A 72,089-nucleotide genomic window follows, 5' to 3' on the forward strand; every position below is an offset into this window, starting at 1 on the left:
TTGGATCTCACTAGTGGGTATTGGCAGGTTCCTGTAGCAGAGGCAGATAAAGAAAAGACCACATTCACAACACCGATGGGCCTCAGCGAGTTCAACTACATGCCATTCGGGCTCTGCAACACCCCAGGAACCTTCCAGCGGTTGATGGAGTGCTGTCTAGGACATAAGAACTTAGAGACAGTCCTGCTGTACCTGGATGATGTCATAGTATACTCCAAGTCCTATGAAGATCACCTGAAGCACCTGGCAGAGGTGTTTGAAGCCCTAGCTGTTTTTGGCCTGAAGGTGAAGCCGTCAAAATGCCACCTGTTGAAGCCCAAGTTACAGTACCTAGGTCATGTGGTAAGCACTGAAGGTGTAGCACCAGACCCTGACAAAGTCACAGTAATCAAGGACTGGCCAAGACCCTCCACTATCAAGGAAGTGCGGCAGTTCCTCGGGTTGGTGGGCTACTACCGAAGATTTATCCAAGGCTTCACAAAGATGGCGGCACCCATGCAGGACCTCCTAGTAGGCCAGTCCAGGAAGGCCAAAAACCCGAAGCCTCCATTCAAATGGGATAAGCCAGAAGACGAATCCTTCAGTAGACTGAAGATGGCTCTCACAGAAGACGAGATCCTGGCCTACCCTGACTATGGCCAACCCTTCATACTCCATACAGACGCAAGTAACGTGGGGCTAGGAGCGGTGCTGTCCCAGATACAACAAGGCAGAAAAAGAGTGATTGCCTATGCCAGCAGGAAGCTCCGGCCCACAGAAAGGAATCCCAAAAATTACAGTTCCTTCAAGTTAGAGTTCCTCGCCGTAGCTGGGCTGTGACAGAGCGCTTCAAGCATTAAGTCGCCTCCTCCAAATTCACCGTCTTCACGGATAATAACCCACTGACGCACCTGGACACTGCGAAACTTGGTGCCCTGGAACAAAGATGGATGGCCCGACTGTCTAATTATGAGTTCACCATCAAGAACAGGGCTGGGCGCAAGAATGCAAAAGCCGATGCACTGTCCAGGATACCTAACTTGCCAGATGGGGTAGAAGACCCGGAAGAGCTGGAGGAGATAGAGATCCCCGCTGTCCACCGTCATGGAGTAACCCAGTGCTCCCATTGTGTGAAGAACAGGTGCTACGCCAACAGAGAGGCCACGTTCAATCCATTGCCCCACCATGGATGGGCAGAGACACAAGATAGTGACCCGGCTGTCCGCCTAGTCAAGGAGTTGCTGACACGAGCTGACTCGTACCCTGATCCAGATGCTCCAGAGGAGACCAAACAGCTGTGGAAGGAGAAGGGCAAGCTATTCATCTATGAAGGGAAGCTGTGTCAAAGAGCCATCAACTCCCGGACACATGAATTGGTCTGGCAGGTGGTAGTCCCGAGTCGGGATGCGTCAATGGTCTTGGAAGCATACCACGATGGAGCAGGACACTTTGGCTGGAAGAAGTTGGAAGTCCTGCTACGTGAACGGTTCTACTGGGCTGGCATGAGGAAAGCAATCGAGAGGTGGTGTCGAGAATGCGGACCATGCAACCTAAGGCGAAAAGACCGTGACAGCCAGAGGGCTCCCCTGCAGCCCATCATCACCAAACAGTCACTTGAACTGGTAGCCTTGGACCACGTGAAGCTAGCCCCAAGCAGGTCAGGCTATGTCTACGCTCTCACCATCATAGACCACTACTCCCGGTTCCTGGTAGTAGTGCCAGTAAAGGACCAGACGGCTCAGACGGCAGCCAAGGAATTCCAACAACACTTCTGTCGCCCGCATGGTTACCCTGACCGTGTGCTTACTGACCAAGGTCCAGTCTTCGAAGCGGAAGTGTTCCAAGAATTCTGCAACCTGTATGGCTGCAAGAAAATCAGGACAATGCCATATCACCCCCAAACCAACGGGTTGTGTGAGAAGATGAACCAGGTGGTGATAGACCTGCTGAAGACGTTGCCCCTTGAGGAACGCAGCCTGTGGCCAGAAAAGCTACCAGGTCTGGTGGACCTCTATAACCATATCCCAGTAAACTCTACCAACTGCATACCTGCTTACCTGATGAGATTAAGACCTGGTAAGCTGCCCATCGACCTGGACATGGGAGTCCTAACACCAGAAACGGCCTCACCAGATGCAGATTGGGACACTGAGCGTCAACAACAATACCGCAAAGTGCAAGAGAGTGTTGAAAAAAGTCTGTCCCAAGCAAGACAAAGACAAGAGAAGACTTACAATCAACACACACCTGCTGTTCCCTTGTCACCTGGAGAACAAGTCCTTAAAAGAAAGAGGCGACTCCACAAATTGGATGACCAGTAGGAGGTAGAACCGTACACCATCCTACCCTGGAGTCATGATAACACCAAGGTGTGCCTCATTAGTAAGGATGGAGGAGAAACATCAGCAACAGTTTCAAGAGACCACTTGAATAAATGTCCCGAGCAATTATAACACACTAAAGAAGACCAGGATAGCCCTCAACCCACAGAGGAAGTGGAAGAAATGGTCAAAACAGTACTCAGAGAATTTCCCCGGTCGTGGACACAAGCGAACAATGCAATTGTTGTGCCAGTCCTTACCTTTCTCCAACCAGCCCCTCAGGAAGTTGCAGAAGTCCCAGAAGAGTTGAAAGAACAGTTGGGCTCAGAGGCAGAAGTTTCCCCATCAGCAGACCAGGAGAATCTACCCTCTGCTAGTAGCGAACCTGTCGTACCCACGGTAAGCCAAAGAATCCGTAGGAAGTTGCCCAACCTACCAGTGTCACCTGAAAATACTAGTAATGCAGTTCGCACTGAACCCACCACACCAGGGGTAGACACAAGGGACCAGGGTAGAGCACTAACATATAGTGTACTCCGTAGATCCACCAGAAGTACAAGAGGTCAACCCCCTGCTCGTTGGAGAATTTAAAATGCAAAGTTTAAAGTGTAATAGTATTGAAATGCATGCTGTATATAGTTACCCGCAAGGGTATGCCAAAGATATTGCCAAAATTTGAAAAGTTTTATATGTGTGTTTATCCAGTTACCCGAAAAGGGTACAAAGACTTTTAGGTTATGGATGGTGAATAACCAAAGAACTCTCCATTGTAAATAGTTGCACTTGTTAAAGTGCCCCTTATTGAAAGGCTACTGAACAAAAACCCGTTGGAGGTGGCCAAAGACGTGGTCCAGCACTTGGATCATCTATGCCCTGCAGCCACCCCAGGGCCTCTGTGGAGGGTTTTGGACGGGTCCCTCAAATTACACCTTGCACAGTGGAATGGAAACCTGGTTGCAGATTATACTGTAACCTATCAAGGACTGTAATGTTTGTAAATATTCTAATGTGCCTGTTATTGTTAATGTTGTGGTTACTTTTGAAAAATATGTTCAGTCCCGGAGTACTGAAATTAACTAGGGGGGAATGTGGCACCCCAGAGGGTCTGGTTGCCACAGTGGTATTGCTTCCCTCAAAAGAAGTAATGCCATGTCTGGAGGCAAGCAGGGGTTTCCTGGTCAGGAACACAATACATGCAGCACTTCCTGGCTCTAGACCAGCAAGGGGAGGACCCTCCTCTTGGCAACTGGATCTGGAGGCGGGGTTAGTTGAGCTTAGTGTCAGTAGTCAAGGAGAGGACGTCAAGGAGTGAGGAGCTAGGGACTGGAGCAGGAGCTAGCTCGTCCTAGCCAGGATACACAGAGAACCTGACAACAGAGTCCGAGGCTGTGGGGATTCCAGACCCAGCAGCAGATACCGTAGGGCAGGAGATTGCAGGTCTCCTGGCCCCCATCATACGCCCAGAGGCTCAGCAGCACCGAGGGGCCAGTACCACCAAGGAGGAGCGAGGCATCCACAAGGCCCGAGTTGCCAGCCATACGGGTGAGCACAGCAAGTTACACTCAGGGACGTGGGCTACGACACCGCTACAAGCAGAATAGCCAAAGAGTATAGTGAGAACGGCAGGCCTACAACTCCACCTGTCCAGGAGGACTCTATGCTTGCTCCCAGACTGACCAGACTCTAATCTCTAGCCAGTACTCCAGTCCAGGCCTGTCTAATTGCTACCAGTAAAGACCCTGGGACTGCGCTATACGGACTCTGTGGTTATTTCTGCACCGCGACACCCTGCACAACCACCATCATCCACACACACTGCCCTGAAGCTACACTCTTCCAGTGGGGAGTTTACCACCCTTGCTGCCAAACCATCAGCTTCAGAGGACTGTTCCGCAACGGCGGCCTCATTAACCGCACTCCACAGGTGGCGTAGTCGGACATTATAAAACCCATATATAGAAATTATCCTTGGATTGACCGCCCTGGGTCACGGACCGGGTCACTGCCACAGTGACTACAACCCAGGGGGCGCGTCACATAAGCAAAGACTGTGGGAGACCCACTCCCCAATAATGGGAATAATATTTTTAAGATGCTGTACAGTATGGCTCTTGTAAGGGGCATTAAAACCGTCTTGTTAAGCTACTGAGACCTCCACGTCTCTTCCAAGGGGCATTAAAAGCGTCTTGTTAAGCTACTGGGACCTCCACATCTCTTCCAAGGGGCATTAAAACCGTCTTGTTAAGCTACTGCGACCTCCACGTCTCTTCCGAGGGGCATTAAAACCGTCTTGTTAAGCTACTGTGACCTCCACCACTTTTCCAAGGGGCATTAAAACCGTCTTGTTAAGCTACTGCGACCTCCACGTCTCTTCCGAGGGGCATTAAAAGCGTCTTGTTAACCTACTGGGACCTCCACATCTTTTCCAAGGGGCATTAAAACCGTCTTGTTAAGCTACTGTGACCTCCACCACTTTTCCAAGGGGCATTAAAACTGTCTTGTTAAACTACTGCGACCTCCACGTCTCTTCCGAGGGGCATTAAAAGCGTCTTGTTAAATCACTCTGAACTCCACAGCTCTTCCAAGGAGCATTGAAATGTTGTTTTTAATTAACTCTAACCTCCACGACTCTTTGAATGGGCATTGCATTTCCTCCTAATTTTTGGCAGCTTTTGCTTGGAAGGCATAAGCAAAGACTATGGGAGACCCACTCTCCAATAATGGAAGGCATAAGCAAAGAATATGGGAGACCCACTCCCCAATAAATGGGAATAATGTTTGTAATATGCTGTACTGCATGGCTCTTGTAAGGGGCATTGCAAGTTTCTCCGTCCTAATTTTTGGCACCCCAGGCCTGGATGCCACAAATATTAAAGGCTGTGTCTGAGAGCAGGAGGGAGGTTCCCTGGTTAGGGACAATTAACATACAGCACCTCCTGTCCCAGGCCAGTAGGGGGAGCTGGCTGCCCCTATAAAAGCTGGAACTGGGGGCAGGGTTAGAGAGAGCTGGACGACCTAGCTCAGGACTGAGACTAGTCCCAGAGAAGGAGGGACAGTTCAGCTGTAGCCGAGGAGTCCGTGAGGCAGAGGAGAAACTGCAAGCCAGGGACAGAGGTGACGAGAGCCGGTCCTGGCAGAGAACGAATCTAACTGGACATTGGGGTCCGAGGCTGCCCGGGTTATCAAGCCCAGCAGCAGAGAACCAACCCGCGAGGGATTTCAGGTCCCTTGGCCTAAGAAGCCTGGAGGCTCCGCTACACAGAGGGACCAGTACAGCGAGGAGAAAGCAAAAAGGTACCCAAGGCCCGAGTCGCAAGCCATACAGGCGACAAGTACACGGCCAGCTCAGGGACGTGGGCTATTACACCACGAAGAGGGGGATAGTCAGAAAGAGCATAGAGAGAACGGTAGGCCTACACACTCACCCTGACCAGTGGGGCTTGCCCGAATGCTCTCAGACACCCAGGCCCTTTCCTAAACGGTACTACTGTTGGGTCATTAATAACATCTACAATAAAGACCCAGGACTGTTTGAAACGGGCTCTGAACTTTTACTATTGCGGCCGGCACTATCACCCCCAGCATCCCCCTACACTGCCCTGAGGCTACACTCTTCCCGTGGGGAGTTGTCCTACCCCTGTTCTGCACACCAACACCAGCCTCAGTGGTCTGCCTTGCAGCGGCGGTTATCCCTGACCACAATCCACAGGTGGCGTAGTCGGACATTCAAAACACTGATAAATAGACTGCCACAATTTGGTCTGACCACCCTGAGCCACGGGATCGGGTTGCCACTACTGCCCCCAGCATCGTACAGAGGCCCAGTTCCGGGTACCCCACGGCCCATGGGGCGAGTCACATGGCTCTTGTAAGGGGAATTGCAAGTTCCTCCGTCCTAATTTTTGGAAGCTTTTGCTTGGAAGGCATAAGTAAAGACTATGGGAGACCCACTCCCCAATAATGGGAATAATGTTTGTAATATGTTGTACTGCATGGCTCTTGTAAGGGGCATTGCAAGTTCCTCCGTCCTTATTTTTGGCAGCTTTTGCTTGGAAGGCATGAGCAAAGACTATGGGAGACCCACTCCCCAATAATGGGAATAATGTTTGTAATATGCTGTACTTCATGGCTCTTGTAAGGGGCATTGCAAGTTCCTCTGTCCTAATTTTTGGCAGCTTTTGCTTGGAAGGCATAAGCAAAGACTATGGGAGACCCACTCCCCAATAATGGGAATAATATTTGCAATATGCTGTACTGCATGGCACTTGTAAGGGGCATTGCAAGTTTCTCCGTCCTAATTTTTGGCAGCTTTTGCTTGGAAGGCATAAGCAAAGACTATGGGAGACCCACTCCCCAATAATGGGAATAATGTTTTTAAGATGCTGTACTGTATGGCTCTTGTAAGGGGCATTAAAACCGTCTTGTTAAGCTACTGTGACCTCCACCACTTTTCCAAGGGGCATTCAAACCGTCTTGTTAAGCTACTGTGACCTCCACCACTTTTCCAAGGGGCATTAAAAGCATCTTGTTAAGCTACTGCGACCTCCACGTCTCTTCCGAGGGGCATTAAAACCGTCTTGTTAAGCTACTGTGACCTCCACCACTTTTCCAAGGGGCATTCAAACCGTCTTGTTAAGCTACTGTGACCTCCACCACTTTTCCAAGGGGCATTAAAATCGTCTTGTTAAGCTACTGCGACCTCCGCGTCTCTTCCGAGGGGCATTAAAACCGTCTTGTTAAGCTACTGTGACCTCCACCACTTTTCCAAGGGGCATTCAAACTGTCTTGTTAAGCTACTGTGACCTCCACCACTTTTCCAAGGGGCATTAAAACTGTCTTGTTAAGCTACTGCGACCTCCACGACTCTTCCAATGGGCATTGCATTTCCTCCTAATTTTAGTCAGCTTTTGCTTTTCAATGCATAGGCGAACACTAAGGGAGACCCACTCCCCAATAATGGGTAGAAGGTTTTTAGTACGCTGTAATCCACGTCTGTTTCAAGGGGCATTGCAGTTCCACATAATTTTTGCAAAGCCTTCCATTCACTGCTTAGGCCAACAGTGCACAGGAGACCCATTTTTTGTAGGCATAGCACTCACTGTATGCTCTATAACTGTGTAGTCGAACCGCTCCTTTTGGTACAGAAACATATCCTACAAAACATGTGTGGTTGACTAGCCTGATATTGATGTGAATAGTCCCTGTTCCTCCTGCTCTTTCTCCTTTGCCACGACCTCATCCATCATTTATCACCTGAATCTTTGTTTTAACGGGAGTCATAGAACTGGGATAGTAGCAGGAAAACATCCGGCAATCCTCGGAGGAGGTAGGATATGCGCTAAAATGCTGACCACCTCAGGCCTAGCCGCTGCTACATACATGCCCTTGCATTCCAAGAAAACAAAGCAGATGCTAACTTCTATCATTATCATCATGCTCCTCACCTTGGCACTCTCAACTCCCCAGATGGAGAAGCCAGGGCCCACCGGAGGAGTCTGGTTCTCTGGTGGGCTCGTCCAATGCTGCCCTAAAGCAGGCCAGGCTAAGAAAAGTGTGTGGGAAGGTGACAGGAGAAATAGGGGCGGCTGGGGACTGTTAATGGACACTCGGCCGCCCCCAGGTGGCTGGGGACCGTGTGTGGACACCCGGCCATGGGGCGGCTGGGGATCGAGTATGGACACCCGGCCTCCCCCTGGCAGCTGGGGACCGAATGTGGACACCCGGCCGCCGGGCGGCTGCGGACTGAGTAAGGATACCAGGCCACCGAAGCAGCCATGAGGTAGTGCCCAGCTTTGGCCTACTCCAAACTAAAAGGCCCCATTTCAAGTGCAAGCTAGCAGTATGGCATTGCAGCCTGGGGGTGGGTGGGTGGCAGGCTGCACACTTACGCTTGCATTAAAAGAAAACAAAGCAGATGCTACCTTCTATCATCATCATCATGCTCCTCACCTTGTCACTCTCAACTCCCCAGATGGAGAAGCCAGGGCCCACCGGAGGAGTCTGGTTCTCTGGTGGGCTCGTCCAATGCTGCCCTAAAGCAGGCCAGGCTAAGAAAAGTGTGTGGGAAGGTGACAGGAGAAATAGGGGCGGCTGGGGACCGCTAATGGACACCCGGCCGCCCCCAGGTGGCTGGGGACCGTGTGTGGACACCCGGCCGTGGGGCGGCTGGGGATCGAGTATGGACACCCGGCCTCCCCCTGGCAGCTGGGGACCGAGTGTGGACACCCGGCCGCCGGGCGGCTGTGGACTGAGTAAGGATACCAGGCCACCGAAGCAGCCATGAGGTAGTGCCCAGCTTTGGCCTACTCCAAACTAAAAGGCCCCATTTCAAGTGCAAGCTAGCAGTATGGCATTGCAGCCTGGGGGTGGGTGGGTGGCAGGCTGCACACTTACGCTTGCATTAAAAGAAAACAAAGCAGATGCTACCTTCTATCATCATCATCATGCTCCTCACCTTGGCACTCTCAACTCCCCTGATGGAGAAGCCAGGGCCCACCGGAGGAGTCTGGTTCTCTAGTGGGCTCGTCCAATGCTGCCCTAAAGCAGGCCAGGCTAAGAAAAGTGTGTGGAAAGGTGACAGGAGAAATAGGGGCGGCTGGGGACCGTTTATGGACACCCGGCCGCCCCCAGGCGGCTGGGGACCGTGTGTGGACACCCGGCCGCGGGGCGGCTGGGGACCGAGTATGGACACCCGGCCGCCCTCTATCGGCTGGGGACCGAGTGTGGACACCTGGCTGTTGGGCGGCTGGGGACTGAGTATGGATACCAGGCCGCCGAAGCAGCCTTGAGGTAGTGGCCAGCTTCGGCCTACTCCAAACTAAAAGGCCCAATTTCAAGTGCAAGCTAGCAGTATGGCATTGCAGCCTGGGGGTGGATGGGTGGCAGGCTGCACACTTACCCTTGCATTAAAAGAAAACAAAGCAGATGCTACCTTCTATCATCATCATCATGCTCCTCACCTTGGCACTCTCAACTCCCCTGATGGAGAAGACAGGGCCCACCGGAGGAGTCTGGTTCTCTGGTGGGCTCGTCCAATGCTGCCCTAAAGCAGGCCAGGCTAAGAAAAGTGTGTGGGAAGGTGACAGGAGAAAGAGGGGCGGCTGGGGACCGTGTGTGGACACCCGGCCGCGGGGCGGCTGGGGACCAAGTATGGACACCCGGCCGCCCTCTAGTGGCTGGGGACCGAGTGTGGACACCCGGCTGCTGGGCGGCTGGGGACTGAGTATGGATACCAGGCTGCCGAAGCAGCCTTGAGGTAGTGGCCAGCTTCGGCCTACTCCAAACTAAAAGGCCCCATTTCAAGTGAAAGCTAGCAGTATGGTATTGCAGCCTGTCGGTGGGTGGGTGGTTGGCTGCATATTTTCGCTTGCATTGCAAGGAATGGGGGCGGTACAATTGAAAATTGCCCCGGGACAAGGACTTGCACGGGGATAGTTGCAAGTCTGCATCTTCTGATGCAGCAAGGATCACTTCTGATGGGCACACTTTTAGGCAGTGACCTGGGAGTTAGAGATGCTTCCAGGGGTCTTCCCCATGCTGTTCCCATGTTTTTTCAGCACTGTATGCATGTGTCACACAGCACATGGCCAGATAAGGTTGTAAAACGTTAAAATGACATTTCCCGGTGAATGCATTTTGTCACGGTTGAAAGCAATACAGAAGCGCAAAAACACATGAAAAATGCTACTTGTGAACATAGCCCAAGGTGTGGAGGAGTATTTTTGTTTTTGGTTATTTATTTTACCTTATACACAAGTCTTTACCCTGGAAAGGAAATTCCTTAACATATTTCACAGGAAAGCAGTTTCAGTTTCGTTTTTGAACGTTTTATTGTGAGCCCGTAAAAGTGGCTTAATACCTCTGACCATGCTTTTGACAGCAGTGACCTGGGGGTCAGAAATGCTTCCTGGGGCGATGTCCATGCTGTCCCCATGTCTTTTGAGCACTGTCACTATCGTTTTGGGCACTTTTTAGGCTTTCTACAGACTGCCGAGGGTGCCATCGCAAAAATGCTCGGGTCTCCCATAGACTAACATTGGGCTCGTTGCTCGGGTCGAGCACCCGAGTATCATGGTGAGCTCGGCCCGAGCTTCGAGCACCCGAGCATTTTAGTGCTCGCTCAACACTATTAACAACCACTCTAATCCTCTGATGAATTTTTGTCCATATATCATTATATGTTATCCCTTGACGGTGTGTGCCACTCTGTGGTGCCTGTTTGGGTATTCACAACTGACCATCTTTTGCCCTTTAGTATCTTATATATGTGTTGTTTTTACTATAATGTGAATAAAGTATATTTTTAATTGATTGTTCTTGATACGTTGTTTTTCTTTTTGAGTTGTATTGGTAATTTGTTGCAGATTTTATTTGCAGATCCATTTTTTTGGCTAGGCAATTGTGTTTTTACGATATTTACACTATCCAAATGTAAGAGGATAGGTTTCCATTGAATATGTTTGCCTTTTCCAAATAAAAACAAATCTGTTAGAACAAGCAGACATACAGATCAGCCATAACATTAAACATAATGTGAATATCATTTATTATGTTGTGACACTCGCACCTGTCAAGGACTGCAATATATATTGGGCAGCAAGTGAACAGTCAGTTTTTGAAGTAAATGTGCTGGAAGCGAGAAAAAGGGCATGGCTCATGGGTTCGCACTGCAGCCCTGCAACGCAGGGATCCATACTGCTGCGAGAGATGTGAGCATATCGTGCACTTGGAAGCCCAAATCCTGGATCTAAGTGCTCAGATAGCGGTACTGAGGAGCATCGACAACATGGAACGGAGTTTGCTGCTCACCGAGCAGACACTCAATGGGTCAACACTGGGGGTGGAGCTTAGTGGGGAAGCGCAGGCTGAACAGGCAGGGAGCTGGGTAACGGTTAGAAGGGATAGAGGGAAGAAGTATAGGAAGGCTGGTTCAGAACCAGCATTATTGGAGCACGACAGATCCTCTGACCGCCGGGGGAGTGTATGCTCCAGTAATGAGGGGGAGGGGGGAAGTGTAGGGCAGGCTAGACAGGTCCTGGTAGTGGGTGACTCTATTATTAGGGGGACAGACAGGGCAATCTGTCACAAAGACCGGGATCGCCGAACGGTGTGCTGCCTCCCTGGCGCTCGAGTCCGGCACATCGCGGATCGGGTTGACAGGTTACTGGGTGGGGCTGGCGAAGACCCAGCGGTCATGGTCCACATTGGCACCAATGACAAAGTGAGTGGTAGATGGAGGGTCCTTAAAAATGATTTCAGGGATCTAGGTAGGAAGCTTAGGGCAAGGACCTCCAAGGTAGTTTTCTCAGAAATACTACCAATCCCGCGAGCCACACAGGAGCGCCAACGGGAGGTTAGGGAGGTGAATAAGTGGCTAAAGAGTTGGTGCAAGGCAGAAGGGTTTGGGTTCATGGAGAACTGGGCCGACTTCGCTGTCGGCTACAGGCTCTACCGTAGGGACGGGCTGCACCTCAATGGGGAGGGTGCAGCGGTGCTGGGGAAGAAGATGGCTAATAGGTTGGAGGAGTTTTTAAACTAGAGACGGGGGGGGGAAACCAAGGAAATAGGTGGGATGTGAGGCAAGCAAGGGGGAAGGGGAGAAGTGAATATAATGAGGGTGGAGAGGGGGGTGGGGATAGTACAGTTAGATCGTTAGAGAAGAATAGGATGCTAAATAACCCCAAAGTTTTATCTTGCATGCTGACCAACGCAAGAAGCCTGACCAATAAGGCGGATGAGCTGCGGGCGCTTATATCGGAGGAGAGGTATGACATCGTAGGTATAACAGAGACTTGGCTAGACGATAGCTACAACTGGGCGGTAAATTTAACAGATTATAGTTTATTTAGAAGGGACCGGAAACAGGGGAAGGGCGGAGGAGTCTGCTTATATGTAAATTCACGTCTAAAGCCCAGACTAAGGGAAGATATAGGAGAGGGAGAAGAGGGGGTCGAGTCCATGTGGGTAGAGATAGAGGGGGCAAAAAATAATAATAAAATATTACTGGGGGTCTGCTATAAGCCACCCAATATAACAGAGGAGAATGAGAAACTGCTATTAGGACAAATAGACAAAGTAGCAAAACATAATGAGGTGATTGTAATGGGGGACTTCAACTACCCGGATATTGACTGGGAAACAGAAACCTGTAGATCGCAGAAAGGAAAAAGGTTCTTGACAAATATCAAGGATAATTATCTCTCCCAACTAGTGCAGGAACCAACGAGAGGGAAGGCAGTGTTGGACTTAATATTGACTAATAGGCCTGATAGAATAACTGAGGTACAGATAGGGGGGCACCTAGGTAATAGCGATCATAATATTATCAATTTCAAAATGCCCTTCAGTAGGGTTATCAATAAGGGAACAACTAAAACATTAAACTTTAGGAGGGCGAAGTTTGATCAGCTGAAAGAAAACCTTCAACTTATAGACTGGGACAAAGTTCTTAATCAAGGAAATACGAATAGTAAATGGGAAACCTTCAAAAGAATTCTGAATACTCAGTGCGAGAGGTATATACCGTATGGGAATAAAAGGGCCAGAAATAAGAGGAAACCAATATGGTTGAATAAGAACGTAAAAGGGGCGTTAAATAGCAAAAAAGAGGCATTCAAGAGATTAAAACAGGAAAACAGCAAGGAGGCACTAATGTGTTACAAGGAAAAAACGAGAACCTGCAAAAAACAAATAAAAATAGCGAAGGAGGAAACAGAGAAACGTATTGCTAGGGAAAGTAGATCAAATCCCAAACTGTTCTTTACGTATATAAATAGTAAAAGGATTAAATCGAATAATATTGGACCGATAAAAAGTGATGAAGGCAAAATCATAGAGAAAGATGAGGATAAAGCTAATCTATTAAATAAATTTTTTTCGTCAACTTTCACAAAGGAAAAAGAACTAACAGGCGAAATGAGAAGTGACAAGCTTAATCCTCCACTAAGTATGACAAATCTAACCCAAGCTGGGGTACAGAAACGCCTCAGTAACATTAAAATAAACAAATCACCAGGACCTGATGGCATACACCCACGGGTACTAAGGGAACTAAGTAATGTGATAGACAGACCGTTATATCTTATGTTTAAGGACTCTGTTGAGACTGGGTCTGTACCACTTGATTGGCGACAGGCGAATGTAGTGCCAATATTCAAAAAGGGAGCGAAAAGTGACGCCGGAAACTATCGGCCGGTGAGTCTGACGTCCGTTGTGGGCAAAATTTTTGAAGGCTTTATTAATGAGGCAATCATGGAGCATCTTGACGCTAATAATCTATTAACCCCGAACCAACATGGATTCATGAGGAATCGCTCCTGCCAAACAAACCTGATTGACTTCTACGAGGAGGTTAGCTCTCGAGTAGATCAGGGGGAACCAGTGGATGTCGTGTATCTCGACTTCTCAAAAGCTTTCGATAGCGTGCCACATAATAGGTTGGTATACAAAATGAGAATGATGGGGCTGGGGGAAAATGTCTGCAAGTGGGTAGCTAACTGGCTAAAGGATAGAAGGCAGAGGGTGGTTATAAATGGAATATACTCAGATTGGGTAAGCGTCACTAGTGGGGTACCACATGGGTCTGTACTAGGCCCAATGTTATTTAATATCTTTATTAACGACATAGTCAACGGGATAAATAGTAAAATATCAATATTTGCAGATGACACAAAGTTATGTAAAACAATTAATACAAAAGAGGATAGTGAAGACCTTCAGAGGGATTTGGATAAGCTGGGTAGGTGGAGCATTAAATGGCAAATGCGGTTTAACGAGGAGAAATGTAAGGTCATACATATGGGAAGGAAAAATGGAAGTCACCAGTACTCACTGAATGGGAAATCATTGGGGAATTCAGAGATGGAGAAGGACTTGGGCATCTTGATTGATAGCAAACTAAATTGGAGTGCCCAAAGTCAGGCCGCTGCTGTAAGGGCAAACAGGGTAATGGGATGTATCAGAAGAGGTATAGCTGCAAAGGATGAGAACATTGTTCTTCCACTGTACAAAGCACTGGTCAGACCACACTTGGAATACTGTGCTCAGTTATGGGCCCCAATATATAGAAAGGATATAAATGAGCTTGAAAAGGTACAAAGGAGGGCAACAAAATTAATAAAGGGAATGGAGGGACTGCAATACCCAGAGAGGTTGGCAAAACTAGGACTATTCAGCCTGGAAAAGAGAAGGTTGAGGGGGGACATAATAAATGTGTACAAATATGTTAGGGGACAGTATAGAGACCTTGCCCGGGATTTGTTCAAAAGGAGGGATATTACGGTAACAAGAGGGCACTCACTAAGACTGGAAGAGAAAAGGTTTCAGCACCAGCATAGGAAGGGGTTCTTTACGGTAAGAGCAGTGAGAATATGGAATTCACTGAGTGAGGAGACGGTAATGTCGGATTCACTACACCAGTTCAAGCGGGGACTGGATGCTTTTCTAGATACCAGGCAGATTTCTGCATATACTTAAAAATAGAATAAAATAGTAGGTTGATACAGGGATTTATTCTGACTGCTGGTTTCAGAGTCGGGAGGGAATTTTTCCTCAGGTGAAGATTGGCTAAATCATTTGGGGTTTTTGCCCTCCTCTGGATCAACTTTAGCAACTACAGAACTTACAGGTCGAACTTGATGGACGCAAGTCTTTATTCGGCTTTACAAACTATGGTGTCCTGGGTTCAAATCCCACCAAGGACAACATCTGCAAGGAGTCGTATGTTCTCCCCCACACTCCAAAGACATACCGATAGGGAATTTAGACTGTGAGCCCTGATGGGGACAGTGCCGATATTGTCTGTGAAGTGCTGTGGAATTAATGGTGAGTAAAATAAATAAATAAAATAAATAAAGATGACTTAAGTGATGTTGACAAGGGCCAAATTATGATGGCTAGACAACTTGTCAGAGCTTCTCCAAAATACTGGGTCTTGTGAGGTTGGTAACGACTACGAGTGATAACAAAAGAACAACTGATGAACTTGCAGCAGGGTCACGTGTACCCAGAGCTCACTGATGGACACGGAAAGTGAAAGCTAGCCCTCCTGGTTCAAATAAAAAAAAACTGAATAAGAAACAAATGAAAATAATAAAGCTGGCTATAATAGAAAGGTGTCAGAACACCCAGCGCATCACAGCCTGCGGTGTAGTTACGGACCAGTCAGAGTCACTATGTTGATCTGTGTCCACTGCCAAAAGTGTGTACAATGGGCATGTCAGTTCATGTGCACAACAATCTTCGATCTTTTTTGCTGTAGAGTAGGGTCTGAGAATGGCCACAAACCATGAGTGATATCTCGTTGTTTTGTTTAATACATTAGGCAAGTGAGCATTAATTCTAGACCATGGAAGAAGAGAAGCAGATGGTCTGGTCTAATACGTTATGTTTACCTTTACATAAGTGGATGGCAGGGAACGTGTGTCCCTTATCTGGGGGGATGGAGAAGGCACTAGGATGCAGTATTCATGTGGATATTACTTAGACAATCCTTCATGCTAACAGTATGCCCTAGTGGCAGTGGTCTCTTCAGCAGGATAATGCGACTTACCACATTCCAAAAAATATTCAGGAATGGTTTGAGGAACATGGCAAGAGTTCAAAGTGTTGACATGGCTTTCGAATTATATTAGTTCAATCGAGCATCTGTGGAATGTGCTACAACAAAAGTCAGATCTGTTGAGGCCACATATCATAGCATCATTTTAGTGCCAGATAAAAGCACACCATCCAAGGTGCGGAAGACCAAGCCGTGAGGAGTCAGCTGTTTTGAAGGCACAATATTAGGTGGATGGTTTCAATGTTATTCCTGACCAGTATAGTTGAAATAAATTTGCATCTGTTTGCATTATACCTTTTTTTGAAGGGGTGGAATTTTAATTAAGTCGGTACTAGGAGATATCTACTAACCTCTGCACTTTATTCATATTGCAATACAATATCTATGATGAATACTTGAGTCATATCAGAATTGTGACACACCATACGAACAAGCGGTGGATACCACGTTCTGGAACGCCACACAGCGCCATTTCCCAGCTCAGCCTCCTTAGTGGATATAGTCCACCACAAGGGAACTCCACTCATATACTGTACACTGATGAAGGTCCTCAGTGACCGAAACGTTTGTTACACTGTACTTACTTGATTAAAATCATAAAAAAATTTAACAAAAGCTTTTGAGTGCCGGGTTTTAATAGACTCTATACTGGCTTGGTACCTTACCCGAGCACCAAGTTACCACGAATCAGGATAGTGCGATAGTTTTGTATACCAGAATTGTTAACTGTGATATGTTTTATTTTTTCGCTGTTAAGGGTTCAAATTTGCAGAAAATAACAGAAATCTTTCTCAAACCGCAGAAAAATATCCTGAACTTGTTCAAGAGCTGGAGATGTTCTGCGCCTGTTCAAAAATGGGGACTGACGCGCCCCCAGGGCCGTGGGGTACTCGGCAGCCGGGCCTCTTATGGATGCCGGTGGGGGATATCACGGTGGCTGGCCCGGTCCGTGACCCAGGGCGGTCAATCAAAAGGGGGGAAATTATTTATAGGGGATTTGGAAAGTGTTCGTGACGCCACCTGTGGTGTCTGGTGAGGATCACCAGCGCTGCAACAATCCTCTGAGGCAGATGTTAGGGCAGCTTGTGATGGGACGGCTCCCCACAGGTGGAGCGGGCCTCAGGGCAGTGTAGTAGTAGAGAGTGGGTTGCGCTGGGCGTTATGGTGCAGGGGGAACGATGGCGCCGATGAAGAATGGACAGAGGCCGTGCAGTGCAGTCATCCAAGATTTTACTCACAGTTCTTAAGACACTTCACAGGTGCGCTATTCAGGTAAAGGCCTCCTGCGTCGCGCTGCATTCACCGGGCAGGGGTTCAATCCTTCCTCAGGCAACTTGGGAATACCTGGCAGAACCCCACTTTCTCGTGTTCCCAATTTTGACAGTCTTCACTCTGGTCTTCCTCCCTCCTGCTCTGCGCTGCCCACTCTCAGTCCTGTTCAGGTTCTCTGAAGTCCCTCCTGTCTGTCGGAGTTACACAGACTTGTTGACCCTCAGGGGACTAGAATGTGTCTGCGATCCCTCTGTCTTCTGACCGATGCGGGGCGTACGGGTGCCGTCCTGCACGGGCCGTACCCCCTGGGATCCCTTCTTAGAACGAAGCCTACTCCCTGCTCCCCTCCTGGGCCTCCTGACCTGGCCCTACTTGTGGAGCAGATCTCCTAATGAGACTCTGCTCCCGGACTGTTCTTCTGAACTGTCCTGAGCTGTTCTTCTGAACTGCTCCCTAGAACTGACTTGCCACTGTAAGATGGCTTCACTATTTATACTTCCTACTAAAGTGCTTCCTCTAACTACTTCCTCCACCCACACCCGCTACTGGTTCCCCTTACCTTTGGGTTCCCCCCACTCTAGCCAGGGTCAGGGCTCAGCAGCTGCGCTCTGCATGTTGCCCCTCCAACCGGCCTGGAGCAGTGTAGTATTGGATGCAGGTGTTTGGGGTTCCGTGCAGCACTCCCGCCTTACCTGAGAGAAGGGAGACACCATACCTCTGGGTGAGGTGCAGTACCTCTGTGGCGACTGAACCCTCAGGGGCGCCACAGGGACTGTCAGGAAGTCATCACATGTTATAATCAAGTGACTCCCACCATCTTCATCATATGGACACAGAGATCAGAGTGTCCATTGTTCACGCAATGCAAGGATGGGCAGCAACAGACCTTTATAGGAATGGCAGGGGTGTGATAGGTAGATTTTCATTTTCCGATTTTTGTCAGTAAAGTTGCCAACTTTATCTGTTTCATGAGACCGAAAGGTAGAACAGCATAATTCGGCCTGTTAAAAGTTAGAATAACTTTCAGGACAAACTCTGTTATCCTCAAATTAGTCGATAGCATGGGACTAATTTTAAAAAACAAAATGCATTATATTTTTTCAGATTAGCTAGGATTAACATGGGTGCAAATTGAATATCATAAGGAAAAGAGAAAGTAAATCATTAGTTACACAGATATTTTGCAGTGCAAAATTAGCTGCAAATCAATTATAGCCTACAGTGTCAAATGGGAAAAATAGAGTCCAGTTCGAGTGCATATTTTGCCACGAAAAGAAGGAATGTGGCCCCTTTAATTCCCTTCCCATAATCCATGGGCATAATTTCCTGCTCTAGAGTGGGGAGTCCTGCACAGGTTCTCGCCACTTTTCAATAAAACGTATGGGATGAAAATTGAGTGGTCTCTCCCTCAAAGGACCCCATTTCTCCATTCCTATATGATGTGTATGCCTTTGACTGTTTGGGAATAAAGAGGAGCAATAGGGTCAGTGGTGGGAAGTGTCTGGGTAAGAACTACGGTACTTACAATTTATCCAGAAAATCAGTAATCCAACCCTGGCTTTCACCCCATACCTGTACCCTACAAAGGCCTAACCACCCTGCTACTGCATGTTATCCTGGCCAACTAAGTAACTAAGGTCGTCAGCTCCACTGATATCTTGTGATTTATTAAAGTTCACAGAGCACATTGCCTATATAGTACCTGATTTCCGGTAAGAGAGATTTCTTTTTGCTTGGCACTCTGAGCACACGTGTTCTGTCCTTAACATGTAGCTGTCATTTGGCAGTGAGTGGGTTCTGCACACAAGGGGCTTTTTCACACTTAATAAATTGCTTTCCTTAGCTGCTGATAACTTTTGTCCCAGAGAATATTCACTCTAAAATGAAATAAGAAAAAAAAACATTTTAATATAGAACTTCTCAAAATAAAAACATACATAAACCAAATGAAGAAACAAAAGGGTAAGTTATCATCCCTCCCTGCTAGTTTTCTGTTGTCAAAATGTAGAAAAATTGGCACAAGGTACTTTGCTAAACAGCTGGTAGGAGTTTTCAAAAGGGGGCATAGCCAACAGACACACAACAAATCTACTCCAAAAAACTGGCGGACATTATAGCAGAAATATACACCAGCTTATAGCAGGCATAGATTTCATTTTGAATACAATTGAACCGAACTCTATGGTAAATCATTAACACCATACTGTATGTTCAGGGTACTCCTACTTAAATACATGACCTATAAGAATATAGAGTATGACCCCCATAAGGAAGTATAGAGCAATACTAGATTGTATTAAAATAGAAAATTTTATTGAATATAAATGTTAAAATCAAGGTACTATTGAAAAATTGACAGGTCACTAGGGGTGAAAAACACAAAATCAGGGCGGCAATTATACAGACGCACATACAGTTGAAGTGTATTGTGGCACGCGAGTCAGTGCCACAATACACGCTGACGGACAATCAGAGGCCAGCAGCTGATGTCTGCGTGCACATGACGGGGCACAGCGAAGTCACACGCTCCTGTAGCACGCCGAATTCAGCTGCTGGCTTCACAAGAGGACGTGCGCAGGAGCTAAGGAACGGTGAGTATTTATTTATTTAAAAAAAATCAGTGGCCATACTACTATAGATGATTATGGGCTACATTATACTTTATAGGATGACTATGGGGCGCATTATACTACTATGGATGACTATGGGGTTTTATTATACTTTATAGGATGACTATGGGGTGCATTATACTATTATGGATGATTATGGGAGTGCATTATATTATATGGAAGAAAGTGGACTTTGCATTATACTTCACAGGATGACTATGCAGTGCATCATACTACTATGGATGACTATGGGGGTGCATTATACTTTATGGATGACTATGGGGTGCATTATACTTTATGAATAACTAATTGGGGTGCATTATACTTTATGGATGACTATGGGGGTGAATTATACTTTATGGATGACTATGGGATGCGCATTATACTTTATGGATAACTGTGAGTTGTGCATTATACTTTATGGATGACAATGGGCTGTGCATTATACTTTATGGATGACTATGGGCTGTGCATTATGCTACATGGATGACTATGAGTTGTGCAGTATTTTATATGGAGGACTATGGGATGCAATATACTATATGGCGGACTGTGGGGAGTGCATTATATTTCTTCCATAGAGCCCCATGACTTCTATGTACGCTCCTAGTGAGTATAATGGTTTATTTTCTTCTTTACAATAAAGAACAGAGGGAGAGGGAGGGACATATACCAGGATGGGGGATATATATACCAGGATGAAGGATGCTTTTTTATATATATATATATATATATATATATATATATATATATATATACATATACATATATATATATATATATATATGCAGTATATATAGATAGATATCTTGCAGCGGGGCCCATCTGACTATGACTGGAGGTATAAAGCACTAATTTTAATGAATTTTAATAACGTATATGTCATGGTAAATTCCCCTCTTAAAGGGAATCTGTCACCACTTTGGAGTTATTAGACCTCTACTATGGGCATACAGGGTATAGAAAAGTAAATCTATACATACCTGTTTGGCCCATAGTAGAGGTATGAATGTAAAGAAATGTAGTTTTATCTTCTTAGTGTTTCACAGGCCCCCGGACGCCAAGCTATCCCCGCCCATCTGCTTATTATTCCACCAATTCCCTGCCTATGTCCACGTTTACCATATTTCCCCCCCTCCCCTGTGACGTGCGCTTTTTTCTCTTACCTCCCGGCGCATGCGCAAAGCGTGTGTAGTATCGGCTTCTCTGCCCCCTGACAGGCAGAGATGCCGTCCCACTCACCGCCGCACTCCCTGCCCGGCGTCCTCCGGCACTCCTGCCTCTCTTGCTGCCGGCACGCGCAGCTCCCCGGGCACTGTGCTTAGGGCGCGCGCTTCCTCCCTCTTAAAGGAGCCGGGTTCGCCGTCCTAAAAAGTCCCCGTCCAATGGCCAGAGGACTTCCCCTATAAAAGGCACCTCCTCCAATATGGAGGTGCCCGTGCAAGGTTGTTGCTCTGTATGCTAAACTCTGCTTTAGCCCACTGGTCCTGCTGCCTGTCTGACTACCAGTCTATTCCGTCTATCAGTCCAGTCTGCCAGCCTCATTACCAGTCCAGCCCGACAATCTGCTTACAACCCAGTCCGCTAGTCTGTCTATGGGCTTGGCCAGTCCGCTTATCCGGATCCTTCACCTGCTACCTGTCTCCGCCTGCCAAGGACACTCTCCGGCCCGACGGTCTGCCTACGGTCTAACTTGCCAGTCTGTCTATGGGCTAGGCTAGCCTGCCTACTTGGAGAACTGGCCTGTTACCTGGAGGCTCCTGCCTGCACCTGCCGTGTATACCTGACAGCTGTTAGAACTCTCCTGTTAGGTTTTTTCTATCTTGCTGGTCACATGACCTTTTTTGCCTATTTAATCCTGCTCCGCCCTCCTGGCCTTGCTGGACTTCATTGTAATTTCTACTCTTAAGCTAGCCTGGTGCTTAGTTACCTTTCTCAGTCAGTTTAGCTAGGTCTTCGGACCTTTATGTTCTATGTTGTGTGTTTGTCTTTTACTGCTACAATCTCTGCTAGGAGGTGTCCAACTTTATCTCAGTCCCTAGTTCTTGTAGGGATCCCTTCCTTGCATCTATAGGTCTTCGTACAGACTAGCCGAGGACTTTAGCGGGTCTGATCGCAGGATCAGGTTCCCCGTTACATCGTAGGGATCTAGCTTAGTTCTATTGTAGGGACAGATCTCCTTTCTTTCCTTAGTGCTTGTAGCAGATCATAACAGTAAGTCCAGCCCAAAAATATCTCTAAGGAAAGACCTCCAGTTTCCATCATGGTGTCGGTTCAGGATTTGGCTCAACGCCTGCAGGGACTCTCTCTGGAGGTGGCCGAGCTCCAACAACACGTGAGTAGCTGTTCTGGAGCACATTTTGTGGAGCCAAAGGTACGATTGCCTGATTTATTTTTTGGTGTTCAACAAGAATTTTTTTCCTTTAAAAATGCTTGTTTGTTGTATTTTCGTTTGAGACTCAGATCCTCTGGTGATGAATCACAGCGCATAGGGTTCATAATGTCACTTTTGCGCAAAGAACCTCAGGGATGGGCCTTTTCTCTCCAACCTAGTGATCCATGCTTTAGATCAGTGGATAGTTTTTTTTCTGCTTTGGGTTTGTTGTATGATGATCCTGATCGTGTCTCATCAGCTGAGACTGAATTGAGACGTTTGAGGCAGGGATCAGGTAATGTGGAAAAATATTGTTCTCACTTCCGTCGGTGGTCTGCCCAGGTGGGGTGGAACGATTCAGCTTTGAAAAGTTTGTTTCTTGCGGGGTTAGGTGAAAGGGTTAAGGATTTGCTGATTGCTTATCCCACACCTGGAAACTTGCAGGAGGCAATGCAATTAGCTATACGGGTGGACAGGAGACTGCGTGCAAGGGTTAATGAGAGTAAATCCTCTGCCTTGTCAGCTCCGAGTCTTGAGAGGGTCTGTACTGACATTGGAGAGCCGATGGAGATTGAGGCGATGGGACCCCGCTCTCAGGAAAAAGACCGCAGATCTTCTGAAGGTTTGTGCTTTTATTGCGGGAAATCTGACCATTTTATTAAGAACTGTGTGCTTCGTATGAACAAAGAAAACAAAAAGGTCAGTTACGCCCGTATAACCTGTTTAAATACTAAGGAGGTATTTCTTTCTGCTACTACTGCTGCTCAGGAAGAATTAATTGAATTTCGGATATTTGTGGATTGTGGTTCTACTCTAAATGTGATTGATGGGGGATTCTTGGAAAAACTTAAATTAAAACCCAAACCTTTGTCATCCCCTATTGCTGTGGTTTCTGTCGATGGCTCCCCCTTGAAGAGTGTTACTCACAAGGTCTGTGAATTTCCCCTCATTATTAATGGTATTCACCAAGAAAATTTGGATTTGGTAGTATTAAATAATTTGCCTTCTCCAGTAGTTTTGGGGTTACCCTGGTTAAAATTGCACAATCCTGTACTGGATTGGTCTACCAGTGAAATTAAGTCCTGGAGCCCTAAGTGTTATGACAAGTGTTGTAACGGACGTATTGCTGCGGTGGAAAAAGGGGAATTACCTGTACCTATTCAGGATTTTTGGAGAGTTTTTTCTGAGGAGGAGTCACAAATTTTGTCTCCCATAGAGACTATGATTGTACCATTGAATTTGTCCCTGGAGCGACTCTTCCTAAAAGTCGTTTATTTAATCTTACTATTCCTGAGAGAAAGGCTTTGGAGGAATACATACGGACAAGCTTGGCCGCCGGTCACATTAGGCCTTCCAAGTCTCCTGTGGCTGTTGGATTTTTTTTTGTTAAAAAAAAGGACGGCGGTTTACGTCCTTGTCTGGATTTTCGTGAGATTAATAAAATTACTGTACGCAATCCTTACCCACTGCCATTGATTCCTGATTTGTTTAACCAGTTAGTGGGGGCCAAGTGGTTCTCTAAAATTGATCTCCGGGGGGCATACAATTTGTTGCGCATGAAGGAGAGTGATGAATGGAAGACTGCTTTTAACACTCCTGTGGGTCATTTTGAGAATCTGGTTATGCCTTTTGGTCTTACCAATGCTCCAGCATTTTTTCAGAATCTTATTAAAGACATCCTTACACCTTTGATCGGCAAAAATGTGGTTGTGTATTTGGATGACATTTTGATTTATTCACCGGATCTGGAGTCTCATTGGCGGAGCGTACGTGAGGTATTACAGTTATTAATTGACAATTCGCTTTTTGCTAAGCTGGAGAAATGTGAGTTTGCTGTACAGAGAATTAGTTTTTTGGGCTACATTATCTCCAGCGAGGGCTTTGAGATGGACCCGGTGAAAGTTTAAGCTGTGCAGGAATGGCCTAGGCCTATTGGTTTGAAATCGATACAGAGGTTTTTGGGCTTCGCCAATTATTACAGAAAATTCATTAAAAAAATTTCTATTATTGTCAAACCACTGACCGATCTCACCAGGAAAGGTGCTAATGCGGTTCAGTGGACTACTGAGGCCATTGAAGCTTTTGTGTTTCTAAAGGAGAGGTTCAGCTCTGCTCCCATCCTTATGCAGCCTGATGTGACTAAGCCGTTTTTGGCTGAGGTTGATGCTTCTTCGGTGGGGGTCGGTGCGGTGTTGTCTCAGAAAAACAAGGATGGAGTACATCCCTGTGCTTTTTTTTCAAAAAAATTTTCTGAGACTGAACTTAACTACGATATTGGTAATCGGGAATTGCTGGCTATTAAACTCGCATTTGAACACTGGCGTCATCTCTTGGAAGGTGCTGAATTTCCCATTCAGGTTTTCACTGATCATAAAAATCTATCTTGATGCTGCCAAGCGCTTGAATGCCCGTCAGGCTAGGTGGGCACTTTTTTTCTCGCGGTTTAATTTTTCCGTTACTTACATCCCGGGTACCAAGAATGTTAAAGCTGATGCTTTGTCTCGCAGCTTTTCTCCCATGGTCGGTGCTAAGGAGGAGGGGAGCATTTTACAAGAAGGTGTTGTGATTGTGACGCGCCCCCTGGGCCTGTGCTGCTGCTGCTGTGCAGGGGGAATACCCGGAGCCGGATCGCTGGGGGTTGTAGTTCTCCATGGCGGTGACCCGGTCCGTGCCCAGGGTGGTCAAACCAGTGGCAGTCTTAATGTATAGCAAATGTCCGACTACGCCACCCGTGGATTGCGGTCAGTGGGGACCGCCGCTGCGCTGCCGACCGCTGAGGCTGATGTTGTTTGCGCAGCCGAGTATGGGATGACTCCCCATGGGAGAAGTATTGCCTCAGGGCAGCTAATGTGGAAGATGATGGGAGTGATGGTGTGAGGGTCCCAGTGCAAATGGTGCAGGAGCGGCAAGGAATCACAGAGACGTGAGGTGCAGTTCAGGGTCTTTACTGATGGTACAAGGCAGACCCTCCCGGGAGTACTGGCTAGTATAAGGGGCCTGGTCAGTCTGCGAGCAAGCAGGAGTTCCCCTGGCCAGGTGGAGTTGTAGGCCTCCCCGTTAATCTGCACTCTTCCTGGCTACCTTGCTGTCAGCGGTTACAAGTAGCCCACGTCCCTGAGTATACCGTGTGGTGCTCACCCGTATGGCTGGTGACTTGGGCCTTCTGTTAGCCTCCGGGCTTCTATGGCCAGAGGACCTGGAATCCCCTGCCGGCTGGTTTCTGCTGCTGGGTGTATATCAGTCCCCACAGCCTCGGACTCCTGTGTCCGGCTTTAGTATCTTCGTCCAGGGCGAACTCTGCTCAGCTCCAGCCCCTGGATTTCTGCTACTGCTCCTCCAGAGCTCCTGATCTTACTTTCCCTCTCCAGACTCTGACTCCGACTAATCCCGCCCCAGACCCAGTTTATAAGGGCAGATTCCTCCCCTCCCAGGTCTGGGTGGGCCGTGTTGCATGTTTAGGGCTCCTGACCAGAGAAACCTCCCACTTGCTCTCAGACATAATATCTCTACTACTGTGGCAACCAGACCCCTGGGGTGTCACAATTGCTGCATTGGACTCCGTTTTGGAAGATGAGATTCTTAAAGCACAGGAGAATGCCCCATCTAACACTCCCCATGGGAGGTTGTTTGTGCCTAGGACCTTTAGGAGAGATTTGTTTTTTGAGTGTCATGAGTCTCGGTTGGCAGGTCATCCAGGAATTTCTGAGACCAAGAGACCTGTGGGTCGCAGTTTTTGGTGGCCTGGATGGCAGAAGGAAGTCATTAAGTGGGTGCGTCAATGTACGGTGTGTGCTAGATCTAAGTCTTCACATACTCCTGCAGCGGGGTTGCTTTGCCCTCTGGAGGTTCCTAGTGCACCTTGGACACATCTGGCTATGCACTTTATTACTGACCTTCCCCCCTCTGAGGGTTTCACAGTCATCTGCGTGGTCGTGGACCGTTTTAGCAAGATGTGTCACTTGGTTCCTTTCATCAAACTGACCTGCGCTAAGACACTCGCTAAGGCCTTTGTCAAGGAAATTGTCAGACTACATGACGTTCCTACTGACATTGTTTCGGATAGGGGACCTCAGTTCGTGGCTCGTTTTTGGCGTGCTTTTTGTGACAGGTTGGGAGTTCATTTGTCGTTTTCATCCGGATATCATCCTGAGTCTAATGGCCAGACAGAAAGGAAGAATCAGGATGTTGAGCAGTTCTTGCGTTGTTTTGTGGCAGACAATCAGGAGGGGTGGTCTGAGTTTCTGCCACTTGTTGAGTTTGCTCTTGACAACCATACATCCTCTTCTGCTGGTTGTTCGCCTTTTTTTTGTTGTTCTGGGAGACATCCGTCTTTTGGGTCATTCTGCAAATTAGTATCGGCTGTGCCTGAGGAGGAGAGTTTTTCCGGTGATTTGGAGAGAGTTTGGACGGATGTGCGTGGTAATCTTCAGGAGGCTAACAAAAAATCTAAGAGGTACTTTGATATGAAACGGCAAGAGGTTTTGTTTGCTATTGGTGACATGGTTTGGTTGTCCTCTAAGAATCTGCGGTTGAGGATTCCTTCTAAAAAATTGGGTCACAAGTTTGTAGGGCCCTTTAAGGTGCTTCAGGTAGTTAACCAATCTGCTGTTAGGTTGGAGGTTCCTACCTCCTGGAAGATTAATCCGGTGTTTCATGTTTCTCTGTTGAAAAGAGCTTATGTGTCGGATGGAGACGCCTCTGCCACTGTTCCTCCGGTGGTGGAGGACGGGGAATACGAAATTTCCCGCATCCTAAATTCTAGACGGTATAGAGGGAGCTTGCAGTATCTCGTCGCTTGGAAGAGTTTCGGACCCGAGGATAACTCATGGGTGAGGGCGGATGATGTTTCTGCTTCCAGACTTGTCAGAACGTTTCACAAGAGGTTTCCTGATAAGCCTGGGCCTAGGGGATCCGGAGGATCCTCATAGAAGAGGGGGTACTGTTAGAACTCTCCTGTTAGGTTTTTTCTATCTTGCTGGTCAGATGACCTTTTTTGCCTATTTAATCCTGCTCCGCCCTCCTGGCCTTGCTGGACTTCATTGTAATTTCTACTCTTAAGCTAGCCTGGTGCTTAGTTACCTTTCTCAGTAAGTTTAGCTAGGTCTTCGGACCTTTATGTTCTATGTTGTGTGTTTGTCTTTTACTGCTACAATCTCTGCTAGGAGGTGTCCAACTTTATCCCAGTCCCTAGTTCTTGTAGGGATCCCTCCCTTGCATCTATAGGTCTTCGTACAGACTAGCCGAGGACTTTAGCGGGTCTGATCGCAGGATCAGGTTCCCCGTTACATCGTAGGGATCTAGCTTAGTTCTATTGTAGGGACAGATCTCCTTTCTTTCCTTAGTGCTTGTAGCTGATCATAACAACAGCCTACCTAGAGGCTCCTGTCGGTCACTTGCCTTGACCTCCTGACAGCCAACCTAGAGGCTCCTGCCTGCACCTGCCGTGTATACTTGAGAGCCTACCTAGAGGCTCCTGTCCATCACTTGCCGTGACCTCCTGACAGCCTACCTAGAGGCTCCTGCCTGCACCTGCTGTGTACACCTGACAGCCTACCTAGAGGCTCCTGCCCGTCACTTGCCATGACCATCTGACAGCCTACCTAGAGGCTACTGCCTGTCACTTGCCGTGATCACCAGACAGCCTACCTAGAGGCTCCTGCTAGTTACCTGCCGTGTCTGCCAGCCCGTCTGCCCGAATCTCCTGTCAGCCTGCCTGCCGTGCTCATTTGCTGTACCGGTCAGTCTCTGCTTTCTGACCCGTGGGAGTCACCTGCTCTCATACAAGGTCGGTCCCCAGAGTAGCACCTGGTCCCTCTGCTCGGTCCTTCCCTGGTCACGGAGTCGATTGAGCCGCCATACGGCCTTGGTCTGTCCGAGATGATCCCTAGTTACGCCCCTCTGGTCCCTCCTTGCACTGCAGCACAGAGGTTCCACCACCCGGATCCATAACAGTTTGCACGGGCCATGGAACCCGGTGGCCCCCAGGCTCCTTCACTTGCTGACCTGTACCAGGAGGTTTCTAGTCAGAGATCCCAACAGGAAACCATCCTGACCTACCTGCGGTCTGTCAACTCTCGCCTGGACACGCTGTCTCACCTCATCGGGGAAGCCTTGGCATGGCTAAACCCTCTATGGGAGAGAGGGGATTCCCTGGTGTCCGATCTCATGGCTTTCCTCACTGCCTTCCGGAAGGTCTTCAATGAACCCGGACGAAGTATTTCTACTGCCTCCTCATTGCTCCGTCTCCGTCAAGGGAGTCTCACTGTGGGCCAGTATGCATACAGTTCCATACCCTCGCTTCTGAGCTTGCCTGGGGCAACGAGGCCCTGGTGTCCACCTTCTGGGAGGGTCTTTCCGGTAGGATTAAGGACGAGTTAACCGGCCGGGACATTTCTACCACCCTGGGTGACCTGGTGTCACTGGCTACCCGGATTGATATCCGTTTCCTAGAACGTGCCAAGGAGACTACCTGGGAGATGTAACGGGTCCGGGAGGCGGAACCTCTGAGCTACTATACAAGGGGGCGGCCCTTGTAAGGGAGCGGGTGGCAGTCTCTGGGTGAACGGACAGGGAGTTACGGCAAGTGATCAGGGCAGTCTCTGGGTAAGGGGTAGGTACGACCTGTGATGGCAGAGCCTCCGGGTAGGCTAGCAGGCAGATGGTAGATGTGTGCTCCCAGGTGAGCAAGCGAGAGTCTCTGGAATAGCAGGTGGTCACGGCACGTGACGGCGGAACCTCCGGGCTGGCAGGCAGGTAGGTAACGGAGAAGCGCTCCCAGGTGAGCGGGCAAGAGTCTCTGGAATAGCTGGTGGTCACCGCACGTGACAACGGGACCTCCGGGCTGGCAAGCAGGCAGGTAACGGAGATGCGCTCCCAGGTGAGCGGGCAAGAGTCTCTGAGATAGCTGGTGGTCACAGCACGTGACAACGGAGCCTCCGGGCTGGCAAGCAGGCAGGTAGCGGAGAAGCGCTCCCAGGTGAGCGGGCAAGCTGGTCCATAGACAGACTGACCGGAGTTGTAAGGCAGACCGTCGGACCTCAGGCAAGCAGGCAGGTAGCTGATGTGCGCTCCCAGGTGAGCGGACAAGTTGGTCCTTAGACAGACTGACCGGAGTTGTAAGGCAGACCGTCGGACCTCAGGCAGGCAGGCAGGTAACAAGTATTCAGGCAGGAATCAGGCAGGTAACTAGCAGGAAACTGGCAGGAAACTGGCAGGTAACTGGCAGGTAACTGGCAACGGGACCTGAGGGCTGAAGCACAGGTGAGACACAGGTGCAAACAACATTGCTCGGGCACCTCCATTTTGGAGGAGGTGCCTTATATATGATGAAGTCCTCCGGCCATTGGCCGGGGACTCTTTAGGGCGGCGCGCGCGGCCCCTTTAAGAGGAGGGGAGCGCGCGCGCGCGCGCCCTAAGCACAGGGGCCGGGAAGGAGCGCGCGCTGAGAGCAGAGCAGGAGGAGGACGCCGGGACGGAGCGCGCGCTGACAGCAGAGCGGGGGGAGGATGCCGGGCACGGAGCAGAGCGGTGAGAGGAGCAGCGTCCCTGCCTAGCAGAGGGCAGGGACGCCGGCACTACAGTACCCCCCCCTTTAGGCCCCCCCTTTTTTAGGCCAGACAGAAATTTAGCTAGGATGAGAGGGGCATGGATGTTCTCCCGGGGCTCCCACGTTCTCTCCTCAGGACCAAACCCCTTCCAATCTACCAGAAAAAAGGTCTTTCCTCTTACCCTTTTGGTGGCAAGAATGTTCTCTACCTCAAACTCGTCCTCAGCAGAAACCGGAGCAGGAGGCGTACCTGTAGACTTGGAAAAAGAGTTAAGCACCACAGGTTTGAGGAGAGACACATGGAAGGAGTTAGGGATCCGTAAGTTGGCCGGGAGTTTCAATTTATAGGCCACCGGGTTGATCTGACTGATGACCTCCAGTGGGCCGATGAACCGAGGCCCTAACTTATAGGAAGGGATCTTGAGCCGGACATATTTGGACGAGAGCCAGACTTTATCCCCAGGGCGGAATTGAGGAGGGTCCAGACGTTTTTTGTCAGCGTGTCTTTTCATACGCTCGGATGACAGAAGGAGTGCGGACCGGGTACTCTCCCATATGGAGGAAAATTTGTTAACAAGAGATTCCGCAGCCGGATTGTCCACCGAGGTGGAGACGGGAAACGGGATCCGAGGATGCTGACCGTAGACTACAAAAAACGGGGATTTGGAGGAAGACTCGCTCTCGTGATTGTTGTACGAGAATTCGGCCCATGGCAGGAGATCCACCCAGTCAGAATGGTGGGCATTAACGAAGTGCCGAAGGTAACTGGTCAGGTTCTGATTGATCCGCTCCACTTGACCATTAGACTGTGGGTGGTAAGCGGAGGAGAAGTCCAGGGTGACGTCCAGCAATTTACAAGTGGCTCTCCAGAAACGGGAAGTGAACTGTACTCCTCGATCCGACACGATGTGACGGGGCAGGCCATGAAGACGGAAGATGTGGCGGATAAAGTCTTTAGCCAGCTCGGGTGCAGACGGAAGACCTGGCAGTGGAATGAAGTGAGCCATCTTGGAAAAGCGGTCAGCGACCACCCAAATGACCGTACAACCGGCAGAGATGGGCAGATCAGTTATGAAGTCCATCGCTATATGCTGCCAGGGGGCAGCAGGTACTGGCAGAGGTAGGAGGCGGCCGGCCGGCAGGTGTCTCGGAACTTTGTTGCGGGCGCAGGACACACAGGCAGAAACAAAGTCAATTACATCCTTGTGCAGGTTAGGCCACCAGTAGTGCCGGGTAATAAGCTGGAGGGTCTTTTTCTGACCGGCGTGGCCAGCTAGTTTAGACGAATGACCCCAGTGTAGGATCTTCTCCCGATCAGGTACTGGTACGAACGTCTTACCAGGAGGAAGACGATTTAGACTCACGGGAGCCACCTGCATTACTCTGGCGGGATCGATGATGTGTTTCGGATCCTCCTCGAGATCAGACACCAGAAAGGATCGAGACAAGGCGTCCGCCTTGACGTTTTTGTCAGCCGGGCGAAAATGAAGGACAAAATCAAAACGAGCAAAAAACAAGGACCACCGGGCTTGGCGCGGGTTAAGTCTCTGGGCATGCTGGAGGTAAGCCAAGTTCTTGTGGTCAGTGTAAATTATTACCGGGTGAAGAGCCCCCTCGAGCAGGTAACGCCACTCCTCCAATGCCAGTTTGATGGCCAATAACTCTCGGTCTCCTATGGAATAATTGCGCTCTGAGGAGGAGAAGAGTTTTGAGAAGAAGCCACAAGTTACCATCCTCCCGGAAGATGATTTTTGAGTAAGTACTGCTCCGGCTCCAGAGGAGGAGGCGTCAACTTCCAGGAAGAACTGCTTGTTGCCATCTGGGCGATGCAGCACCGGGGCGGAAGAGAAGGCCTGTTTAAGGGAAAGAAAGGCCTCCTCTGCTTCGGGTGGCCACTCTTTGGGATTAGTACCTTTACGGGTGAGCGCAGAAATTGGGGCCGTCCGGGAAGAGAAGTGTGGTATGAAGAGGCGGTAGTAGTTGGCGAAGCCCAGGAATCGCTGAATGGCCTTCAACCCCTCCGGTCGGGGCCATTTCTCGATGGCAGACAGCTTCTCAGGATCCATTTGTAGGCCGGTCTGAGAGATAATGTAGCCCAGAAACGGAAGCGAGGTCTGCTCAAAGAGGCACTTCTCAAATTTAGCGTAGAGATGGTTCTGCCTTAGCCTGAGCAGGACCTGACGAACGTCCCTCCGGTGAGTCTGGAGATCCGGAGAGAAGACCAAGATGTCGTCCAGGTACACCACTACGCAGGAGTAGAGAAGGTCCCGGAAGATGTCATTGACCAACTCTTGAAAGACGGCAGGAGCGTTACAGAGACCGAAGGGCATTACCAGGTATTCATAGTGGCCGTCCCGGGTGTTGAATGCCGTCTTCCATTCATCCCCCTGACGAATACGAACCAGGTTGTACGCCCCACGAAGGTCCAGTTTGGTGAAGATCCTAGCCCCCCTCAGACGATCAAATAATTCTGGAATGAGCGGAAGGGGGTACTTATTCTTCACCGTGATCAGGTTTAGGCCTCTATAATCTATACAGGGACGGAGAGAGCCGTCCTTCTTTTTGACGAAAAAGAAGCCTGCTCCCGCCGGGGAGGTAGATTTCCGGATGAATCCTCTGGCCAGATTCTCCTCAATATATTCGGACATTGACGGGTCTCAGCAGCGGATAAAGGATAGATACGCCCACGGGGAGGAGTAGTACCGGGTAGCAGATCGATGGGACAGTCGTATGGTCTATGTGGTGGTAATGTCTCTGCCTCCTTTTTATTAAAGACATCTGCATAAGACCAATAAGGAATCGGAAGTCCAGGTAGATTAGCTGGGGTAGGAGAAGGACGGACGGGATGGACGGGAACCAGGCAGGTTTTATGACAGTCTTGTCCCCAGCGAAGGACCTCTCCGGTTTGCCAGTCTAGCACGGGTGCATGTCTCTGGAGCCAGGGCAGACCTAGCAAGAGGGCGTGAGAGAGTCCAGGCAGAACATGAAAGGAGATACTTTCAGAATGCAGCATTCCCACCTGCAGGGTAATGGATTCGGTGATGAGTTGAATGGGGCGAGGTAAGAGGCCCCCATCCACGGCAGCGACAGACAAGGGTACAGCCAGAGGTTTGGTGGGGATGCGGTATTTCTCAACCAGGGACTGTGAAATAAGGTTCCCGGCTGCTCCAGAGTCAAGTTGGGCTAGTTCGAAATAACGGTTCTCCCCGTAGATGATCGAAACAGACAACAGCAGGGATGGAGAGGATTTATTCTTGTCTAGGTGGACCTCTCTGAGCGAACCTAGACACAGGCGTTTCCCGACCTCTCCGGGCAGGCACGGATCCGGTGCTCCTTACTGCCACAGTAGAAGCAGCTCCCCTCGGCACGGCGTGAGTCCTGACGGGTTTTGACCATCTTGGTCTGGTCGACCTGCATAGGCTCAGGAGAGTGTACCTGGGGAGAGACGGAGGGAATGACGGGTTTCTGGAAAGTAGGAGCTAAACGTGGAATCCTTCTCTCACGGGTGACCTCTTTGGCACGCTCTTGGAACCGTAGGTCAATCCGGGTGGCAAGGGTTATTAGATCATCGAGAGAGGTAGGAATGTCCCGACCAGCAAGTTCATCTTTAATACGACCGGACAGACCCTCCCAGAAGACGGATACCAGAGCGTCGTTATCCCAGGCCAGCTCCGAGGCAAGGGTGCGGAACCGTATGGCATATTGGCCCACGGTGAGACCCTCCTGACGGAGGCGTAGCAGAGAGGATGCGGATGAGGTCTTCCGTCCGGGTTCGTCGAAGACTTTCCGGAAAGCCGAGAGAAAAGCAGGCAAGTTGGACACCAGGGGGTCTCCTCTCTCCCATAGAGGATTTAGCCAGGCCAGGGCCTCCCCGGTGAGATGGGACATGATAAAGGCAATTTTGGCCCGGTCGGAATTAAACTGATGGGACAAAAGTTCAAAGTGCAGGGTGCACTGATTTATGAAGCCCCGAGCCTGGACGGGGTCGCCTCCGAAGCGAGGAGGTGCAGAGAGCCGGGGTCCGGGGTAGGATACCATAGTATTAGTGGGCAGCGGAGCTGCCGGATTGCAAGATATGGCACTGGCGGAGGTTGTTGGTGGATCAGACAGAGTGTTCAGGCGAGTATTAACATTCCGCAGGTGACCCAGGATGGCCTCCTGTTGGGACCTCTGACGGGACAGTTCAAGACAGAGGTCCGAGAGCGAGGGAGCTTGGGTGCCACCGGGTTCCATGGCCCGAGCAAACTGTAACGGGTCCGGGAGGCGGAACCTCTGAGCTACTATACAAGGGGGCGGCCCTTGTAAGGGAGCGGGTGGCAGTCTCTGGGTGAACGGACAGGGAGTTACGGCAAGTGATCAGGGCAGTCTCTGGGTAAGGGGTAGGTACGACCTGTGATGGCAGAGCCTCCGGGTAGGCTAGCAGGCAGATGGTAGATGTGTGCTCCCAGGTGAGCAAGCGAGAGTCTCTGGAATAGCAGGTGGTCACGGCACGTGACGGCGGAACCTCCGGGCTGGCAGGCAGGTAGGTAACGGAGAAGCGCTCCCAGGTGAGCGGGCAAGAGTCTCTGGAATAGCTGGTGGTCACCGCACGTGACAACGGGACCTCCGGGCTGGCAAGCAGGCAGGTAACGGAGATGCGCTCCCAGGTGAGCGGGCAAGAGTCTCTGAGATAGCTGGTGGTCACAGCACGTGACAACGGAGCCTCCGGGCTGGCAAGCAGGCAGGTAGCGGAGAAGCGCTCCCAGGTGAGCGGGCAAGCTGGTCCATAGACAGACTGACCGGAGTTGTAAGGCAGACCGTCGGACCTCAGGCAAGCAGGCAGGTAGCTGATGTGCGCTCCCAGGTGAGCGGACAAGTTGGTCCTTAGACAGACTGACCGGAGTTGTAAGGCAGACCGTCGGACCTCAGGCAGGCAGGCAGGTAACAAGTATTCAGGCAGGAATCAGGCAGGTAACTAGCAGGAAACTGGCAGGAAACTGGCAGGTAACTGGCAGGTAACTGGCAACGGGACCTGAGGGCTGAAGCACAGGTGAGACACAGGTGCAAACAACATTGCTCGGGCACCTCCATTTTGGAGGAGGTGCCTTATATATGATGAAGTCCTCCGGCCATTGGCCGGGGACTCTTTAGGGCGGCGCGCGCGGCCCCTTTAAGAGGAGGGGAGCGCGCGCCCTAAGCACAGGGGCCGGGAAGGAGCGCGCGCTGAGAGCAGAGCAGGAGGAGGACGCCGGGACGGAGCGCGCGCTGACAGCAGAGCGGGGGGAGGATGCCGGGCACGGAGCAGAGCGGTGAGAGGAGCAGCGTCCCTGCCTAGCAGAGGGCAGGGACGCCGGCACTACAGGAGAGAAGATTTCCCTGTCTTGCTCCTGTTTTTCAGAAACTGGCTTCCCAAACAGCTACTCCCCGGGCACGCTCACCCGAACCCATGCAGATCGACCAGACTAAGATGGTCAAGTCTCGCCAAGAAACATGCCGAGCCGAGGGGAGCTGTTTCTACTGTGGTAGTAAAGAGCACCTGATCCGTTCCTGTCCGGTGAAGCCAGGAAACTCCAGTGTCTAGACCACTCGGAGAGGTTGTCCTAGGCAAGACCAAATCCTCTCCGTTCTTGAGTTTGTCCATTTCTATCTCCTGTGGAGAGAACCGCTCTGGTTATTAAAAATGGGGGGAGCCCCACATCATTTTTTTAGGGTCCCCCCATTTTTAATAACCAGCAAAGGCAAAGCAGACAGCAAGGGGCTGATATTAATAGAATGGGAAGGTCCATGGATATTGGGCCTTTCCCAGAATTATAAGACCAACTCACAGCTGTCTGCTTTCTCTTGGATGGTTATTAAAAATAGGGTGGACACCAGGTAGTTTTCTTCAATCATTTATTTATTAGTATTTTTAATTAATTTATTAGTAATAAACAAATAAAAAAAAACGGCGTGGGGTCCCCCCTATTTTTAATAACCAGCTAGGGGAGAGCAGACAGCTGCGGGCTGATATTAATAGGCTGGGATACCCATGGTTATTGGGCCATTGTCAAACCTAGAAATATCAGCCTGCAGCCTCCCCAGAAGTGGTGCATCATAGTTGATGTGCCAATTCTGGTGATTAGCCTCTGCTCTTCCCAATTGCCCTGGTGCACTAGCAGTAAGGCTGTGTGCCTATGATGCGTTTTTTAAGCGTTTCCGCAGTGGCAAAAACACTGCAGAAATGCTTAAAAAACACATGGTAGAAGGCCTGCCATGTTCCCCAATGATACTCCGCATGTGCTGTGCACATGCTGCGGAAATTTCCACTGCGAATTATGATTGCGGAAAAAAACGCAGCACTAACAATTATTTTGCGGAAGCGTTGCGTTTTCGCCGCCATTGACTTGCATTGGAACGCATGGATTCTGCATCACTGCATTTGTACATGCGGAATCCATGGGTTCCAATGTGCGGATGGTACCTGGGTGTGGAGGAGAGGAGACCCGGGTACCATAGAACCTGTGAAAAAAATAATAAAATAAAAAATAAATATTATACTTACCTTCTGATGGCCCCCGGTCTCCTTGTCTTCACTTGACGGCAACTTGTGGTGGACTGAAGGACCTGCGCTGACGTCATAATCATGTGACAGCAGGTCCTTCAGTGTAGTGTACCGCAAGCTGCCGGCAGCCAGGACGGAGTGAAGTGACGTGCCCCCAGGGCCGTGGGGTGCTCGGCAGCCGGGCCTCTGGTTGCCGGGGGATATCATGGTGGCTGGCCCGGTCCGTGACCCAGGGTGGTCAGTGAAAAGGGGAAACTTCTATTGTATGGGGTTTTGGGGTTTTTATTTGTGACGCCACCTGTGGTGTCTGGTGAGGATCACCAGCGCTGCGACAGTCCTCTGAGGCAGATGATAGGGCAGCTTGAGATGGAACGGCTCCCCACAGGTGGAGCAGGCCTCAGGGCAGTGTAGAATAGATGGAGGTGCGCTGGGCGTTGTACTGCAGGGAGGGAAATGGCACCGGCGAAATAAAGGAGCGGAGGCAGTGCAGTGCAGTCATCCAAGATTTACTCACAGTTCTTAGACAGTCCACAGGTGCACAGTACTGGTGCAAGCCTCCCGCGTCGCACTGCGTTCACCGGGCACGGGTTCAGTCCTTCCTCAGGTAGCTCGGGTGTACCTGGCAGAACCCCACTTTCCTATGTACCTTTCTAGACCGACTTTTCTCCCTCCTGCCCTGCGCTTCCCTCTGTGAATCCTGTTCGGTTGCTGCGAGGTCCCCCCTGTCCGTCGGAGTTGCACAGACCTGCTTGACCTTACTTTTGGATTGAAATGAGGGTTTGGCTGGTGGCTATAGAAGCCAGAAGCCTCCGGTTTTTCCAGCCGAGGCTTGAAGCTGCACGACTGGGCCAGGGGCCGGTCCCCTTCTTGCGGTCTAGATCCTCCTGACACTTGGCAGGTTTGGGGTGTACGGGTGCCGCCTGCACTCGCCGTACTCCCCTAGGATCCTTTCAACAGAACGGAGCTTGCTCCCTGCTCCCCTCCTGGGCCTCAGTCCTGGGCCCTTGTAGTGGAGCAGAGCTCCTACCGAGACTCTGCTCCCAGACTGTTCCTCTGAACGGTCCCTACTCCAACTCCCTTACTGTTAAGATGTCTACCTTTTTATATATCTACTGTATGAGTGCTCTCATAAACTACTTCCTCCACCAACACCCACTACTGGTTCCCCCTACCTTTTGGGTTCCCCCCCACCCCAGCCAGGGTCAGGGCTCAGCAGAAAACTACATTGCATCTTGCCCCTCCTGCTGGCCTGGGGTAGTGTAGTGTTGGATGTAAGTGTTGGGGTTCCGTGCAGCACTCCCTCCTTACCTGAGAGAAAGGGAGACACCACACCTCTGGGTGAGGTGCAGTACCTCTGTGGCGACCGAAATTTTATACCATTCTTATACCATTCTTTAGGTCACAGTATATAAATCCATGCCTTTTGCATGGATTTATATAGTGTGACCAAGTTGTCAAGTACTTTTCCAAGTGATGCTAAAATCGCTTGGAAAGCACTTGTCAACCCGCATGCGGGAATGCATGTGAAGAACGCTTCACATCCGCATGTCCCTGACAGGAAAAACGCATGTACAATCCGCATGCGTTTTTTCTGCCAGGGAGATGCAGAAACGCTCAGGAAAAAATCCTGAGCATTTCTGCATCGTGGGCACATAGCCTAAGGGTAATTGTTTTTGGGGTTAGTAATGGAGAGTTGTCAGTCAGACACACCCAGTAGTAAAATAGATAGTAGTGGATAGTAGTAAAGCTACCACTATGCACAGCCGCCGGCTAACGACTACTCTCATCAGCGTCGCCTGCTCTCGCTGCTATTAGCGAGAGCAGGAGACACTGATGACACTAGTAGTCATCTCAGATGACACCTGACAGGCAGTAACCTTGTCACTGCCGGCCACAGCTGCTGGTTCACACTCTGTCATCTGTGTGACAGCGTGGGAACCGTGATACCCTGCGGCTATGACCGGCGGTGACTTCAGTAAGGTTACCGCTGGTCAGAGCCGGTGTTTCCCACGCTGTCACACAGATGACAGTGTGAGAACCGCCGGATGCTCAGGTCCCCCATTGACTAGAATTAGGTTCGGGGTCAAGTTTGTGTACCGAAACGAACTTTTAACTCTAGTTCGGCCGAACCTGACAACCAGAACATCCTCGGGTCCACTCGTCCTTACTTATGATATATTTTGCAGTACACTTACGTTAGTCACCTGTATGACAATGTGGCGCCCTGCTGCGCATTGGTGCCACAGATCCCAGAGGGGTGCATGGACGGACTCCTCCACAAGAGGCCCTCATAGCATTCACACACCTCCACCTTCCACCTCAGACCAGCAGAGGGAGCCCGTTAGGGATATAAAAAGGGAAGGTGGAGCTAGGTAGCTCAGTCTGGAGTCGCAGTCTGGAGTCGCAGTCTAGAGTCTACAGTTTGTAAGAAGGTCAGTCTGTTAGAAGGTCAGTCTGTTGAGAGGAGCTCCTGCAGAAGCTAGCCTGCAGTGGAGCTCAGTCAGTTCAGTCCAGACTCAGAGAGCTCGAGTTAGTGAGCCTAGGGCGTGCTGACGCCAAAAGAGCGGCGAAGCACAGTGTGCCTGCTGCAGTGTGAAGCCTAGAGAGGTCCCTGAGCGTGGCCGAATGCGAGTGGAGTAAGCAAGGAACATAGGGGGCAGAGGAGCTTAACCAGCTCACCCCAAAACCATTTACCGGACACCGGGTCCACGCCTACAGGGGGCCTATATCCCCAGCAGGAATAACCGGAACCCCTGGAGAACTTTACGTCCCTGGCTCACCAGAAGCTGACTGTTATACCAGGGCCAGGAGTCACGGAGGCCCAAGAGACCAGGGAGTGTGATCTCCAACAGAAGGCCCTACCACCAGGTCAGCAGGTGCAAGACAGAGACCAAGTTAGGCCTAGCTCCAGGCAGGTCAGAAACTTATCAAGGAAAGGCAAGGAACAGGAGGCCCCTCACCCGCTCACTGGGGAGAGTCCTGATATGCACCCATCACCCTGAAGTACCCTGGACCGTGCCAGAAACACCACCAGTAAAGGTACTGAAGTGAACTGTTGTGTGTGTGCCTATTCTTCCTCTGACCCGGCTGGGTCCCCTCTGTCCTGCATCCCTTCACTTACCACACAAAAGACGGCCTTCATCCTTCAAAACGGGTTGACAGACAACCCGTCAATGCATCGTGTCTATCAACCACATGCCTACTCAATTATATATATATGACAGGAGAAACGGAGTATAAATGGCATAAAACAGATTTGTTTATTTAATACATTGTTAAAATCTAGTCCACAAAGTCAAAATAGTATCACAATATATATTATTCATCACAATACAGGGTAAAATATAGTGTACACACAAGTCATAACACCCCAAGAGGCAAACACAAAGTGTGAACCCTAATATAAATGTGGCACGCCAAGCGGACCACTGGTATATATATTATCCACAAGCGTGTGTGATTACTATAGCATAGTACTCAACAAGGATTCCGTTTACCGGCCAATTTCATAGGGAAGCCAAAGGAGGGGGGAAAGAAAAGTGAGGATCAGATCGCCATCTGGCCAGGAAGGAGCCCCGACACGCATTTCGCCGCTGATGCTGCAGGCTTTCTCAAGAGGCATGGTATTGAGCGGATAAAGGACCTTTTTAAATGCCTCCCCTAACGATCACGTGACCGCAATATCAGTCACGTGATCGGGGGTTGCCAAGCGACCGATGTTCTACGGCGCATACGCCGGGTCCAGATGGTCCCACAGTGCGGGCAACAGCCGTCACCCGGCAGCGCGCCTCCGGAACCACGAGTCGCGCAACCCGGAAGTGCGCGGCCAGGATGGAGACAGCTGAGCCCGGACCAGAGACCACGCACCCGACGCGCATGCGCACCACATCGTGAGTCACAGGGCAGCACAGTGGTACAATGAAAGAAATAAAAGGGAGGAAAGAGAAGGAAGCGGGACACTATGAATCACAGCACAATGAAATAGTATTTAACACTGATGCAAAACAACGGAAATACAATATTATAGATATACATAAAACATAATTTAAGGCGAGCATAGTCCATCCCGTGCATCCAATGATGTGAGTTGCCCCAGATGGTTAGGTGTTGTCCCACTTCAAAACTAGATAAGAAAAAGGAAAAAAATGAGAATAATAATAAGCAAAAATTAAAAACATATATAAAAAAACTTGATGCCAGAGTTAGATCAATAAGGCAAAAAAGGAGACACTCAAAAAAGACGAGACGTTCATCACAAGAAGGAGGCGAAACCGAGTGCCTCATTCAGGCCCCGAGGAGCCATAGTATCCAGGCGGACAATCCATTTTGTTTCCTTTTGGGCAAGAATTTTACCCCAGTTACCCCCACGGGATCCCAGATGTAAGATATCAATCCCACGTATTTTCAAAGACTTAGGATCACAATTATGTTTACGTTGAAAATGACGTGGGAGAGTTCTCAGTTCCCGTGGGTCGGTCACCGTCCTGGCTGCACAACTGTCACGCACGTGCTCCCGTATCCTCACTCTGAGCTCCCTAGTGGTCAAACCAATATAAATTAATTTGCAAGCACAAGTGGCGTAGTACACTACGTGAGTCAAGCCGCAAGAAATATAGTTGCGGATCTGATATTCTCGGGAGCCATCAGATGAGGTAAAGGAGACAGAGCGCACGGCATTGGCGCACGCCAGACAGTGACCGCATGGAAAGAAGCCCGCCCTGGGTCCCCGGGATCCAAATGGATTGGTTAAAGGGGGGACGTAGTGACTACATGTCAGTACGTCCCCCAAATTGTTGGCTTTCCTTGGTGTCATCAATGGATGATCACCTACAAATTCCCGTAGGGAGGGCTCCGCACCAAGAATTCCCCAGTGTTTGGAGAAGATCCGCCGCATCGCCTCCCACTCATAATTGAAGGTGGAGATGTAGCGGATCTTCCCCAAATCCTTCTTCCCATCAGCAAGGGCAGGGTATAATAAATGGTTACGTAAGGTTCCCCTTGCTCTCCTATAGCCACGACTGATGCACCTGTTACTGTATCCCCGGTTTTGGAAGCGCTTGGTTAGATCCGCCGCCTGTCTCTCAAATTGAGAGTCAGACGAGCAGATCCGTCTCATCCTCAGGAATTGTCCGACCGGCACGGCACCAATAGTTGTAGTATGATGGGCAGATGAAGCATGAATGAGGGCATTAACCGCTGTTGATTTACGAAACACATCAGTCTGGATATGGCCTGCCTCATCAACTTCCAGGCTGATGTCCAAAAACGGCATTTTGCATTGATGGTGAGTATATGTTAGTTTAATCCCCCATTCATTCTGATTCAACCTGCCCATAAACTCGTCGAGCTCCTCCACTGAGCCCTGCCAAAGAAGAAAGATGTCATCTATATATCTAAGCCACGTCACGACCCTGTCGGTACTCCGCACGCCCCCATCGCCAAAAATCTCACTCTCCCATGCTCCCAGGAAGAGGTTGGCGTAAGAGGGCGCACAGGCCGCGCCCATGGCCGTGCAACACTTCTGCAAATAAACTACATCATTAAAAAGGAAATAATTATGATGCAGGACAAAGTAGAGGAGCTCAAGCAAAAAATCACAAGAGGGGACGTCCAGGTCCGACCCCCCGAGGAAGAGACGTACCGCTCCCAAACCGAGTTCATGTTTGATACAGGTATACAGGCTCTCTACATCGGCCGTGACCATTAGGGTCTGATTATCCACAAGGACTCCATCAACCCGTCTGAGGACATCCGATGTGTCTTTGATATAGGAAGGTAGAGTCTCTACCAATGGGCGGAGGTGATTGTCAATATATGTACATATTGGACCATTTAAACCTCCTATACCCGACACAATTGGACATCCCGGAGGACAGAGGGGGTCCTTGTGGATTTTGGGAAGAAGGTAGAATGTAGCTGTGCGGGGAAAACGCACCGTCAATGCCTCCACCGTTCTTTTATCAATGATGTGATTATCACAGGCCCGGGCCAGGATTCCCTGGAGCGCAGCGGAGAAGGAGGCAGTTGGATTGAATGGTAATTTTGAGTAGGTATTAATATCTCGTAATTGTTTCAATGCCTCTCTTTCTTAATTTATATTGGTTTGACCACTAGGGAGCTCAGAGTGAGGATACGGGAGCACGTGCGCGACATTTGTGCAGCCAGGACGGTGACCGACCCACGGGAACTGAGAACTCTCCCACGTCATTTTCAACGTAAACATAATTGTGATCCTAAATCTTTGAAAATACGTGGAATTGATATCTTACATTTGGGATCCCGTGGGGGTAACTGGGGTAAAATTCTTGCCCAAAAGGAAACAAAATGGATTGTCCGCCTGGATACTATGGCTCCTCGGGGCCTGAATGAGGCACTCGGTTTCGCCTCCTTCTTGTGATGAACATCTCGTCTTTTTTGAGTGTCTCCTTTTTTGGCTTATTGATCTAACTCTGGCATCAAGTTTTTTTATATATGTCTTTAATTTTTGCTTATTATTATTCTCATTTTTTTCCTTTTTCTTATTTAGTTTTGAAGTGGGACAACACCTAACCATCTGGGGCAACTCACATCATTGGATGCACGGGATGGACTATGCCCACCTTAAGTTATGTTTTATGTATATCTATAATATTGTATTTCCGTTGTTTTGCATCAGTGTTAAATACTATTTCATTGTGCTGTGATTCATAGTGTCCCGTTTCCTTCTCTTTCCTCCCTTTTATTTCTTTCATTGTACCACTGTGCTGCCCTGTGACTCACAATGTGATGCGAATGCGCGTCGGGTGCGTGGTCTCTGGTCCGGGCTCAGCTGTCTCCATCCTGGCCGCGAACTTCCGGGTTGCGCGACACGTGCTTCCGGAGGCTCTCGGCCGGGTGACGGCTGTTGCCCGCACTGTGGGACCTCGGGACCCGGCGCATGCGCCGTAGAACATCGGTCGCTTGGCAACCCCCGATCACGTGACTGATATTGCGGTCACGTGATCGTTAGGGGAGGCATTTAAAAAGGTTCTTTATCCGCTCAATACCATGCCTCTTGAGAAAGCCTGCAGCATCAGCAACGAAACGCGTGTCGGGGCTCCTTCCTGGCCAGATGGCAATCTGATCCTCACTTTTCTTTCCCCCCTCCTTTGGGCTTCCCTATGAAATTGGCCGGTAAGCGGAATCCTTGTTGAGTACTATGCTATAGTAATCACACACACTTGTGGATAATATATATACTAGTGGTCCGCTTGGCGTGCCATATTTATATTAGGGTTCACACTTTGTGTTTGCCTCTTGGGGTTCTATGACCTGTGTGTACACTATATTTTACCCTGTATTGTGATGAATAATATATATTGTGATACTATTTTAACTTTGTGGACTAGATTTTGACAATGTATTAAATAAAGAAATCTGTTTTATGCCATTTATACTCCGTTTCTCCTGTCATATATATCCCTACACTTACGCTGCTCTGAGGCCCCGCTCCACCTGTGGGGAGCCGCACCAACTAAGCTGCCTGAACACCGGCCTCAGAGAACTGTCGCAGCGCTGGTGATCCTCACCAGACACCACAGGTGGCGTCACGAACATTCCCTATCCCATATAACTTCCCCCTTCTTTTAAGAGTGACCCCAGGGTACTGGCCCGAGAGCTGACCACCGCGACATCCCCCAAGATCAGGCAATAACAAGGCCCGGGCGCCGAGTTGTCCCCATCCCCTGGGCGCGTCATCTCTTCCTGGCGTCACGAACAGGATTCCGTGCCCGCTGCAACGACGGAGTGTTGTGCCCGTTGCCACCGGGTACTGTGCGCCTTTAATCAGAACTGTGTACTGTGTATTTAACTATGGCGAAGATCGCCGCCATTGTTGTGCCGCCGAGCGGGAAGAAGGGCGTAACCGCGGGAAACTGAGAGGCGTACCTGCTGAAGCGCGCGAAGCCCTGGACACGCCCCACGCCTCGACGTTAAACCAGGAAGCGCCAGGTCCTGGAAGGAGCGCCGGTGAGTGCTCTGACGTAGGACGCAAGTGACGCAAGGCCCTGAAGGAAGACCGTCACCTGTGGAGCTGCGGCCTACCGGAAGAAAAGGAAAGAAGGTAGGCCACGGTTCGCTAGGGGGGTGCCAGAATGTCCGAAGAACAGCACAACGCCGGAGTACCGGTTAACGACCCTGATGATCAACCCGCGCCCAGCTCTGAGCAGGTCGGAGCAGCCACTCCACCAGCAGGGCTTGTAACCCCGGTCATACCCATGGCCCTACGGTACATCCCTGAAGCGAAGTGGCTCCCCCAGTACAGCGGCAAACCAGATACCCTGTCTGGATTCAAAAGGGAAATATGTGGTATACTGGACATGTACTCTATGACAGGCAAGCAAAGAGCCGCTGTTGTATTGGGACAATTGACTGGTGCTGCGGAGCGAGAAGTAGAAACCTGGTCGGCCGCAGACCAGGAGTCAGTGTCCGCAATCTTTAAAAAGTTACAGACTGTCTTTGAGGATCGTACTGAGACAGACCTCCGGATGAGCTTCTATAACTGCTCTCAGCAACCGGAGGACAGTGTTCGGGACTATGCCTGGCGTTTACAAGGGGCCCTGCGAGCTCTGAAACAGGTTAGTCCAACCAGCATCGATAATGAAAATAAAATGCTGAAGGAACAGTTTATCCGGGGACTGAGGTCTCAAGAGGAGAGCAGGACTGTGCGTTGGTGGTCCCTGGATCATCCAGATGCCACCTTTGACACCCTTAAGGACATGGCTATAAAAGGACTGCAGCCCCTGGAAACAACTGCTATCCAATGTTACCAGGGTGGGCCACCCCAGTGCCTGCAGCGTCCACCTTTTCCCCGGTGGCTGCTGAAGCCAAGGTTCCAGCAACGTCCCCTAGTGAGCTGGACAACCTGCGCTCTGAAGTGCGTCAGTTGAGCAAAACCCTGACCAATGTACTGAGTGCCCTGCAGCTGCGGACGGAGCCCGAGGAGGAAGGAAGGATCCTGCTAGCCGACAGTACTGAGGATGTCCCCTGGATGAGAAGGAGGAGGAGGACAACGCCACCCCCTAGGAAGGACCAGCGACCAACGCCGCCCGCCGAAGGACCCTGTCTGCCACAGCTGCCACAAGACAGGTCACGCAGTCCGGACCTGTCCTTTAAACGGGCAAACCCTGGGGCCGAGGACCGACACCCAGGAGTAGACCCCTCAGGTACCTCAGGTTCGTGGGAGGAAGACCTTTCCTGTCCATTGTGCTGGACGGCATCGCGACACCCGCTCTGTTGGACACAGGATCTCAGGTAACCATCATGCCTGATGTCCTCTACAAAAGGTTCAGGTCCATAGACGAACTTCACCCACCAGATCCAAATCTTTCCGTGTATGCCTCAAGCGGCCTGCCCCTTAACCTAGTCGGGGTTAAGGATGTGGTAGTGAAGGTGGGAAGAGTCGAACTGAAGGACCAGGGACTAATTGCAGTAGAGACTAATCCTGATGATACAGACTTGTATATGGTACTTGGCACAAATATTGTTAGTAACTGTTTGGGAGAAGTGTTGTTCTTGCTCCAACAGATAGCTGACACTGCCAGACCAGGGCAGAGAAGGGCACTCCAGAAAGAGATCCCGAGCCCTTATGTACCAGCCACAGGTAAAGCTAACAGGCGGTGAAATTGGTAATGTACGTGTGACAGACCCGGTACCCATTGTGATTCCCCCGATGAGTGAAATGCTGATTTGTTGTAGAGCAGCAATAGGTCTCAAAGGACGGAGCTACCAGGCGGTAGTAGAGCTCCTTAGCTCGGAGCATAGACCTACATTCTTGACTGCCAGAGGGATAGTGGATGTACGCAATGGGAGGGTGCCCATCCGCCTCCTAAACTATGGGGAGGACGAGGTTACATTACTACGCTACGCCACTGTTGCCAAACGGTACACAGTAAATAACAACTCCATACACACGGCGGAGTCCTTAACCTCACCAGACGAAGTAGAGGATAATGACCCAGCAACCTAGGTGGAGGATTGGTGTCAACAGCTCCATGTTGGGACAGACACCACTCCTGCCCATCAGAAGCAGGGTGTACAACAGGTGGTTCAGGAATATGTGCAGGTATTCAGTAAGCACCCACTTGACTTTGGGAGGATTAAGGGGGTTCAACACCATATCCCCATCCACCCATCAAAAAACATTAACGGCCTATACCACCAGCACACTACCAGAAGGCGAAGCAGATGTTGCACGACATGAAGAAGGCAGGGGTAGTAAGGGATAGTTGTAGTCCCTGGGCAGCTCCCCTAGTTCTAGTCAGGAAAAAGGACGGAAGCATGAGAATGTGTGTAGATTACAGACAAGTAAATCGCATTACACATAAAGATGCATACCCTTTACCACGTATAGAGGAATCCCTGACTGCCTTGAAGTCTGCAAATTACTTCTCCACCCTTGTCCTCACTAGTGGGTACTGGAAAGTAGCTGTTGCTGAGGAGGATCGGGAGAAGACGGCCTTCACTACCCCGATGGGACTCTGCGAGTTCAATAGAATGCCGTTTGGACTCTGCAACGCCCCCAGAACGTTCCAGAGATTGATGGAGTACTGCCTGGGACACCGCAACATCGAGACTGTACTACTATACCTGGACGACGTGATAGTGTACTCCAAAATGTATGAGGGCCACTTGAAGCACCTGACGGAGGTATTTGAGTCGCTGTCCCGGTATGGGATGAAGCTGAAGCCCTCAAAGTGCCATCTGCTCAAGCGAAAGGTACAGTACCTGGGGCACATCGTTAGTCCAGAGGGAGTAGCACCAGACCCCCAGACCTGGAGAAGGTCACTGCCATCCAGAAATGGCCGGAGCCGAAGAGCCTCAAGGAGGTACGTCAGTTCCTGGGACTAGTCGGGTATTACCGGAGGTTTGTGAAGGACTATACCAAGAAAGCGGCACCTTTGCAAGATCTCCTGGTAGGACAGTCCGGGAGAGGCAGGAACCCCCCCGTTCCACTGCGGTAAGGAGCAAGCTGAATCCTTCGAGGAGATGAAGCGGATCCTGACCAGCGAAGAGATCCTAGCCTACCCTGACTACAGCCAACCGTTCCTGCTGTACACTGATGCCAGCAACGAAGGATTAGGAGCTGTACTGAGTCAGAAGCAGGATGGCCAAGAGAAGGTGATCGCCTATGCAAGCAGGAAGCTCCGCCCGACCAAGAGGAACCCAGAGAACTATAGCAGCTTCAAGTTGGAGTTCCTGGCCCTGGTCTGGGCCATCACCGAGCGGTTCAAGCACTACCTAGCCTCCAGTAAATTCACTGCCTTCACTGATAACAACCCCTTGACTCATCTAGAAACAGCCAAGTTAGGAGCCATGGAGCAACGATGGATGGCTCGGCTGTCAAACTACCAATTCACTATTAAGTACCAGGCGGGCCGCAAGAACGCCAACACCGATGCCCTGCCCAGGATGCCTCACCAGTCGGACACTGAAGAAGAAGTGGATGACTTGGAGGAGATTGAGCTACCTGCCTTCCACCATAATGGAGTGGTCCACGAGCAACGAGCCTCCGGGAGGCATCGCGGTAAGTCGTTAAACCCCCTGCCTCACCACAGCTGGAAGGAGACCCAGGACAGCGACCCGGCTGTCAGCCGTATCAAAGAAATGATAACCCAGGAAGGTTCCTCCCTGGAGAAGGACGCGTCTCCACAAGACAAGCAACTGTGGAATGAGAGGAGCCGGCTGTTCATCTATAGAGAGAAGCTGTGCCGAAGGTACGTCAACCCGAGGACCCAAGAGATGGTGTGGCAGATCGTAGTGCCCAGGACGGACATCCAGATGGTGTTGGAAGCCTACCACGATCAGGCGGGGCACTTTGGCTGGAAGAAGCTAGAAGCCCAGCTGAAGTGTCGGTTTTATTGGGTAGGAATGCGCAGTTCCATTGAGAGGTGGTGCCGGAATTGTGGACCGTGTAGCCTCAGAAGAAAAGACTACAGCAGCCAGAAGGCACCCCTGCAACCCATCAAGACGACTCGTCCCTTGGAGATCGTGACCCTGGATCATGTCAAGCTGTCACGCAGCAGGTCAGGATATTCCTATGCCCTGACCATGGTGGATCACTACTCCCAGTTCCTGGTGGTCACCCCCGTCAAGGATCGGATGGCAGAAACTGCGGCAAAGACGTTTCAGGCGTACTTCTGCAGGTCCCATGGATACCCGGAGCAGGTGCTGACAGATCAAGGCCCTGCCTTTGAAGCCGAATTGTTCAAGGAGTTCTGCCATCTGTACGGGTGTAAAAAGATCCGGACTACACCGTACCACCCCCAAACCAACGGTCTCTGTGAAAAGATGAATAACATCGTCATCGACCTGCTGAAGACCTTACCACTAGAGGAGAGGAATCAGTGGCCAGACCTACTTCCTGACCTGGTAGATCTGTACAACCACATACCTGTGAGTTCCACCAATTGTACTCCAGCATATCTCATACGAGCAAGACCAGGGAAGTTTCCCATGGACCTGGAGCTTGGTGTAGTAGAACCAGAGGCAGATATGTCCACTGAGGACTGGGACACGACCAGACAGGAGCAGTACAGAAGAGTACAGGCCTGTGTCGAAGACAGTCTCACTCGGGTAAGGGACAAGCAGGAAGCCCACTACAATAAAAGTGCGCCCGCAGAACCCTTCACACCAGGAGAAGTGGTGTTAAAGAGGAAAAGGACTGCAACGGTATCTAGAGACCATCTGAAGTTGTGTCCAGACCTGCTAAAGCCCCAAGAAGAAGTGCCTCTCACCGTACCGGAGGAGCCTAAAGAAGCAGTACTCCATACTGACTTAGGAGATTTCCCGGCAGATTGGCCTCAACTAGGAGGAGCAGTAATAATACCTGTGATACACTTCTTTCAACAGCCAGAAGACCCTCCACAGCAAGTAGAGCCTGTAAGTGCATCAGAAGAGCCTGCTCAAGAAGAATCTCCGGAAGATGGATCCCCGGTTGGAACAGAGCAAGAAGGCTCAGCCAATGGTATACTTGCCAGTCCCATAGAGAGGTTAAGGCAACCCTGCAGTCCCCCAACACTTACGACTGACAGAATGGGGGGTAGTGCAAACACTAGTACCGCAAGCATCCCAGTACCACGTAGGTCGACACGTAGCACACGAGGTCAGACCCCTGTCAGATACAGAGACTAGAAAAGGAAACTCTGACAGTGTAGATAGTTGCCCCTGGGGTATTGTCTTGTGTATTTTCATGTATGTGTATCTTGATATATGCTTTGCCTTACTAATGGACAATTTAAGTGATATGGACACTTCCCTTGTTATCTCTACTTACCCGTAAGGGTACATAAAGAACTTTGTGGCTGAGGACTGTGTGCAGCCCAAAAACTGTTTGCTGTAAATAATTGTGTGGCGCCCAGCTGCGCTTGGTACCACAGATCCTAGAAGGGTGCATTAATGGAATCCTCCACAAGAGGCCCCCATAAACATTCACATATCTCCACCTTCCACCTCAGACCAGCAGAGGGAGCCCATTAGGGATATAAATAGGGAAGGTGGAGCTAGGCAGTTAGTTAGTCTGGAGTGCGCAGAGAGTGAAAAGCCCAAGGTGTGCCGACGCCTGTAAGAGCGGTGAAGAGCGGCAAGCTGCCGTTAGTGTGAGTAGCCTAGTGAGGGCCCGAGCGTGGCCGAAGGCGAGTGGAAAGTGAGTAGCAGTGGGGGCCGAGGAGCTTACCCAGCTCACTTCGAAATATATACCGGACACCGGGTCCAAGCTTACCGGGATCTCTACGACCCAGTAAGGCATAACCGGAATCCCTGGAGAACTACAGGTCCCAGGTTCACCAGAGAGCTGATACGTAACAGAGCAGGGAGACACATAGGCCCCGTAAGCTGGGAGCGTGCACTCCAAGAGAAGGCCCTACCACAACGTCAGCCGGTGCAGGACAGAGATAAAGTTAGGCCTAGCTTCAGGCAGGTCAGAAACTTACTACGCAGAGGCAAGAAACAGGAGGCCCTACAGCCGCCCATTGGGGAGGATCCTGATATGCACCCTTCACCCTACAGTGCTCCGGGATGTGCCTGAACTACCACCAGTAAAAGGTACTGAAGTGACTACCGTGTCCGTCCCCGTTCTTGCTCTGATCCGGCTGGGTCTCGCCTGTCCTGCATCCCCCTCTCCGTACGCTGCCCTGAGGCCTAGCTCCACCTGTGGGGAGCTATACCATCGAGCTGCCTTATCACCGGCCTCAGTGGACTGTCACAGTGCTGGTGATTCTCACCAGAAACCACAGGTGGCGTCACGAACTTCCATAAAATTAACAAACAATCCCCTTTTAAAAGGTGACCCCAGGGTACGGGCCCGGGAGCCGACCACCTCGACATCCCCAAGGCCCGGGTACCGAGTCGTCCCCATCCCCCTGGGCGAGTCATCTTTCCTGGCGTCACGAACAGGATTGCGTGCCCGCTGCAACGATGGAGTGATATGCCCGATGCCAACGGGTACTGTGCGCCTTTAATTAAAAACTGTGTACGTTAAACAGTGGTGAAGATTGCCGCCATTGTTAGGCCGCCGAGCGAGAAGAAGGGCGTAACCGCGGGAAACTGAGGGGCGTACCTGCTGAAGCGTGCGAAGCCCCGGACACGCCCCACGCCTTGACGTCAAACCAGGAAGCGCCAGGTCCTGGAAGGAGCGTCGCTGAACGCTCTGACGTAGGACGTAAGCGATTCAAGGTCCTGAAGACGACCGTCACCTGCGGAGCTGCGGCTTACCGGAAGAAAAGAAAAAGAAGGTAGGCCACGGTTCGCTAGGGGGGGTCAGAATGTCCGAGGAACAGCACGACGCCGGAATACCGGTTAATGGCATTGATGTTCAACCCGCGCCCGACACCGGGCAGGCCGAGGCGGCCGCTCTACCAGCAGCGCCTGTAACTCCTGTCATCCCCATAACTCTACCATACATTCCTGGAGCAAAGTGGCTCTCCCAGTACAACGGCAAACCAGATACCCTGTCTGGATCCAAACGGAAGATATGCGGTATCTTGGACATGTACTCAATGACAGGCAAGCAGAGGGCCGCTGTTGTATTAGGACAACTGACTGGTGCTGCGGAACGGGAAGTGGAAATGTGGCGCCCCTGAGGGTTCGACCGCCACAGGAATGCTGCACTTCTCTAATGGAGTGTGGTGTTCCTCCTCTGAGGTTAGAACAGTGTGATGGTCAGGACCCTTCCTTCACATTCAACACCACACTACTCCCACCAGAGGGGGCTAGAATGCACTAGGTGCTGCCCCTGCTGGAAGTTGGGAGACTGGGGAACCAAGAGATAGGGGAACCAATTAGTGGGTGAGGGTGGAGGATTCACATTTTAGTGACACTGTAAATTTCATATTTAATACATAGCCATTTTGGCTCTGGGTTCTTTGACTGTTCCTTATCGTGATCTCTCCTCCCTGAGCGTGGATCCTGTGTGGACCTGCAGAGGACAGGGACACGGCCCCTTGTACCCCGACCTTGGGTCGAGGGGCAGGCTGCAGATAATGTATGTCTCAGCCCGGTCAAGGACCATGACCAAGAAAGCCCGGAGCTTAAGAGTGTAGCTCCACCGCAAATGGATCCCAGGGGGATGCAGACGGAGCGGTATACGCCACCTGTCCTCGCCAACCTGATCTATTCAGAGGGATTTTGGCTGCAAGAGGGGTACCGGCCCCCGACACCCGACCTTGCTACTCCACGTCCTGGTCGGGGAAGCCCGGTAGCCAGAATATTCTCTACCTCAAAAACGTCCTCAGTAGAAACCGGAGCAGGGGAAGAACCTGGATTGTTGGAAAAATAATTAAAGACAATTGGTTTGAGGAGAGATACGTGGAAGGAGTTGGGAATCCGTAAGGTGGCTGGGAGTTTTAACTTGTAAGCCACTGGATTGATTTGTTTAAGGACTTCAAATGGACCGATGAACCGAGGGCCCAACTTGTAGGAGGGTATTTTGAGCCGAACATGTTTGGAAGAGAGCCAAACCTTGTCTCCCGGACGGAATTGAGGCGGATCCAGACGTCTCTTGTCAGCATGTCTCTTCATCCGCTCAGAGGACTGAAGAAGTGCGGACCTAGTATTCTCCCAAATGGTGGAAATTTCACTGACCAGAGACTCCGTGGCAGGGTTGTCCACAGAAACGGAGACGGGAAACGGAAACCGGGGATGTTGACCATAGACTATAAAGAACGGAGACTTGGAAGGTGATTCGCTCTCATGGTTGTTGTAGGAGAATTTGGCCCATGGCAGAAGATCCACCCAATCAGTATGGTGAGTGTCAACAAAGTGCCGGAGGTAGCTGGTAAGGATCTGGTTGATCCGCTCCACTTGACCATTGGACTGTGGATGATAAGCGGAGGAGAAATCCAGGGTGACATCCAGCAGCTTACACGTAGCTCACCAGAAACGTGAGGTTAACTGAACCCCTCGATCCGACATGATGTGGAGGGGTAAGCCATGGAGACGGAAGATGTGAAGGAAGAATTCCTTAGCTAGCACTGATGCAGACGGAAGACCAGGCAGAGGGATGAAGTGAGCCATTTTGCAAAAGCGGTCGGCGACCACCCAAATGACTGTACAACCGGCAGAGAGAGGGAGATCTGTAATAAAGTCCATAGCAATGTGTTGTCACGGGGCGTCAGGTACAGGAAGAGGCAGGAGATGACCGGCTGGTAGATGTCTGGGAACTTTGTTGCGGGCACAGGACGAACAGGCTGAGACGAAGTCTACCACATCCTTGCGCAGGGTAGGCCACCAGTAATGCCGGGTGATGAGCAGGAAGGTCTTCTTTTGGCCAGCATGGCCGGCTAGTTTAGATGAATGACCCCAGCGAAGAACCTTCTCACAATCCGGTACTGCTACAAACACCTTACCGGGTGGAAGACGAGTCAGATCCAAGTGGGCCACCTTCATCAGCTTGGAGTGGTCGATGATGTGCATGGGCTCCTCCTCTTGATCGGAGGATAGGAAGGATCGGGACAAGGCATCGGCTTTGACATTTTTGTCCGCCGGCGGAAATGTAGGACAAAGTCGAAGCGGGCGAAGAACAAAGACCACGGGGCTTGACGCGGATTGAGTCTTTGGGCATTTTGGAGATATGCCAGATTTTTGTGATCCGTATAGATGATCACCGGGTACAGAGCCCCCTCAAGCAGGTAGCGCCACTCCTCCAGCGCCAATTTAACGGCTAACAATTCTCGGTCTCCAATGAAGTAGTTGCGCTCAGACGAGGAGAAGAGTTTGGAGAAGAAGCTGCAGGTTACCATTCTCCCAGATGAAGACTTTTGGGTGAGCACCGCTCCGGCTCCAGAGGAGGAAGCATCAACCTCCAGGTAGAATTGTGTGTTGCAGTCCGAACTGTGTAGTACCGGGGCAGAGGAGAAGGCTTGCTTTAAGGAGAGGAAGGCCTCCTCAGCTTCGGGCGACCATACCTTAGGATTTGCTCCCTTACAGGTGAGCGCAGATATGGGAGCAGTCCGGGAAGAAAAGTGCGGAATGAAGAGACGATAGTAGTTGGCGAAGCCCAGGAACCGCTGAATCGCCTTCAACCCCTCCCGACTGGGCCACTTTAGGACAGCAGAGAGTTTCTCAGGATCCATTCGTAAGCCTGTCTGGGAGATAACGTAGCCCAGAAATGGAAGAGAGGTCTGCTCGAAGAGGCACTTCTCGTATTTTGCATAGAGGTGGTTCTGCCTGAGCCTAAGCAGGACCTGACGAACATCCCTCCGGTGTGTGGGAAGATCCGGAGAGAAGACAAAGATATCGTCCAGGTATACCACCACGCAGGAGTAAAGAAGATCACGGAAGATGCCGTTGACCAATTTTTGGAAGACAGAGGGAGCATTGCAGAGACCGAAGGGCATCACGCGGTATTCATAGTGACCGTCCCGGGTATTGAATGCCGTCTTCCACTCATCTCCTTGATGGATTCGGACCATGTTAAAAGCTCCACGTAGATCCAGCTTGGAAAAGAGCCTGGTGCCCTTAAGGCGATCAAGCAACTCGGAGATGAGCGGCAGGGGATATTTGTTTTTTACCGTGATCTGATTGAGTCCTCTATAATGAATACAGGGGTGTAGCGAACCATCCTTCTTCTTGACAAAGAAGAATCCGGCTCCAGCCGGGGAGGTAGATTTCCAGATGAATCCCCTAGCCAGATTCTCCTCAATGTACTCCGACATGGCCCGGGTTTCGGCCAACGACAACGGGTAAATACGCCCACGGGGTGGAGTGGCGCCAGGTACCAGGTCGATCGGGCAATCATATGGCCTATGAGGTGGCAGAGTCTCTGCTTCCTTTTTACCGAAGACATCCGCGTAGGACCAGTAAAGAGCCGGAAGACCGGGTAAATTAGCTGGGGTAGGTGGTGGACAAGTCGGGTGAACCAGAATCAGGCAGGTTCTATGGCAGTCCTGCCCCCACTGGAGTACTTCACCGGATTGCCAGTTCAGCAAGGGTTCATGTGTCTGGAGCCAGGGTAGACCTAGCAATAGGGAGTGAGAGAGTCCGGACAGCACATGGAAGGAGATTTTCTCCGAGTGCAGCATTCCCACCTGCAGGGTTAGGGGCTCAGTGACGAGCAGGATGGTCACCGGAAGGAGTCTTCCATCCACGGAGGCGAAGGACAATGGTTCAGCCAGAGGTTTGGTGGGAATTCGGTAGCTCTCTACCAGGGACTGGGAAATTAGGTTTCCAGCAGCTCCAGAATCCAGATGAGCAATTTCAAAGAGACGGTTTTCTCCCCAGGAGATAGAGACAGACAAAGTCAGGGATGGAGAGGCCTTACTTTTGCCTAGGATGACCTCTCCGAGCGATCCTAGACACTGAAGTTTCCCGGCCTCTCCGGGCAGGAACGGATCAGGTGCTCGTTACTGCCACAATAGAAACAAATCCCCTCGGCTCGACGTGACTCTTGGCGAGATTTGACCATCTTGGTCTGGTCGATCTGCATGAGTTCGGGCGAGTGCACCCGGGGAGTGACTGGTTGAGAGGCAGGTCTCTGGAAAGTAGGAGCGAGGCAGGGGAACTTTCTCTCCCGAGTGGTCTCTTTGGTGCGGATGTCAATCCAGGTAGCGAGTGACACCAGGTCATCCAGGGTGGTAGGAATGTCCCGACCGGCTAGCTCATCCTTAATCCGACCGGAAAGACCCTCCCAGAAGACGGACACCAGAGCCTCGTTATCCCAGGCAAGCTCAGAAGTGAGGGTACGGAACCGTATGGCATATTGGCCCACGGTGAGACTCCCTTGGCGGAGACATAGCAGAGAGGAGGCTGAAAAGGTTTTTTCGCCATGGTTCATCGAAGACTTTCCGGAAAGCAGCGAGGAAAGATGACAGGTCGGACACCAGGGGATCCCCTCTCTCCCACAGGGGATTTAGCCATGCCAGTGCTTCCCCAGTGAGATGGGACATGATGAATGCCACTTTGGCCCGGTCGGAGATGAACTGATGTGCCAAAAGTTCAAAGTGCAGGGTGTACTGGTTTATGAAACCTCGAGCTAAGGCGGGGTCGCCACCAAAACGAGGAGGTGCAGAAAGCCGGGGACCGGGGCCGGATGCCATGGTACTGGTGGGCAGCGGCGCTGCCGGAGAGGAAGTCGTACGTCTCGAGGTGGACGCAGGAGGGACAGGCAGTGTGTCCAGGCGGGAGTTGACACTCCGCAGGAAGTTCAGGATGGTTTCCTGTTGGGATCTCTGACGGGACACCTCCTGGTATAGGTCAAAGAGCGAGGGAGCTTGGGTGCCACTGGGTTCCATGGCCCGAGCAAACTGTTACGGGTCCAGGTGGTGGAACCTCTGTGCCGCGGTGCAAGGAGGGACCCAGAGGGGCGTAACCAAGTATCAACTCGGACCGACCCCAGTCGTACGGCGGCTAACGACTCCGTGACCAGGGAGGGACCGAGAAGAGGGACCAGGTGCTACTCTGGGGACGACCTTGTAAGAAATCAGGTGGCTCCCACGGGTCAGCAGACTGGGACTGACCGGTATAGCGGATGGACACAACAGGCAGGCAGAAGTCTCTGGATAGTTGACAGGTGGTCACGGCACGTGACGGCATGAGCAGGTTGAAGTCTCTAGGTAACAGACAGGTGGTCACGGCAAGTGACAGCAGGAGCCTCCAGGTAGGCTACGGCAAGTGACGGCCAAGCAGGCTGAAGTCTCTAGGTTAGCAGGCGGGTGGTCATGGCAAGTGACAGCAGGAGCCTCCAGGTAGGCTATCAGGTAACAGGCAGGTAACAGGCGAGTGCTCCCAGGTGAGCGGGCTAGCAGGCACGGCAGGTAGCAGGCAGGTAACTGGCAGGTGCTTCCTGGTAAGCAGGCGGACTTGCCCATAGACAGACTGGCGGGTAGAACGGAAGGCAGACTGTCGGGCTGGAGAGTAGTCAGACTGGCGGACTGGAACAGTAGTCAGGCTGGTAACTGGGCCTGAGGGCTGAAGCAGAGGTAAGTATGCTGTGCATCAACTTTTGCTCGGGCACCTCCATTTTGGAGGAGGTGCCTTATATATGGGAGGACCCTCGGCTATTGGCCGGGGACTCCTTAGGACGGCGTGCGCGGCCCCTTTAAGAGAGAGGGAGCGCGCGCGTGCGCGCCCTAAAGACAGTGCCCGGGAAGCTGCGCGCGCCGGCAGCAGCAGGAAGAGGAGCGCAGGAGGACGCCGCACAGGGAGCAGGGAGGTGAGAGGGACGGCGTCTCTGCCTGGCAGGGGGCAGAGACGCCGATGCTACATTGGAGTTCCTGGCCTTGGTTTGGGCCATCACTGAAAGGTTCAAGCACTAGCTAGCCTCCAGTAAGTTTACTGCCTTCACTGATAACAACCCCTTGACCCATCTTGAAACAGCTAAGCTAGGGGCACTGGAACAACGATGGATGGCTCGCCTGTCAAATTATAAATTCACAATTAAATACCGGGCGGGCCGCAAGAACGCCAACGCCGATGCCCTGTCCAGGATGCCTCACCAGTCAGACACAGAAGAAGAAGTGGATGACCTGGAAGAGATTGAGCTACCTGCATTTCACTGGAATGGGATGATCCACGAGCAACGAGCCTCCAGGAGGCAGCGTGGAAGGACGTTAAACCCCCTGCCTCACCATAGCTGGAAAGAGACCCAGGACAGTGACCCGGTTGTCAGCCGCATCAGGGAGCTGATAACCCAAGAAGGTTCCTCCCTGGAAAAAGAAGCGTCTCTGCAAGCAAAGCAGCTGTGGAACGAGAGAAGCCAGCTGTTTATCTACCTTGAGAAGCTGTGCCGGAGGTACGTCAATCCAAAAACCCATGAGATGGTATGGCAGATAGTGGTTCCCAAGACAGACATCCAAATGGTGTTGGAGGGCTACCACGATCAGGCGGGGCACTTTGGCTGGAAAAAGCTAGAGACCCTGCTGAAGTGTCGATTCTACTGGGTAGGAATGCGCAGCTCCATTGAGCGGTGGTGCCGGGACTGTGGACCCTGTCGCCTCAGAAGAAAAGACTACAGCAGCCAGAAGGCACCCCTGCAACCCATCAAGACGACCCGACCCCTGGAGATCGTGGCCCTGGACTATCTAAAGCTGTCCCCCAGCAGATCAGGGAACTCTTATGCTCTGACCATGGTGGATCACTACTCACGTTTCCTGGTGGTCGCCCCCGTCAAAGACCTGACGGCAGAGACAGCAGCAAAGACGTTCCAAGCGTATTTCTGTAGACCCCATGGTTATCCTGAGCAGGTGCTGACGGACCAAGGCCCGGCCTTTGAGGCTGAGTTGTTCAAGGAGTTCTGCCATCTATACGGGTGTAAGACGATAAGAACTACACCGTACCACCCACAAACCAATGGTCTCTGTGAGAAGATGAATAACATCATCATCGACCTGCTAAAGACCATACCACTTGAGGAGAGAAATCAGTGGCCAGACCTACTACCTGACCTAGTAGATCTGTACAATCACATACCAGTAAGTTCCACCAACTGTAGTCCAGCATATCTCATGCGAGCAAAGCCAGGAAAGCTGCCCATGGACCTGGAGCTTAGTGTTGTATAACCAGAAGCGGATGTGACCACTGAGGACTGGGACACGGCCAGACAGGAGCAGTACAGAAGAGTACAAGCCTGTGTTGAAGACAGTCTCACTCGGGTGAGGGACAAGCAAGAAGCTCAATACAACAGAGTTGCCCAAGCAGAACCCTTCACACCTGGTGAAGTAGTACTAAAAAGGAAAAGAAGAAACCACAAACTTGATGACCAGTGGGAGAGGGAACCCTACACTGTGTTGAATTCAAGATTTGATAATAAGAAGACCTGCATAATTAGTAGAGACGGAGGAAGGACGACTGCAACAGTATCCAGGGATCACCTAAAGTTGTGTCCAGACCTGCTAAAGCCCCAAGGAGAAGTGCCTCTCATTATCCCGGAGGAGCCTAAAGAAGCAGTAATACACACTGACTTCGGAGATTTCCCGGCAGATTGGCCCCAACTAGGAGGAGCAGTAATCATCCCTGTAATCACCTTCTACCCACAGCAAGAAGAGCCTGTAAGTGCTGAAGAGGAGCCAGCTCAAGAAGAATCCCCAGACGAAGGATCCCCAGTAGGAGAAGAGCAAGAAGGCCCAGCCAATGGTGAACTTGTCAGTCCTGTAGAGAGGTCAATGCAGCCTTGTAGCCCCTCCACACCTAGTACTGACAGAAGGGGAGGTAGTGCACCAACTAGAGCTTCATGCATCCCAGTTTTGCACAGATCAACACGTACCACGCGAGGTCAACCACCTGTCAGATATACTGTGTAAGATAGCTAAACACTGACAAGTGTAGATAGTTACCCCTGGGGTATTATATAGCATTGAATTAAATTGAATTATATTGTGTGTTTTCATGCATATGTATATTATTTTGTTCTTTGTTTTATTACTGAACAGTTCAAGTCATATGGACACTTTGCCTAATGACTTCCTTATTTATCTAAGAACTCCATGGCTGAGGACTGTGTGCAGCCCAAAAACTATTTATTGTATATAATTGCGCTCCCTGGAGTGCCCCTTTTAGGTGACCTCAGAAGTAAAACCTGTCTGGAGTGGCTCTAATGGGGGTCCAACTTGGGATCTTCATGCCCTGCAGCCACCCCAGGGCCTATGTTGAGGGTTTGGGACAGGTCCCTCAAACCACCAAGTACTTTACCCTGTGAGATAGACATCCTGTCTGGGAACCTCACCATAAGAGACTTGAATTCTGAGGACGCTTTTTACCTGTTTATGTAATTATGCAACGTTTAATAAATGTGTCTCCCATAAAGGGAAGAGTTATTGTTTTGTTAATGCTTACTATCGTTGTTTTTAAAATGTACTTCAGGCCGGGAGTGCTGAGCTTTGCTAGGAGGGAATGTGGCGCCCAGCTGCGCTTGGTACCACAGATCCTAGAAAGGTGCATTAATGGAATCCTCCACAAGAGGCCCCCATAAACATTCACACGTCTCCACCTTCCACCTCAGACCAGCAGAGGGAGCCCGTTAGGGATATAAATAGGGAATGTGGAGCTAGGCAGTTAGTTAGTCTGGAGTGCACAGAGAGTGAAAAGCTGTGTGTGCAGAGAAGCATGTGGGTTGCCGTGTAGGCAAGCAAGGCCCCCAGCGGTCCTGAAGCCCAGTCTAGATTCAGGAGCTCAAGTGAATGAGCCCAAGGTGTGCCGACGCCTGTAAGAGCGGTGAAGAGCGGCAAGCTGCCGTTAGTGTGAGTAGCCTAGTGTGGGCCCGAGCGTTTCCGAAGGCGAGTGGAAAGTGAGTAGCAGTGGGGGCCGAGGAGCTTACCTTGCTCACCCCGAAACATATACCGGACACTGGGTCCGAGCTTACCGGGATCTCTACGACCCAGTAAGGCATAACCGGAATCCCTGGAGAACTACAGGTCCCAGGTTCACCAGAGAGCTGATACGTAACAGAGCCAGGAGACACATAGGCCCCATAAGCTGGGAGCGTGCACTCCAAGAGAAGGCCCTACCACAACGTCAGCCGGTGCAGGACAGAGATAAAGTTAGGCCTAGCTTCAGGCAGGTCAGAAACTTACTACGCAGAGGCAAGAAACAGGAGGCCCTACACCCGCTCATTGGGGAGGATCCTGATATGCACCCTTCACCCTACAGTGCTCCGGGATGTGCCTGAACTACCACCAGTAAAAGGTACTGAAGTGACTACCGTGTCCGTCCCCATTCTTGCTCTGATCCGGTTGGGTCTCGCCTGTCCTGCATCCCCCTCTCCGTACGCTGCCCTGAGGCCTAGCTCCACCTGTGGGAGCTATACCATCAAGCTGCCTTATCACCGGCCTCAGTGGACTGCCGCAGCGCTGGTGATTCTCACCAGAAACCACAGGTGGCGTCACGAACTTCCATAAAATTAACAAACAATCCCCTTTTAAAAGCTGACCCCAGGGTACGGGCCCGGGAGCCGACCACCGTGACATCCCCAAGGCCAGGCAAAGGCCCGGGTACCGAGTCATCCCCATCCCCCTGGGCGAGTCAATTGCACTCCCTGGAGTGTCCCTTTAGGTGACCTCAGAACAAAAACCTGTCTGGCGTGGCAGAAGTGGAGGTCCAACTCAGGATCGCCATGCCCTGCAGCCACCCCAGGGCCTACTTTGAGGGTTTTCTTTGGACAGGTCCCTCAAGCTACCTTGTACTTTACCCGTGAGATGGACACCCTGTCAGGGGACCATACCGGAGCAGACTTAAATTCTGAGGTTTCTTATTGTATGTATGTATATATTTATTATCTATAATGTTTTATTATGCAAAGTTCAAGCAAAGTGCCTCCCATAAAGGGAAGAGTTATTGTTGTCACCTGTTATAAAAAATTACTTCAGTTCGGGAGTTCTGAGCTTTGCTAGGGGGGAATGCGGCGCCCTGCTTTGCATTGGTGCCACAGATCCCAGAGCGGTGCATGGACGGACTCCTCCACAAGAGGCCCTCATAGCATTCACACACCTCCACCTTCCACCTCAGACCAGCAGAGGGAGCCCGTTAGAGATATAAAAAGGGAAGGTGGAGCTAGGCAGCTCAGTTGTAGTCGCAGTCTAGAGTCTACAGTCTGTGAGAAGGTCAGTCTGTTAGAAGGTAAGTCTGTTGAGAGGAGCTCCTGCAGAAGCTAGCCTGCAGTGGAGCTCAGTCAGTTCAGTCCAGACTCAGAGAGCTCGAGTTAGTGAGCTTAGGGCGTGCCGACGCCAAAAGAGCGGAGAAGCACAGTGTGCCTGCTGCAGTGTGAAGCCTAGTGAGGGCCCCGAGCGTGGCCGAAGGCGAGTCAAGTAAGCAAGGAACATAGGGGGCAGAGGAGCTTAACCAGCTCACCCCAAAACCATTTACCGGACACCGGGTCCACGCCTACAGGGGGCCTATATCCCCAGCAGGAATAACCGGAACCCCTGGAGAACTTTACGTCCCAGGTTCACCAGAAGCTGACTGTTATACCAGGGCCAGGAGTCACAGAGGCCCAAGAGACCAGGGGGTGTGATCTCCAACAGAAGGCCCTATCACCAGGTCAGCAGGTGCAAGACAGAGACCAAGTTAGGCCTAGCTCCAGGCAGGTCAGAAACTTATCAAGGAAATGCAAGGAACAGGAGGTCCCACACCCGCTCACTGGGGAGAGTCCTGATATGCACCCTTCACCCTGAAGCACCCTGGACCGTGCCAGAAACACCACCAGTAAAGGTAGTGAAGTGAACTGTTGTGTGTGTGCCTATTCTTCCTCTGACCCGGCTGGGTCCCCTCTGTCCTGCATCCCTACACTTACGCTGCCCTGAGGCCCCGCTCCACCTGTGGGGAGCCGCACCAACTAAGCTGCCTGAACACCGGCCTCAGAGGACTGTTGCAGCGCTGGTAATCCTCTCCAGACATGACAGGTGGCGTCACAAACATTCCCTATCCCATATAACTTCCCCCTTCTTTTAAGAGTGACCCCAGTGTACGGGCCCGGGAGCCGACCACCGCGACATCCCCCGAGATCAGGCAATAACAAGACCCGGGCGCCGAGTCGTCCCCATCCCCTGGGCGAGTCAACACCATATGTACATATTTCCACCATTACCATTCCTTTCTAAATCCTTGGTACCCAGTATATCTATATACCTATAACCATGTGCTTTGGCACATTCACATTGATTCTTATCACTGTAGTCTAATACATACCACAGGGTGATCAGTTTCATCAGCTATTATTTATGTATCATTTATTATCTATGCACTGTATTTATTTATATACAATTTTGTGTCCTAGCTATTAACTTTCTCTGGTTTGTGATATTCTGGTCTTGTTAGTATGTTATATTATCTGCCAATTCAGATGTGGAATCTATTACACAACATGAAACACCTTTCTTTTCTTATACCATGTTTTAAATTTATTCACACTAATGTTTTATCTGGATGTGCACCTGCTTTTCATCTTGTTACATGATTACCGCACACCAACTGCTTGATCAATAAAGTTTACATTATCATCACCATATTCTATATTGACCTGTTTTTTTCAGCTTTTCAGCTGAGGTGTGTATTATGCTTTTCAGCAGCAGCTGAGTTGTGTATTGTGAGGTTTTGCAGCAACGGAGGTGTTCTTAATTTACATCTAAGAATAATGTAGCCATATGAATAGAGATTGATATAGATCCATATTTACATACAGTGAGCATTGTAGCAAAGCCAGGTAGGACAGGGATAAATCCTAGCTCTACAGGCTCTGATTATTTGCACCTGGCTGGCTCTCTATATAATTAGGCTAGGTGCTGACTTTAGTCAGTCTGCTTGAGATGGGAGCAGAAGCCGGTTGGAGTGGGTGATATTGAAGCTGAATAGAAACTGCACAGGCCATATGCACCAAACTACAAGTATCACTGCTCGCTATGGACAATAGCTGTTTTGTTTGACCCAACTGGGACTAGCTCAGCCGTGTCTGAGTAGCCAGGGTCTATTTTGTGTAGTTAGTGCCTGGACAAGGCTAGAGATTTATGTTTTTGTGCTGTGCAACCTGCACAAATAAATGTCACATAGTTTCACAAGAATCCAATGTCTGTATGAATGCTGTGTAATGCCTACCTGAGTGTGTGTGTGTGTGTGTGTATTAGTATTTGTGCACTTATACACAGAGATAAATCACTATATCCTCTAAAGAAAGCAGCACTATACAAAACCTACATTGCAAATGGGTGCAAGCTTTAGAGTACTGACCCAGTATCCTCCATATCCATATGGCACATCCAATGTGCCCATCTTTTGTCACACCAGCGGGTCAAGAGACCCATAAATGGGTGTCTGTCAATTTGGTAGAGAGCACTAAGTTGTAATGCACATAATGGATGAGATATACATACAACGATCTGGAGATTAACTGATAGTCTGCCATGAATAGCACCTTTTTCTTCTTATACCAGAAACAGTAACGTACCTACAGGGGGCCGAGGGTGCAGTGGCCCAGTGCGGGTGGGGGTCCACCACAGGGCTTCCACCTGGAGATACGCTACCCTTAACTATATTGGAGGGCACAGCACCCCGATATAGTTAAGCCAGGGCTGCACAGCATGCGACTCGCCACTGACTCCCTTTTCCCTGTGCTCAGATGTATTCACATCTCTTAGAGATGACCTTGCCACTCTGCTGTTGTGATCACTGAGACAGAGGTGGCAAGGATATGTTGTGCTTGCATATTATGGGGCAGTGGGGAAAATAGTGAGCGGGAGTAGCGTGGGGTGGGTGGACCATATGAAGTGTTGGGACAGTATGAAGAGGAGCGATCACGGGGGACAATATGGAGGAGTGGGGGGACTATATGAAGAAATGTGTGTTCATTATAAAGAGGTGGGGGGACAGTATGGAGAGGTGTGAGTGTCGGGGATAATATGGGGGAACAGGATGGAGAAATGGGAACATCCGAGGACCATATGGAGAAATGGGAGTGTAGGTGATTGTATGGAGAAGTGGGACAATAGGTGGACCGTATGGAGAGGTGGGAGCAAATGGGACAATTTGGAGAACAGGATGGAGCATAAGGGACAATATGGCGAAATGGGGGTACAGGACGAGGAATTGGGAGCGTGTGGGGACCATATGGAGAGGTGGGAATGTGAGGGGATTGTATGGAGAAGTGGGGGCACAGTAGGGGGACAGTATAGAGAGGAGAGAGCCGTGGGGGCACAGTATGGAGAAGTTGGATTCATGTAATGACAGTGGATCTGGTAATGGATTCATGTACTGACCGTGGACCTGATCGTGTACCAATCCATAACTGATCAGAGGTCGTGACCCGGCTGAGGCAGTCACCTTTCTGCCACTGGTTCACTACTGTGGCTGTCACCCTGCTGCCACCGTCAGCCTTCTGCTAAAGTGGGAAAGGTAAGCACCTTATAGAGCCGAAGGTTATAGGGACTTTTATTGTATTTGAGGGATGTTAATGAGAAGGCACAGTATTGTGTGGGCAGTATGCAGAGGAGGAAGTGTGGTTCCAGTGCTGTTTTAATCTACTGATGGTGGTTCTGGCACTGCATTTATTTACCTATAGTGGTTCTGCTGCTGCAATCATGTTCTGATGGTGGTTCTGTGTATAGGGAAGCTGTGGCGACATCATACTCTGTATAAGAGAGCTGTGGGTCCACCATACTGTATATAGAGGAGCTGTACATTGAGGGACCCAGTGGACATTATTAAATGTTAAGTGGGCATTGTGACAAAGTCACTGGAAAAGTACTGGGCGGGGGGAGATCTGTAGCACTGAGGTTGCTGGCTCCAGTAATATAAACCCAGAAAAATGCTCCAGCACACTAAGTGCTGAGAGGGGTTAATCGGCCATGTTTAGTGCTAGGTTGATTAAACAGCTGTAGAGTGGTAGGAGTCCAGAGGATAAATAACCAGCCTTCTAGAGCATTCGGTGTGGGGTGGGTCTGGAGGTGAAAGGTCTGGAGCTGTATCATGTTAAGGAAAGCTAAACCTTGTGTTGTTTGTTCCTGAAACAGACGGATTCCCGTAGCAATAAGGACACTGCCATACGTTATGTTTTGTTTTCCTGGTAGGCCCACACTCAGACACTCCGAGGAGCTCTTTACACTTCCATTGATTAATGCTGGCCTTTCTCCCTGCACATTTCAAGAAGGATATGAGTAGATCGTGTGTAATGATATCCAAATATCTGAGCTCATAATTTTTAGAGGGTCATCGTGCTACCCTAGCTTTTAATTGTTCTTGGGTGTGTATGATGCCCTCCATTATTTTTACAGGATGTTTGAGCCCTACCCGTACAATTCTTACGTGTGTGTATGTACAGTTGAAACCAGAAGTTTACATACACTATATAAAAAGACACATATGCATGTTTCTCAATATCTGACATGAAATCAGAATAAACCTTTCCCATTTTAGGTCAATTAGGAAACCATGATTTTTATTTGCCAAATGCCAGAATAATGAGAGGGAGAGAATGTTTTAAGGCATTTTTATTACTTACTGTAAAGTCAAAAGTTTATATACACTAAGATTAACATCTGAGTTAATTAAAAGACCCACCTGTGGATGTATTTTAATGCACACCTGAAACACACTGCTTCTTTGTGTAGCATCATGGCAAAGTCTAAAGAAATCAGCCAAGATATCAGGAAGAGAATTGTGGACTTGCACAGGTCTGGCTTATCCTTGGGTACCATTTCAAGATACATGAAGGTGCCTCGTTCATCTGTACAAACAAGATGGGAATGTCCAGTCATCATACCACTCAGGGAAGAGATGGGTTCTGTGTCCCAGAGATGAATATGCTTTAGTCCAACATGTGCATATCAACCCAAGGACAAAAGCAAAAGACCTTGTGAAGATGATGGTGGAAGCTGGAAAGATTGTGTCAATATCTACAGTGAAACGAGTACTGTATCAACATGTGCTGAAAGGCCACTCTGCCAGGAAGAAGCCATTACTCCAAAAGAAACATAAAAAAGGCAGATTAATGTTTGCAAATGCACACAGGAACACAGACCTTAATTTTTGGAGACATGTCCTGTGGTCTGATGAAACTAAAATTTAACTGTTTGGGCATAATGACCATCGTTACATTTGGAGGAAAAAGGGAGAAGCTTGGAAGCCTAAGAACACCATCCCAACTGTAAAACACGGGGGTGGCGGCATCATATTGTGGGGTTGTTTTGCTGCAGGGGGGACTGGTGCACTTAACAAAATAGATGACATCATGAGAAAAGATTATGTGGCAATACTGAAGCAACATCTCAAGACATGAGCCAGGAAGTTAAAGCTTGGGCGGAAATGGGTCTTCCAAATGGACAATGACCCTAAGCAAACTGCCAAAATGGTAACAAAGTGGCTTAAGGATAGCAAAATCAATATTTTGGAGTGGCCATCACAAAGCCCTGATCTCAATCCTATTGAAAATTTATGGGTTAAGCTGAAAAGGCAGGTGCGCGCAAGGCGACCTACAAACCTGGATCAGTTACACCAGTTTTGTCAGGAGGAATGGGCCCAAATTCTGACCAACTATTGTGAGAAGCTTGTGGATGGATATTCCAAACGTTTGACCCAAGTCATTCAGTTTAAGGGCAATGGTACCAAATACTAATGAAATGTAAAACTTGTGACTTTGCAGTAAGTAATAAAAATGCCCTAAAACTGTGTCTCTGTGTCTCTCGTTATTGGCGACGGGGGAAATACGCTGAGAGATGGCCCGGCTGTTTGGGGATGCAGGAGGCCTTTTTTGTTTCTCTTTTTAAATTTTTCCTTATATACATGAAAGCATGTTTCCGAACATTAAAATCTATTTTTATCTTCAGTCTTGTATGTGTGTATATATAATATGTGACCTTGTTGTTTTCAGGGCTGCTGTGATCAGTGTGACAAGATGAGTCGTGGCTGGGAGATGTCGACATGAAGGTCTGACCCAATGAAGAAGAAATAGAAAACTGCTCTAATCAGATGAGACATCAGTGGTCACTGGAAGTAAGTATTTATTCTGTATCTGAACTGTATAACTTGGAGTAATACTGTTATTTGTGAAATCCCTCAGGCCCCATTTGTGTGAAATGTATGTGATGACAGATTTTTTTTATTGGCCGGCACATGGACTCATAGGTTCATTTACATATCTGTTAAAATCATGGATCTGAGAGATGCTGATCATGTCCTGTTCTGATCTGATCTTGAAGATCAGAATAGGACTCACTCAGTGGGTCTGTGTGCTGTTCGAGAGAAAAAGAAAATCTAGCAGTAGCCTTATTATATATAGCGCCGTCCCTTAGTGTATGGTGTAGTCACTTACTATGTATAGCACAGTCCTTAAAGGGGCATTCCCATCTCCAAGATCCTATCCCAATATGTAGTAGGTGTAGTAATATTAGCAAATACCTCCAATTAGAAATGTATATTCTCCTAATTATGTTTCTTATCCTATGTACAGACATTGCAGTAGTTTATCTATCCATGGTTATGGCCACACACAGGTTTAGTTAATCAGCTGTTAGTGGTCATATCCATGGATATCTAAGCTACTTCAATGCCTGCACATGAGGTAAGCAACATAGCTAATTAGGAGAACTATACTACATTTCTAATTGGAGGTATTTGCTAATATTATTAGCAAATTACATATTGGGATAGGCTCTTGGAGATGGGAATACCCCTTTAATTACATAGGTTCCTCCTTTAATATATATAACACCATCCTTAATTATGTAACATCCTCTCTAACTACGTATGGTGCCGTCCCTTAATACGCAGCATCCTCTCTAGGTATGTATGTGTGGTGCCCGTTTCTCTAGCGCCACAAAATGCCTGCATGTGTGATTTACTTTTATATGTATTGCCAGCTATGGTGAGGTCTGTTTTCTCTGCTGGGAAAACTACATCCACACATTGCACCTGATCCCTTACAGGACGTTTGCACGATCCCTCAGGGGGAGGAGGTGCTTCTGATGTGAGGAGAAGTAGCAACATGGAGGTTGGGATGAAGAGGAGCAGCGTGCTCTCTTCAAGGACAAGCTGCATGAGACAGGGTATCAGTCCCTAGAGCTACAGAGACTTCCAGAGTCTGTGGTGAAACTGAGAGACTGCTCGGTCTTCATATGACGAGCGGTAAAGTGCTTTGCCCAGGAGCTCAGCAGCGCATAGAATCAGGGACACTGCTGTAAGAGAAAGTAAGTGCTCTGACAGGATTTGAGCTGCCTGCTTGCTGGAAGGGATCACTGATCCAGTGCCTGTTTATCTTGGATCCCTGAGGTCCAAAGAATCTTTTACCAGAGATATGATTAGCAGTGGGAAGGCTACATTACATCACAGCAGAGAAACTGAACACTCACCATGCAGGTCCGACCAAAACCCTTTGTGTGAGTTGTATAGAATCTTCTGGAACTGTTTGCAGAACTTCAGCAAAAGGTACAAACTGATTATTACCCCGTCTAATGCTGATTATTCTCTGCTGCACCATGCCTTTTCCAACTCCCCTGGGAGCCAGCCCTGGTTGAGAAGGGTTAATCATCTTGCACTGTTCATCACCACCTAACTCCCAGGGACCTTCATCAGTGCCCTGCCATACCAGGCCAAACATCCCAACTTGCGTCACAAACCTTTTAATTACTTTATTATTAGCCCCACAATTGACACAGACTGTCGCGCGCCCCCAGTCGGAATTGACCAGCACTCGGAATGCCGTGTACCAGTAACGTGACCACAGCGGCCGGCCGGGCCGCCACATGTGGCGCCATCCCTCAATATGTAGCATCCTTTCTAGGTATGTACGGTGCTGTCCCTTATTAATTAGCATCCCCTCTAGCTATGTATGGTGCTGTCTCTTATTATACAGCGTCCTCTGTTATGTACAACACCATCCCATTATTATATAGGATTATGTCTTGTGATATATATAGCACCGTCCCTTACATAGTGTATTCTCGTTATTTTTGTTATTCACAGCGCCCTCTCTCTATCACATAGTCCTCCCCTGGTAGATATAAAATGACTGCTAATGGGGCAGCATCTGACCAGAAGACCGGTCCATCAGCCGCCTCCAGCAGAAAAGAAACTTTCCCATATTCCATCAGCAGTCATTTCAGTTTATATCTAAGAAAGCAGACACTGTGAAATAAAGACAGGGCACTATAAATACCAAAAATCATGGGAATCCGATATGTAAAAGAGGGCACTATGTAAAATATATTATACAAATATTGCTTTGTCACCATAAAAGGAGGGTGGCCCTGACATATTTCTTGCCCAGGAGCCCCAAGCTGTCAGTCTGCCCCTGGACGGTGCTATATATTGTGTGTGTGTGTATATATAAATATATAACAAGACATAACACTATGTAATAATGTGACAGCACTGTACATAACAGAGAGGATGCTACGCGATTAAAGACCGCCCCATAAATAACTAGAGAAAATGGTACATAAGACGGGACGCAACTGCAATAATGTCTCCCATGCTGGGACCATTCCTGGGATAAGGTGTCCTGTTCTGCTCTCCATGTATTGCAGCGCAGGGAACCGGCGGCTTCACTGCACCACAATACATTTCAGCTGAATGTCAGCTGAGGACGCACATCCAGCTGAAATAGTCGCTGGTGTCGGCAGGCCTCTTCCACCCCTGGGCCCTGGTGCAGCTGCACCGGCGATGTGTCCGCCCCTGGTGCAGTGAGTACATGGGATCCCTGACATCACAGCTGAGCCTAGAGCACATGCAAGGCCATCCCTGGGACGCCATACTATGCATATTACTAACATCAGCAGTCTGTAATTATAACACAGGAGTTATCACATTATCATTATGATGCAATTAAGGTTTCTTAATATTATATGCACAATACCTGGCACAAACTAAAAGTGAATTATTGTTATAAATCTCCTCATGTGTCATTATGATATATTATTGCACTGTATACATATGCACTATACTTTCCTGCTATATATTGATTAATTGCTGATTATGGAGTGTAACCTATATATAACTTGTTTCTGCACAGTAAATGTTCATGGCTTAAGACAGGCTCACAGCTTGAAGAGCCAAAATGTCGCACATACATGGTTAAATAAAGATCTTTTTTTTCCCCACTATCTCGTGTCTGGAGTGCTGCCTTTTTTTTTGCTGTATATCACTATAAATTATGTATCTATATCAATCTCTATTCATATGCTTACATTTTTTATGTGTAAAACAATAACTGCACATGTGTCCTCATATATTAGTATATAATATACAGACTTGAGCCAATTGATCAGCAGGATCTATTGTCGCTGAACCAAGGTCCTGCAAACTTCTTTGGCTAGTATTCGGGCACAAGCATTTTGGATGTATGTGACATTTAACATAAGGGCGCACTATTTCTTGACTGACTGAATAATTTTACATGACCCTAATTAGATTCTCATGGAGTCTTGTGAATCTTTTTGTTTGGTTCTACATTACACTTATATTGACACAGTGATTTTTGCCATGGCACAGGTTGTGCGCAAAACATCATTGTAAGCTGCTGCTATCTTACATAGTAGCAGAAATAAAGTGAATAGGGTCACATTTCATACCGCAACAAGCAGATTAAAAAAAAATCAAAACTTGTCACATCACCACAGGGGTCGCAATGTGACCCTATTCATCTGCATCACGCTACCATGTAGCAGCGGCATAGAACGAAGTTTGGCAGCTTGACCTATGTTGTGACCAAATGTCGTGTAGCCCCAGCTTTGGCTTGCCCGTGTGTGTTTAGGCTAATGTCACTGCCATGCAACGCCAATGCCTAGCACGCCAACATCAGCTGCAGTGACCCAGCACGTCTCTGCGTCGTAACACACTTCAGCTGATTGGGCGCACATCCAAATGAAGTAGGCACTGTTGTCAGCAAACCATTTCCCCCAGCATGGGCCCAGTCACACCCTCTGCGACCGTAAATATTAGCTGGAGAGTAGCATGTAAATAAACAGGGTGCAGGCAATGCAGTCATATTCAGGAAAAACAAAAACAATTTATTGGGATGTCATACAAAATTAGCTGTAAAAGATTGATTGGACGCCAGATGATGTTATGACGCCAGATGATGTTATGTTGCCAGATGATGTTATGTTGCCAGATGATGTTATGTTGCCATTAGGACAAATAGACAAAGTAGCAAAATATAATGAAGTGATTGTAATGGGGGATTTCAACTACCCGGATATTGACTGGGAAACAGAAACCTGTAGATCTCAGAAAGGAAAAAGGTTCTTGACAAATATTAAGGATAATTATCTCTCCCAACTAGTGCAGGAACCAACGAGAGGGAAGGCAGTGTTGGACTTAATATTGACTAATAGGCCTGATAGAATAACTGAGGTACAGATAGGGGGGCACCTAGGTAATAGCGATCATAATATTATCGATTTCAAAATGCCCTTCAGTAGGGTTATCAATAAGGGAACAACAAAAACATTAAACTTTAGGAGGGCGAAGTTTGATCAGCTGATAGAAAACCTCCAACTTATTGACTGGGACAAAGTTCTTAATCAATGGAATACGAATAGTAAATGGGAAACCTTCAAAAGAATTCTGAATACTCAGTGCGAGAGGTATATACCGTATGGGAATAAAAGGGCCAGAAATAAGAGGAAACCAATATGGTTGAACAAGAACGTAAAAGGGGCGTTAAATAGCAAAAAAGAGGCATTTAAGAGGTTAAAACAGGAAAACAGTAAGGAGGCACTAAAGTGTTACAAGGAAAAAACGAGAACCTGCAAAAAACAAATAAAAATAGCGAAGGAGGAAACAGAGAGACGTATTGCTAGGGAAAGTAGATCAAATCCCAAACTGTTCTTTACGTATATATAAATAGTAAAAGGATTAAATCGGATAATATTGGACCGATAAAAAGTGATGAAGGCAAAATCATAGAGAAAGATGAGGATAAAGCTAACCTATTAAATAATTTTTTTTCGACAACTTTCACAAAGGAAATAGAACTAACAGGCG

This window comes from Phyllobates terribilis, unplaced genomic scaffold, assembly GCF_046119375.1.
Source record: "Phyllobates terribilis strain yellow unplaced genomic scaffold, ASM4611937v1 Scaffold_5__5_contigs__length_657084704, whole genome shotgun sequence".
Classification (NCBI taxonomy): Eukaryota; Metazoa; Chordata; class Amphibia; order Anura; family Dendrobatidae; genus Phyllobates; species Phyllobates terribilis.